Genomic DNA, 72,089 nt, shown 5'->3' with positions numbered 1-72,089 from the left:
CGAAGGGCCGAATGGCCTACTCCTGCACCTATTTTCTATATTTCTATGTTTCTATGATGATACCGTCTGCCTTTATGAGGCAGAGACTCCTTTAGATCCCTTAATTATCACTGACTGGCCCTCAGTGACGAGGATTATCCAATCACACCTTCCTGAGGAAAGGTGTCATATTTGCCCACTTAGTCTTGTATTTACCTCCCACCCTTTGTCACTTACTACACTTGTCTACCAATCGATCACCCCCTCACCTGTATCCATCTATCACTTGCCAGGTTTTGTCCTGCTTTCTCACACCAACTCCAATTAGACACAAAAAGCTGGAGTAACTCAGTGGGACAGGCAGCATCTCTGGACAAAAGGAATGGGTGATGCTTCGGGACGAGTCCCTTCATCAGACCTATTCCAATTAGTCTGATGAAAGTTCCTGACCCAAACCGACAACTAACCGTTCCTTCTACAGATGGTTTCTGACCCACTGAGTTCTTCCAGCACTTTGTCCTTTTGCCTCAAGATTGCAGCATCTATAGTTTCTTGCGGCTCTGGAAGAATCACTTTCCAGTAGCATCATTGGATAAAGTGCCATGAATCATTTTACATACACTCCAGAGCGTCAGGCCAACCCCAGCAAATCTGACCCTGATCCCAGGACCTTTATGGCCAAGTTAAGACTCTAACATTAAAAAAAATATCGGACTTGAAAGGTAAATGATAGCGCCTAAAATGTGGTGACTCTTATGTACTGACTCAGTGTGGTCTAGTATATTACACACATACTTAGTATGATTGTGCCTAATGTATTGTAGAATTGTCACTGAATTGTATGCAAAAAATAATTTCACTATACTCAGGTATACGCCACAATAAAGTACCATTGAACCATAGAGCCACTGTAGCCTTTGTTTAATGTCTAGCTGGAAAGGCAATCATTTTATATCTACTGTGCCTCTAAGAGAAGTTCCATCATCTTGAAAAGGTGAATGTTGGGGATACCTGCTTGGCTGATACTGGGCCTCTGGAACTGAGGACTGTGGCTAATAGGAGCTAGTGGTAAAATCAATGAATGGATTGGGCCTGACTTCTGTTCCGCTAATAAAAATCCTACATACCAACATTTTCATTTCCTAAGGCTATAAAATACCAGGAAATTTGAGCAGCATCCTTACAATAATAAATGGCATTATTGCAGCATTAATCTAAAAGAGCCTGATATAATAACGTTATGGAGTCATACAGCAGGGAACCACGCCGTTCGGCCCAACTTGCCCATGTCGATCAAGATGTTCCATCTGCGCTAGTCCCATCAGCCTGTGTTTGCTTCATATCCCAATAAACCTTTCCTATCCACGTACCTGAACTGATGTCTGTTTTAAAGTTTTTATATTACCTGCATCAACTACTACCTCTGGCAACTTGTTCCATACACCCACCACCCTCTATGTGAAACGTTGCCCATCATATTCTTATTAAATCCGCCCCCCCCATCACCTTAAACCCATGTCCTCTGGTTCTTGATTTTCCTACTCCGGGTAAAAGATTCTCCTTATTAACCCCATCTATTCCCTTCATGATTTTATACATCTCTGTAAGATCACCCCTAAACCTCCTGCGCACCAAGAAATAAAGTCCTAGCCTGCCTATCGCAGGATGCCCAGTACTTCAGGTGGTGTTTGTGTGTGTGTGTGTGTGTGCGTGTGTGGGTGCGTGTGTGCATGTGTGTGTGCGTGTGCGTGTGGGTGCGTGTGTGTGTGCATGTGTGTGTGCGTGTGCGTATGCGTGTGCGTGTGTGTACGTGTGTGAAGGGGATAGTTAAGTTATTGATGGGGCTTTGGAATTGGGAAGTGGGGGATAAGTGCCTGCTTACACATGGGAAATAAAGAGGGGGAGTGACAATTTATCTGGGGTATAGGAACCTGCGGGGCAAATACTCCCATTTCACTGCTTTATTCATGGAAATAGTTGGGAAATGTTAAACTCATAATCTGCCTGCTTGTTTGTGGTCTGTGTAAAAAGATTCTGAACATTCGCCTTATCTATTTTGCATGATTTTACACACATCTATAAGATCACCCCTCGGCCTCCTGGACACCAAGGAATAAAGTTGTAGCCTGACCAACCTCTGCCTATAGCTCAGGCCCTCAAGTCCTGGCAATATCCTCGTAACTCTGTTTTGCACTCGTTCCAGCTTAATGATACCATTCCTATAGCAGGGTGACCAAAACAGTATTGCAAGGAATAAAATAACCAAGAAATACATTGGTCATAAACGATGCCTATGATTTATAAACTGACATGGATCAAAAGGAAATATGTCAAACTGTCATTTTAAATTTTATTTTGTAGACCGGTGGCATAATAGTGCAATATCAATGAAAATTATTTTTACTTCAAGAACACAAAAGCAGTTTTCATGGAACATAGAACTACAGCACAACAGCAGTCTCGTCAGCCCAGAATGTCTGTGCTGTACATAATGTGTAGATCAACTCTTATTTGTCTGTACATAACCCTTAACCCTTTATATGCCAACCCAAAGCCTCTTAAATGCCGCTATCCTATCTACTCATCTACTTATTTGTGGATAGACACAAAAAACTGGAGTAACTCAGTGGGACAGGTAGTATCTCTGGAGAGAAGGAATGGGTGATGTTTCGGGTCTAGACCTTTCCTCAGACATTTGTGATCTGTGTAAAAGACTTTGTGCATTCACCTTATCTATTTTGCATGATTTTACACACATCTATAAGATCATCCCTTGGTATAAGATTACCCCTCGAACCTCCCATCCAGGTTCAGGAAGAGCTTCTTCCCTACAGCCATTTGGCTATTTTACTTCGGAGTCACATGAGTGACTACGTGAAGACCCCGCCAGCACGTGTGCACGACATTGCGTCTCATGCAGTGCAACAGCGACGGGCGGGGGAGGAGCGCTCCCGCGGGAAAAATTCAAACGGACCTACTCAGGTAAGGAAAAATTGAAGTTGTATTCTTCCCCCTTGCTGTGCTTATGTTACAGCACGTTGGACAAGGGGAAGAAAAAACGGACCTGGACCGCAGACTGCTGTGGGGAACCAGGTAGTTCCCGGCAGCCGACACAGAGATGTCCAGTGACTCCAACACCGCAGGCTGCCGCGGGGAACAAGGCAGTTCCCGGCAGCCGACACCATGGACGCCCAGCGGTTCCAGGACCGCAGGCTGCGGTGAACCAGGTACGTTCCGGCAGCCGACACCACTAACGTCCAGCGGTTCCAGGACAGCAGGCTGTGGGGAACTAGGGAAAGTTCCAGCAGCCCACAGCCATGGGCAAACAGCGGTTCCAGGACCGCAGGCTGTGAGGAACTAGGAAGGTTCCGGCAGCCGGATACGACCGGCGCAGGCTGAGCCCAGCACCGCGAGCTGTGTACCTGGAAACAACACAGCGGGCTGCAGGCAGGCAGGTGTCGGTACAGCTGATAGACTCGGGGAGTCCGGCCAGAAGGATGCATTGCCCAAGGGCAGTGAAAGTGACCATTGGCGCGGTTACTAAGGTCCACATACCGACTCCAAGCTGAATCCAGCGCCATGAGTCGTACAGCTCAAAGCAGCCTAGCAGGCTGGAGGCAAAGCCCAGCAGGATTCAGCCCGGCCGATCATACTCATCTGAATCCGGCCGAAGGGGCGCGCTGCCCGAGTGCAGCAGAGGTCCGCCCGTGACTTGCTCCGGGAGATGGAGCAAGCTCACTATGGGAGTCTTCGCACTCCCACAACAGCACCTTATTGAGGGCTGTAAAACAATGCATCTCCCTCGATAGAGGAATGCGTTGTGGACCAGGGCTGGGCTGGTCCGGAAGAAGGGGACGTGGCTGAAGAAAACGGCAGTGTGCAGGGGGTGCAGAATCCTAAGGAGCTACTGGGAGTGATCACCAAAATTACGGATCAACGAAAAGTACTATTACAGACCAGGCTGGCGGCCAGCATCGACTACTTGTACTTCCATCTTCTGCAGAAACAGACAACAAAATTACGCAGAAGTATAGGCCTCCTGTGAACTTTACTTTGTTTTTAAAATGCCTGCAGCAAATAATGCGATCTGGGGGTGTTTGCATGTGTATATATAATAATAATAATAATAATAATAATCTTTATTTATATAGCACTTTTCAACAAAACCAGTATTTGAACCAAAGTGCTTTACAGAGATTGATTAAATTAATTGAACAGATCTAATGTCAATATATCCATACAAAACAAAAAAGAGAAAAAAGAAAAAAGACACAGAACAGTACACTATAGAAATCAACATGAAACGTCCCCCCACAGCAGAATTCACTGTGAGGGAAGGCACTAAAAATATCCATTTCTCCCCCTCATAGTCCACCCGAGGTCGGGGTCTATATGTGGCCTCCTCAGCCAACTCGATGTTCTCAGGACCTCTGCCGCGAAGCTGGATCATCGGCGTCGGGTGAACATTCTTCAGCGGCCTGGACTGAAGCGGCCGCTTCCTCCCTGAAGACTGCAATGTCCAAAGTTCTCAGGCCGCGCTGGCCGGACCTCTGACACTGGCGAACTCGGACACCAGGCCCCGCGGTGTTGAAATCCAGTGCCGCCCGCCCGCGGCTGGACGCTCTGCAGCCGCAGCTCAGCGATGTTGCAGTCGGCGTTCCCAGTGCCCCGGAGCTTACCCGAAGGCGATCCGGTAAGCCATCGCCTGCTCCGTGTTGGTGTTGGTGTCCCAGCATCTGCACCGCCGGCGAAGCTGTAATCCCGGCAGGAAATCGTCGCTCGAGCGCTGCTCCAGCTCAATGGTAGGCCGCACAGAGAGGACGAAGAAGCGGTTCGGAAGAAAACCGCATCTCCGACCAGGTAGGACTGGGATTAAAACAGTTTCCCCCTTCCCCCCCCACCCACCACATAAAAGAAGACTTCCAATTAAAAGTTCCCACGGACAGGACTAAAAATAAAAATAAAAAAGGGAGAAAGGACGGACTGCAGGAGGAGCAGCCATACACAACGGCGCATCACCCCCGCAGTCCGCCATCTTAGAGAAGGGAGATAAGGGGAGAAGGGGGATAGAGGGAGAGGAGGGAGGTAGGGAGGGGAGAGGGGTTATGGAGGGTGGGAGGAAGTGACTGAGGGTATCCACGCGTGCAGATTTAAAAATAACTGAAAGTCGCCCCTTGCGTGGGCCCGGTATCCGCGTGTGTGGGATTTGAAATTACCACGGCGATGAGGCTGGGGCGAGGTCTGGGGGCGGCGGCGCTGCTGCACCTGGCCCACGGGAAGGGAGAGGAGCGGGACCCGGGGCAAGGACTAGGCTGGAGCCTCGGCCTCCCCCGGCTCCAGGCTGCTCAGCCTCCCCCCCCGACCTCAAGTACAACTTAATCCCCGACGTTGTGGAGAAAACGGGGCTGGCGGTGGTTTACATCGTGATCCCGGGGAGGTGAGGAGAGAGAGTGGGGGGGATTAAGAGGAGGAGGTAGGGAGGGAGAGGGAGGATACCATTGGACTAAAAATAAAAATAAAAAAGGGAGAAAGGACGGACTGCAGGAGGAGCAGCCATACACAACGGCGCATCACCCCCACAGTCCGCCATCTTAACAACACTGGAAGTCCTGCTTTTCAGCATTTTTCCGATCTCTCTAAAGTCACGCTGCAGAATATTCATCCCCTTCTTTCCGACATCGTTTGACCTGCTCAGTTACTCTAGCACTGTGAAACGTCACCTATCCATGTTCTCCAGAGAAGCTCACAAACATTTGTCATTTCAGGTCAGGACCCTTCTGGTTTGAGTGGGCCAGTGGAGTAGAGAAGCCAAGAGAGTTGTTGCACCAACAGTGGATATAAAAAGGTCCAGAGAGGGTAGAAGGCTGGGTATGGTGGGGGGGAGGGGAGAGGTGGGCGAATGTTGGAGACTGGAGACAGGATTGTCACTGGATGGATAGGATTCTCTCCCACAAAGAAAAGCTCAGATGTGGCAGAAGAGCCCTATGTCCCTATGTTCCCAAGGTAGGGGGAGTCCAGAACTAGGGGTCACAGTTTAAGAATAAGACCCGCTGAGTCACTCCACCTTTTATCTTGGTCTATTAACAGATTCAGATCTACATGACTATATATATACATCTATTCATCTATATATGAATAGAATAGTAGAATAGAATAGTTTCTTTATTGTCATTGTAACATGAACCATGTACAACGAAATTTAAAAATGTTGCCAGTCAGTGCACCATTCAAACATTTCTAAAAGCTAATGATACATACAAGGTAAAATATTAAAAGATGAACAACTAAAATAAATATCACGAAAATAGCATGCATAAACACCCAACCCTCCATCCTTCTGTCGATTTCACAGTGTACCACAGTCCCTTAGTATGTCTCGCCCCTGCGTTCCTTGGCGGCTACATTTAGTGCTTTTATAGCAGTGGGGTAAAAACTGTTTTTTAGTCTGTTCGTCCTTGCCTTTGTAGATCTGTACCATCTGCCTGACGGCAACAGTTCAAACAGGGAGTGTCCGGGGTGGGAAATGTCCTTTATGATACTCTGGGATTTTTTGGTGCAGCGGGAACTGTGTAAGTCCTCCAAGGTAAGGAGAGGGCAGTGACAATCCTCTGGGCGTTGTCAATGGCCCTCTGGAGCGCTTTCCTCTGAGCCGCTGTGCAGCTGGTGTACCACACGCACACACAGTATGTTAGCATGCTCTCAATGGAGCACCGATAAAAGGACAGCAGCAGTCTCTGAGTGATGTTATTCTTCCTGAGCACCCTCAGGAAGTGCAGTCTCTGCTGGACCTTTTTCAGCAGTGCAGTGGTGTTCACGCTCCACGTCAGGTCCTCCTCAATATGGATTCCCAGGAAGCGGAAATCCGCCACCCTCTCCACACAGTCCCCTCTGATAGTCAATGGTACCATGTCCGTTTTATTCTTCCTAAAGTCTATTATTAATTCCTTTGTCTTTAAGGTGTTGAGGAGCAGGTTATTTTCTCCACTCCACACTGTCAGCTGCTCCGCCTCATCCCGGTAGGCGTACTCGTCCCCCCCGGAGATGAGTCCCACCACCGTAGTGTCATCCGCAAATTTGACAATGGTGTTGCTGTGGTGGGCGGGGGTGCAGTCATGTGCATATGATCATCCACACATATGTCATATGATCTATATAAATGTGTTTTTGTGGGTATGTGTATATGTACACACACTGAACTTTTTTTTCTCTCACGTTTATTATATTCACATATTCTGTTGTGTGTAAGAATTTCATTGTTCAATCTGAGACATATGACAATAAAACACTATTGACTCTCTTGACTTGATTATCTGCCTCAACCACCCACCAGCGCGTTCCAGGCACTCACCACCTACTGTGTAAAAACACTTGCCATAACTTATCTTCTTTAAACTTTGCCCCTCTCACCTAAAGCTGTGCACTCTAGTGTTTGATTCTTCAGTCCTGGGTAAAATATTTTGATTGTCTACCCTATTTATGCCTCTCATAATGTTTTTTAACTTCTATCAGGCCTCCATGCAAGCTCCATCATTCCAGAGAAAACAATCCAAATCTGTTTGCTCCTTATAATGTCTTCTTCTTATCGAGTCCACACATAAGATTATAAGTTGTTCAGCCAGAACTGAACACACTTCTCGGCATCTGCATACAATGGTATCTGTCTTGTGCTTCTTATGCATGGTGGTGGAAAGATTGGTTGAAACAGGGCCGCGAAGTGAACGCTCTTTCCTTGACCCCCTCCTTATAGCTAATATCCCTTAATCCAGGCATCTTCACAAGTATATCAGCATCTTCTGCTTATACACTGTATTAAAAGCTATGAAATAGAAACAAGTGCCTCCCAACCTGAATTCAAGACAAAATTGGGGAGGTTATGCTTGACGATTATTGACGATTAAATGTTGATAATTACTTTCCCGCATAAATACAGCTTGACCTGCCGAGTTCCTCCAGCAGTTTGTATTTTTTTTACTTCTTAGACTTTAACTGGGAATTTCCCTGCAGCTCCTGCCTAGCAACCCAACTCGTTTGCATAGCTCACTTGTCTGTGCAAACAGCATTTCTTGACACTAATTCAGTCTTAGGATATGACAGAAGGCCATTCAGACCACAGAGTCTATACTAGCTTCTGAAAGCCTCATAAGCCCCATTATTCTTCTTTCCCTGTTCCCCATGCAACATTCTTCTCCTGTAAGTATCTGTTCAATTCTCCTCTGAATCTTATTGTCCAATCTGCATCCATCATCTACCTCATCCCAAATCAAAAAGCATTTATTCCTCACATGGCCTCTATTCCCTTTGCCAGCCACCTTAGCCCTGTTCTCTGTATTCGTCAACCCATCAGCAATTGTAACCAGTTGTGTTTTTTTAATTCTATCCAAATCCTGCACAATCTGAAACTCCTCATTCAATTCTTCTCTTCATCTTCTCTGTTCAGAGAATTTACAGTCATTGAGTTCTGATTAAATTTCCTGGCATGTTTATTCAGTATTAATGACTAAATTCATAAATATTAAATAGGTAATATTCAACACTGACCACTTTGACAATCCCATTTCTTGATGCTCCCAACAATCTGGTACTCAGCTAGTTCAGTCTTGACTGTTCTAATTATTTGTTTCCAGTCAATATAGAAACAGCTTCCATCATATTATAAATCTGAGCCAATACCTGCCTTGGAAGGAGTCAAACAGATGTAGATAGCGGACCTGTTCCATATCAGTGGATCTCGGACACGTCATTGCGAAAAGCAATCTTGCATTCCTTCAGACCCTTTCATGACCCCAGATGCCCTGCAGCATTTAAATATGATTTTGCATTAGAATATATCAATTTTTTGAAGAATCAGATGTGGATGATCTGCTTTGCAGCCAAATCCATTAGGATTTCATGAGTTACATTAATTTCATTATGATGTTAAAAATAACAAAATTGAATGTCAACGCAATGAATAGCACAATCTGATTGATTGATTGAAAAAATAGATACGGAAACATGGCCTTTGGCCTACCGAGTATATACAGATCATTGATCATGGGCTCACACCAGTTCTATATTATCCCACCTTTGCATCTACTTCCTACACACAAAGGACAATGTACAGAGGCCAATTAACCTACAGCCCCCCACGTCTTATGGATGTGGAGGAAATCCAGAGAAAACACATGAGGTCACAAGGAGCACATGCAAACCCCACACAGACAACACCCAAGGTCAGGATCGAACCAGGGCCTCTGGCACTGTGAGGCAGCAGCGCTACCAGCTGTACCACAATGCTACCTCATCCTTTTAAAAACAATCCAATTTATTGCATCTGAAAAATGTTTCTTTCTTCCTGCTCTATTATTGGAGAAAGGCCTCTATAACAGAAAGGTTCAGCCCAAGCGTTGTTCCCTTCAGTACAATGCTGAGCCATTGTTAAAGCATTCAGCTGAGACTTTAAATCAAAGCAGTATCTCAGATTCAGATTCAGATTCAGATTCAATTTTAATTGTCATTGTCAGTGTACAGTACAGAGACAACAAAATGCATTTAGCATCTCCCTTGAAGAGCGACATAGCAAACGATTTGAATAAAAAAAAAAAATAAGTGTGGGGGGGGGTGGTGATTGGCAGTCACCGAGGTACGTTGTTTAGTAGAGTGACAGCCGCCGGAAAGAAGCTGTTCCTCGACCTGCTGGTTCGGCAACGGAGAGACCTGTAGCGCCTCCCGGATGGTAGGAGGGTAAACAGTCCATGGTTGGGGTGAGAGCAGTCCTTGGCGATGCTGAGTGCCCTCCGCAGACAGCGCTTGCTTTGGACAGACTCAATGGAGGGGAGCGTGGAACCGGTGATGCGTTGGGCAATTTTCACCACTCTCTGCAATGCCTTCCGGTCGGAAACAGAGCAGTTGCCATACCATACTGTGATGCAGTTGGTAAGGATGCTCTCGATGGTGCAGCGGTAGAAGTTCACCAGGATCTGAGGCGACAGATGGACCTTCTTCAGTCTCCTCAGGAAGAAGAGACGCTGATGAGCCATCTGCTCCCGCAGGTGAATTTGAAAGATTAATTTCAAAGAAGTGGAGGGCCGCTATTATTTATTCACAATAGACATCGTCACTAAGATGTATTATCTTGTCATTGTTGTCCGAAGGAGCTCACTGTGCACAAATTGGCTCAGTGTGTCTAACATTGGATTAAGTAGCTACACATTTTACAGTCATGAAAAATGGTAAAAGAAATACGTTTTCTTTCCTGCCTATTTCAAGTTATTACAAGGAATTGTATCACAAGGCTACAACTATGATGTGGGAATATTTCTGGAGTAGTTTTCAGGGGCCTAGCATAACGGCCCAGAAATATAAGACCAAAATAGCTGTGGAATTTAAATTCAAGTAATGTCAGTAATGATGACCATGGGTATAGCTCCTCTTCTTTGGCCTTCCATTGGGATGCAGGATGACCAGCTTCTGTTCCAGTTTTGTTATTGCTGTGGGGACTAATGAGGCCAGTACAGAAGCCACTCCTTACCAAAGATGGGGCAGGGGCAGGAAATGCCTGAAGGGTGGGCAGATGGATAGCGTGAGATGGTGCACCCTGTCCTTTGTTTAAGTAGAGGATCTGCATGTTCTCAATTTATCACCTTGAACTCTCCACGCAATCCTGAATATTCTTTCATCTTGAACGGGTCTTGTCTGTGTGCACTCTCCCGACCAAGATTGACCGATGTAGTTGGTGCTTATCCAGCCTCTGAAATGTCTGGCCGATGGTAGAGGGTGGCCGTGCAATTACGGATGGACAGTCAATGGCAGTTTTGCTAGCAACATCCAGACCACATGCACAAATACATGGAGGAGGCAAAATGTGTTCCTTTTGCTGCTTCTGAGGCATAGTATCAGCAATGTGGTACTTAAGATGTGACATTGTTTGAAATGCCATCTTTGGGAAGAATTATTGAACCTCTACTCTGGTCTCTCAAATGGATGTAAAATAATTGATGGCACTATGCGTGGAGTACTGGTGGAATACTGAGAGAATGCAGCACTGTTTTGGATACCTCCGATGGATTGTTAAAAAGTTGCATCCACCCATTACAGTGCATGTACATGAATCAGAAGTATAATTGACAGCTCTCCATGTGTGCTGGGCATCATCTATACAGCTTTTTATCTTATGAGTCTTTTGGATATTTTGCCATCCACAAGGTGACAGCAGAATGTTTATGAAAGCTCACTACACTTCATAAGCAATTTATCAGAAATGAAGCGTATATAGTATGTCGGGATGATTAACAGCGCAACAGAAAGGTAAGCTGGCCATAGAACTATTAGAACATTTATCATCTCCGCAACTCTGAGTTAGTTCAGTTTAGTTTAGATTGTTGTCACATGTACAATGAAAAGCTTTTGTTGCATGGCAGACAGTCGGTGAAAAGACAATACATGATTACAATCAACCCATCCACAGAGTATAGATCTGTTGGAGTAGAGATTTAAAAGAGTGGAGTGATTGTAATACGTGATTGCAGATTCACTCCTGTGACCAGCACACAAAAAGTCATCTGGCATGGGTGCCAAGTTGATAGATGCAATCTTATTCCTCTTTAATGACAGAGTGGTTCCAATCCAAACGTTTATCTGAAGAATTCTGCTTCTATTCCTATAGGAATGTGCTATATTCTGCCTAACCTGCTGAATGTTTCCAGCTTTTTTTAATATCTGTATTAACAGCTAGTTGGTTTCCTTATAGGTAAAGATACAGTTAATGTTATACTAACAGACGCAACTGCAGATATCAGCTAGGTTCCTGAGTTAGGAATGAATGAAGATCAGTTGTATTCTTCTTTGTGAATACTTGCACTCTCATGCACTCTTAGACGTTTGGCAGTGATGTGTTAAAAAAATAAGATACAAAGCGCTGGGGTAACTCAGACAGTCTGGCAGCATCTCTGGAGAACATGGATCGGCAACATTTCTGTTCGGCAGGAGACAAAAATACTGGAGAAACTCAGCGGGTGAGGTTGCATCTATGGAGCAACGGATTTCTGTTTGGCACTCTGCTTCAGACATCTAGCAATGGCTAGTTTTTGAGAAATATGCCTCCTAGAGCTTGTGAGTGCAAACCAGACTTGTTTATGTTTTCCTCAACACAGCAGCAACATACTAAGATCACCACGTTGTGTCATTATACTTGAAGCTACAGGTTGAGAAACATGAGGTCAAAATGTCTGATGAGATATAATGAAAAGAAAATAGGGATGTTGTTGACTTTGTACACTAGCACAGTGTGTGTTCATTTACATTGAATTAATGGAATCTAATTTGTTGCATTCTGTACACTTACATGTGTTTAAAGTATTCTGGGGAAACAAAAGCGTCAAATGGATTTAGGTTTGTGAGAATTTATTTGCGCTAATTATTACAACTGCGGTTTGTAATGAAATCAGTTCAGATGCTGCAGTATGCTCAGCTGGGCCCATTGGGTTTAATTGTGAAATGAGATAGAGAGTTGTGACCAGGCAACATTGTTTTTTAGAAGAATTCCAATCATGGAAATAGTAAATTAAAGAATGTGGCTTCCTGCCGACAGGGAGTTAAAATACAGCCAAAATTAGGCTGGTGTGGAGTTAGAAGCACCCTCACAATTAATGCCTAAGAATACATACAATGCCAATGCATTAATTGTGATACATTTCTTGCCTGCAGTTACTCTGCAAATTTTTGCATTGCTGACTCTGCTTTGTTTTTCTGCCAAATGTGCAGAGTCCTGCCTTATTATAGATGTGTTAATTAAATTTCAATAAGCTAGGTTCCGAAAGTAATGCAAATAAGCTGAACTGCCTTTCTAGTTTCCTTGGTGAATTTGCCAGAGAAATTATTTACGATGGTTGGAAGCAGGCTGTTCTGTATTAGGGATCTTTGTGAATAAACCAAGACATTTCTAATAAGTTTATAATGAGGATCTGGAGTGCCATTTTTCTGACACAGGAAACTGAATTAATGGAGGTGCGGTCAAGTGTTTTAATGAGCCTAAGGTCCACCAATGCACCACAAAATATGGTGGAATGTTCAGCATAATCATTTATATGGACAAAGAACTTAAACCAATAAAGACAATTGAAGAAAGTATTCCTTTTGCTGATTCCGAGTATAATATCTACAATATCTTCTTCTTCTTCTTGCATATGGCGTGCACAGCCTAAATTTGTAGGACAACTTGTTCTATTTGATCTTATTTGATTGTGCACACCAGGTTGATTGCATTCGTCGAAACAGGGCGGACCACATGAAGGTTGCAATCTCCCACCTCTCTCTCTACAATATGGGTGCTTGGACTGTGTGGCAATGTTCGAGATGCCTTCTTTGAGAATAAAAATACTGAACCCCCACTCTGCTCCCTCAAGTGGATGCAATAAAACTTAAGGCACTATTTTAAATATGCTACCCGGCGGGGAAACTTTTGAATCTCTCCCTGCACTGGAGACCCGACCTTTTCTCGTCGGGTCTCAGATGTCGTTGGGGCCGCAGCGAGGAGCAGCCTCCAACGGGAAGAAGCCGGGGGCTCTGGTGCCGACTCACCATTGCCGTCGCGGAGCTGGCCGAGACCGGAGCGGGTGGAGCGGTGGAGGAGCGTTGCCGCTGCCGCTGCTGCTGCTGCTGCTGAGTCGGAGGCTGCTGCTGCGGGTCTGCGGACGGTGGGAACCGGGAGCCCGCGGCTCCCTGGAGGGAGACCGCTTTTCGGGGCTCCTGCAACGGCGACTTCCCCCGCCCGAGTTGCGGGGTCGAAGAGCTCCTGGAGCGGGGCCTAACACCATCGCCCCGCGCGGCTGGAACGGCCGCGGGACTTTGCGAGCGCACACCGGGGGTTCCAACACCAAGACCCGGTGTGCGACCTCGCACCACCCGGCGTGGCTTCAATGGCCGCGGGACAATCGCCATCGCCAGCCGGGGGCTTTGACTTTGACTCTGACATCGGGGGGGGGGAGAGTGCAGTGGAGAGATAAGTTTTTTTTGGCCTTCCATCACAGTTATGTGATGGATGTTTATGTTAAATGTAATTATGTTGTGTCTGGGGTCTATTTGTGTGTAATGTATGGCTGCAGAAACGGCATTTCGTTTGGACCTCCAGGGGTCCAAATGACAATTAAATTGACTCTTGACTCTTGACTCTTAAAGAAGAACGGAAAGAACTGTGTTGGCGGCGCGACTCACCCGTTGCAGCGGCCCCTACAGCCTGTCTGTCTTTTTTTTTATTTTTTGTCTAGTTAAATGTAGTGCTTGGTGTTTTTTTTAAATAGTATTTTTAAATGTGTAAATGTGGGGGGCGGGGGGGGGGGGGGGGGGAAACTGTTTAAATCTCTTCCCTGTCCGGGAGACCCGACTTTTTCCCTGTCGGGTCTCGGCTGTCGTTGGGGCCTAGCACCGTGGAGCGGCCTCCAGCCTGAACGACCCGGGGGCTCCAGTCCCGGAGACTGCGGAGCTGCGGAGCTGCGGACTCACCATCTTCGGGGGTGGCCGGCCTCGGAGCGTGGGGAGCGGCGGTGACTCGCTGCTGCGACTCGACTCCTGGGGCTCGGAGGCTCCAGCAACGCAGCCGCAGGTCCGGTGGACTGTGACATCGGGAGCTCGCGGGTCTGGGAGGAGAGAGAGAGACCGCTTCCCGGAGCTCCCGCAACGCGACTTCTCCAGCCGGTGTCACGGGGTTGGAACAACCCGGACCGGGACAGTACATCACCCGGCACGGCTTCATGGCCGTGGGACTCACCATCGCCCGTGGGGGTTCCAACCTTGGACTTTCAGACCGGGAGCGGGGCCGTAAATCGCCCCGCGCGGCCTAAAATGGCTGTGGGACTTATCATCACCCGCCTGGGGCTTGGACATCGGGAGAGACACGGAGAACAGGGGAGAGAAAAGACTTGCCTTCCATCACAGTGGCTTCACTGTGATGGATGTTTGTGTGAATTTAATTATGTGTATGTCTGTAAGACAGTGTCTTTGTTTGTATGGCTGTGGAAACAACATTTCGTTTGAGTCTCACTGGGGCTCAAATGATAATAAATTTGTATTGTATTGTATTGTATTGTATATTGTATTCTGGGTGCACTGGTCAATATTGATCCATCAATCATGTAAGTCGCTATGTAATGCAAACATTTCCTTTGTGTCATCTTCTGAGTTCATTCTATATGTGCAGATATTTGCACACAAGGCCACAAATTGCCAGTCAGGCAGCATCTCTGTACGACATGGACAGGTGATGTTTCGGGTCGACTGTTTCTTCAGACAGATTGTGGGGGGGTGATGGGGGGGGTCGGGGGGGGGGGGGGGGGGGGGGAGAAGCTGGAAGAGAGGAGTGACAAGTGTGGAAGGTAAAAGTGGACCCAGGTGAAAGGGGGAGGGGTTGATAGGCAGATGTCTGAAAAAAAAGGCCAGAGATAAAAGCAGAAGGTGTGAGAAGGATTGAAGAGTTGCGAAATGTGAAGCCAGAGGAAGGAAAGTAGCACAAGAGGGGGAAAGGGAGAAATAGGTGGGACTACAGGTGGTAGGGGGGGGGGGGCACACAGGGTAGGGGGGTAGAGGAGGGGGAGGGATGGAGGGAGGGGGGGGGGGGTTGGGGGGAAAAGGGGGGGAGTGGGGTTTAGTTAGAGGTTACATAAAATTGGTGAATTCAGTGTTCATACTGTTGGGTTGTAAGCTACCCAAGCAAAATATGAGGTGCTGCAGTTCCATGTTCCTATTGATATTTGCACCACTTGAATACCTAAAGTTCTGCTAATTACATACTTCATGTGAATCAATCGTGTTTCAATAAAATTTATGTTACTTAGCCCCGATAATTTAAGATATTATTGATGTTGTTCTGAGTGGTCCTGCACCTGATAGACCTCTGTGAAGAATGAAGGGAACACAGGAATGAAAATCATAGAAACATAGAAACATAGAAAATAGGTGCAGGAGTAGGCCATTCGGCCCTTCGAGCCAGCACCGCCATTCAATAATGATCATGGCTGATCATCCAAAATCAATAGCCCGTTCTGGCTTTCACCCCATATCCTTTGATTCCGTTAGCCCGAAGAATTATATCTAACTCTCTATTGAAAACATCCAGTGAATTACCCTCCACTGCCTTCTGTGGCAGAGAATTTCACAGGTTCACAACTCTCAGGTGTAGCTCAGTGCATGTTCCTTTAACATAGTGACCTCACCACTACTAACCACTCCCCATTATCTTCAGTATAATTGTAACCTCCCCACCTCCAGCTCTCTCTCTAGCTCCAGTGACAGACCACGGACAGCTAGGGCACAAATGTGTATCAATATAAATGTTAGTAATAAAACTAGTTGTGAAGACATCGTGTGTTTCAACACTTCTTTACATCGGGGTAAATAGGTTTTTCCTCATCTCAGTCCTAAATGGCTGTGACCCCTGGTTCTGGACTCCCCCAACATCGGGAACATTTTTCCTGCATCTAGCCTGTCCAATCCCATAATAATTTTATATGTTTCTACAAGATTCCCTCTCATCCATCTAAATTCCAGTGAATTTAAGCCCAGTCGATCTATTCTTTCATCATATGTCAGTCCCGCCATCCCGGGAATTAACCTAGTGAACCTATGCTGCATTCCCTGAAAATCAAGAAAATCAAGATATCCTTAATTTTCTATGATTGGAATTTTGTGTTTCTGTCTCACTAGCTTAAAAGATGCTTGAAATGTCTCAAGATACAAAAAAAATGATATGAAAATCTTGACGAAATCAGCCATGTATTAATAACTTCATGTGAAACTCTATGGAAATTATTTTGATGTAACAGTGAAAATAGAAGCAGTGCTAATAAGACATGGAAAGCTGTGTTTTATTGGTTCTAATTACTAAAGGTTGAATTGGGCTGCATGTGTTAAACCAAGCACACTGCAGGGTCTGCACTTATAACAATGTAAATGCAATCATTATGAAGCAGTGTAACTGGGCTCCTTTCTTCCATTAATGTTCAGGATGTGAAATGTCCCTCATTACCCACTCATGCTTTGACATTGAAAAGTGGTAACTAATTCAAACTAACAAGGATACTTGATCAAATCAAAGAAAAGCTCAGAGTGTTCCCACTCACTGTGCCTTTTATCCACAGCAATGAACACACTCCCCAGCAGGTTCCACACTTTGCTTCAATTTAGTGCCATGACCTGTTGTAGACATAGACAGTGAACTGTTCTTTCCACTCTCTCAATTTTTTCGGTCAGGTGACTTGGCTGCAGGGTCGGAAATGGCTATTGAAACATGGGGGAGACACAATTTCTTGGTGGCCGCATGCACATGCGCACACAAGCGCGCACGAGGTTTCGGCCATTGGCCCTGTGCACAATAACATCAGGAACTGACTTGGTTGGTGACAGACTCCGAACTCCAGCAACAGCAGCTTTGTCCGACCCGAATCGTGGGGCTTGAATCGGCCCATTCGCGGGGCCTTTCATTGCCTGGTGCAGCTTAAAACCAGCCATGGGATCTTCTATCCCCCGGCGGGGATTTCAACATCAGGAGCCTCGATTGCCTCAACGCAGCATTTTGACCGCTGGGTGATGGAAGATCCCGCGACCGAATTTAAGCCGCGCCGGTCCGATTCAAGCTCCGCTCTATGAACTTTGCAGCTCCAGGACGTCTCTCTCCTCCAATCACCGCGCTCTATCCTCATCCCCTATTTCTGCCTTTGACCGACACCTCCTTCCTCCAATCATCGCACTGAATCATCATGTCCCGTCCCCCACCCCACCCCCCCATGGCCTGCTAACCGACATCTCACTCGTCCAATCAGTGCCCTCAATCATCAGTCCCACCCCCACTGTCTCGCGGAAAATGGAGATTTTGAATAGTTCTTTTCACAAAATTTCAAAAACCGGATTAAAAAAAAAGAGGGGGGGTGGGGGGGGGGGGGGGATTGTCCCCCACCTCTAAAAACATGGAGGGGAAATGATCCTGCCCCACCCCCTCCCCCACCCAGGATTTCCGCCCATGCTTGGCTGCAAATACAATGGCTTGGCTGGCTTTATGTGTTCCATCATTCATAGCCTCATTTGCTTTACGCAGATCTGCTCTGTTGGCGCAAGTCTACATGTCAACTCCAGTAGGAGGGAACACAGCTAGCAGTCAGTATTCCAATTCAGGCAGTGCGTCTAAAGTTCAGGCCTTGATCAATTGGTACCTCTGACACCTTACTGTAAGGTACTGGAAAACACTTGGTGATTCAATCTCACGACAAGGTACTGAAAACAAATAAAAGTTTACAGTGTTAAGACAACATTCTGTTTACTGTGGCATTCTGCACAGAGGTAGGAAAACCTTCAGTCATGCTCCATACTAAAGAATATTGCAAACACACCGAGAGCAGCCAGTCACATTTTGTAATTCTTTAAGTGTAACAACCAGCATACAGTTGGCACAATTTAGGATGCCTCAGGGGCTAAGGCAGAGAGCCTACATATTATTAGCTGCAAAATTGATGCTTCTGGTGTGAAAGTCCAGCGGACAATGGTGCCCCATCTCACACTGGGCAAAGAGCCTACCTTAGCTTTGTGCCTGTTCTTCTCATCTTCTGGGAAGCAGTAGGGGCTGTTCAAGAGTAAAGTACAAGAGGAACCTAGAGTAACATTCCCATGATTAATGCTTAATCTTTCCGGTTATTTCTACAAGGTCCCAAATGTGGCAGAACAGTGCAATCACTGTTTTTGGATGATGTCCTCATAACATTTCAGAATTCCTATTGATCTTGTCAAAGTCTTAGTGAAATGTCCATGAAACCATACCGATATTTTTAAAGCGTCACACTCTTTAAACCTCCAACAGTAAGTAAGAATTAAAGGTGTTCGTTGAATACAATTTAATACAATTTAACACAAACATCCATCATAGTGAATCTCCAGGAACCTCCTCACTGTGATGGAAGGCAAAAATTCTTATCTCTTCCCTGCTTCTTTCCCCGTGGTCAGGCAGTCCAACTCAAACTGCTGCGTCAAGGCAATCGAACCTTTCGATATAGAAGCCCCTGCCGGGCGATGTTGAAGCCGCTGCACGGCCAATTTTAAACCGTGCCGAGGGATGAAGGGCCCTGCAAACAGGCTGATTCAAACCCCGCGATTCAGGGAGGACAAAGCTGCTGTTTCCGAAGCACCCGAAAATCGGTCACCAACCAGGGAACTGCAAGCTCCCGATGTTACCATCCACAGGGCCCACATCCTCCAAAGCTCCGAAGTCGGGTCAGAGCCGCAGTGCCACCACAGCCTCCGAAGTCAGCCAACTCCGCGATAGTAAGTCGACAGGCTCTGCGACTGGAGTCTTCTCCTTCTTCTTCTCCTTTTCCTTCTCCTTCCTCTTCTCCCCCTCCCAGTGGGCTGGCACAGGTGAGTGGTTTATTTGGAGGAAGGTGATTGTGGGATTTCCAGTGAAAAAGACTGCCAGAGCTCAGATAGGCAGGATAAAAACAAAAAAAAAACCAGCAGCTGTGATTACAGATTTTCAATTATCTATATAATTAAAAGTCTAAGCTTGACCCTGTTTGCACTGTATATTGATTTTAGAAAAAAACACTACCACTTATGGCTGTTATTTTTAGCCATCTTACTCAGAGTTCCCCTCCGATGCGCAGGGCCAGAGGGTTTTTCCCATCGATGAAAATAAAAGACTTATTAATATTTAAAATATGTTGAGATTCTCTATCCAGTCAATCACCCCATGAAGGCCACACCCTTTCCAGTGGGAGGGGAAGGACTATAAACCCGGAAGTGTGGACGCCTCAGTCGCTGCAAGATGGGGGAGGGAGAGGCCACGACTCTCAGAGCTGTGTATAACACTGAACACATGTCTACTAAACTGTGAGTGTGGTTTTATGTGGTTTATTTGGAACTGTGTTTGGAAGGAATAAATGTTTTTATGTGCCTCTTAACTGTGCCTCTAAACTGTGCAGCTATTGGAAAAGTGTGGCGGCTATTGAAAAGTGGTGTTGCTGTTGAAAAGTGGTGTGCCTATTGAAAAGTGTGTTGTGTTTGGCTTTTAAAATGTGTCTGTCATAATACCAAACGACACTCAGGCAACATCACGACACATTGTCTTGAAAGAAACAAGAGAGGACCTGAACATTTTCAGAGTCTCATTGGTCGTATGATAGTTTTCAATACATCTCTTTCTTTCCACATGGAGATGATGGATGGCATCACCGACTCCAAATGAGAAACCACGGGAAGTTATCGGCAATGCAATATTATGCCGATAGGATCATGAATCAAGATAATGATAATAGATTACCGCCACACAAATTGGAGTTGAAAAAAGGATCTCCAATCATATTAATGAGAAACTTGTTCCAGCAAAAAGAAGTTGTAGAAGGATGGTTAGAGCAAGTTAGCAAAAGTAAAGGTAGCAGAAAAGAAGATACTAAGCCAGAAGAAGAAGGTGATGAAATAGAACCGGGAGATAGTATCTCAAATGTATCTTCACAAAGATCAGGCCGTAAATCTGGTAGCTTAGCCAGTTCGGTTTCGAGGGCTTCTGCTCGTTTGGGAGCAAAGGCTGAGTTAGCAGCGCTCTCAATAGAAGCGGATGCTATGAAGAAAAAACATGAGATGGCCCGACAGCAAGATGAGACAAAGCGCGACAGCAAGAAGAGATGATGCAACAGATGGCCCGACAGCAAGAGGAGATGACGCAACAGATGGCCCGTCAGCAAGAAGAAATGGCGCGATGTCAGGAACAACTGGAATTAGATACAAAGTTGAAGGTGGCTAAAGCCAGAAGGGACATACTGGAAAGTGAAGGGTCTAGATGCAGCTCTAGATCATCAAAGGCGATAAGCTCTAGACAGAGAGCCAGACCTGCTCAGAGTGAATTGGCAGTTGAATCGATTCCACGGTCAAAGTCCACAGGATACCTTGGATTGGAAAACCTAAATAGGTTGAGTGAACCTTCAGCTCAGCAAATGGGTGCTAGACCGAAACTAGCTACTATAAGAACATCCGTACAAACTCGAGAAGGACCAGTGGACCAAGGAGAAGGGAGCCAGGTTGGTCTATTGGCACTGCTGCATAAGCAATCTGAATTCAACGAGATTATAGCTCGACGAAATAAATCTCTCATTTTGCCACCAGTTGAAATTCCTACATATGCTGGAGATCCTTTAGAATATGAAACTTTCGTGAGGGCACTGGAAGAGGTATTAGAGAAGAAAGTTGAGGATGAAGAAGAGCGCTTACGGTTTCTGGTGAAGTACACACAAGGAAAGGTGAAAGGGCTTGTGGAAAGTTGTCAGATGGAGCCAGACAACCAGGGCTATAAAAAGGCGAGAAGATGTTGCAGCTCGATGAAAAATCTTGGCTATATGGAGGAAATTAATCTTTCAAGTAATATGAGAATCATCATTAGCAAGTTGCCCAGAAGAATGAGAGAAAAGTGGAGAGATAGGGCTGGTAAATTACGTGATAAGAGCAAACAAGTAGCCAGGCTACCAGACCTGGTGGAATATTTAGAAAGAGAAGTACGGTACATGTCAGATTCATGCAGCGGGATTATTGAAGAAGCCAAGCCACTTGCAATTTATAAGGGTTCTACCTATGTCAAAACTAAACAAAAGACAGGGCCTAAGAAAAGCAATTTTGCTACCAATATAATACCTGAGAAGGTGTTGGGTGGTGCCAAAGAGGATGCACTGACCAGAAATAATGAATTCTGTCCATTTTGTGATGAAGTAGGTCACACCATAAGATGGTGTCGTAAATTTAAGGAAAAGAAATATGAAAAAAAGACGGACTTTTTAAAAAAGGAATGGAATCTGCTATGGATGTTTAAAGAAGGGGCACATGGTAAAAGACTGTAAGTGTCCAATAGTTTGTGACAAATGTAAGCAGAATCATCCTGATGTGCTTCATACTGTAAAGAAAGAGCCAGATCATACTGAGCAGAAAAAGGAGTCAGCGGATGTAAATGCTATCACCTCGCCTCAAGTAACTGCACATATTGGGGCCGGAGAGAAAGCATGCATTTTCTCTATTTTACCAGTACAAGTGAGAAATAGGGAAACTAATGTAGTGTTGCAAACATATGCATTTCTGGATCATGGGAGTTCAGCTACTTTTTGCACAGAGAATTTGATGAGAAGGTTGGACATTACTGGAGAGAAAGTTAAAATTCAAATGCGTACCATGAATAAAGAAAAGGATTACCAGAGTTATTATATAACAAATATGGAGATATCCAGTTTGGATGAAGATAATTTTATTCCAATTTCAGAGGTTTTCACACATGAAACAATGCCTGTTGGTCGTCAAAATGTACCCAGATGTGAAGACTTACAGCAATGGCCTTACCTGAAAGAAGTCAAAATAACAAAGATAAATTCTGATATTGACTTACTTATTGGAACGAATGCCCTGAGAGCATTAGAACCTGTACAGATAATTAGGAGCCAAGGGGATGGACCGTATGCTATGAAGACCCTACTAGGATGGGTTATTTATGGCTCCTTGGGTAAGAATAAGGAAAGCACCAGCAAAATGAATTGCCGTGCTGTTGCTGTTAACCAAATATCTACAGGTAAATTGGAAAAGCTGTTAATGAAGCAATATAATCATGACTTCAATGAAAGTACCAGCCAAGAACATGAAGAAATGTCTAGAAAAGAATTGAAATTCTTAGATATTATGAACCATTCAGTTAAGATGAAAAATGGACATTATTGTTTGGATTTACCTTTCAAGAAGGAAAGTGTTAATTTACCAAATAATCGCTATATGGCTGAACAGCGTATTCATGGTTTGAAACGTAAATTTGTTAAGAACACGAAATTCCAAGAGGAATATACATCCTTCTTACAGAATATGATTAATAATGATTATGCTGAAAGGATACCAATGAATCAACTATATCGAGATGATGGAGAGATCTGGTATATTCCGCACCATGGGGTGTACCACTCGAAGAAAGGGACATTGAGGGTGGTCTTTGACTGCGCGGCAGTCTTTATAGGGACATCATTTAACAGTGAATTACTGCAAGGTCCAGACCTTACTAACTCGCTCCTTGGAGTTCTCATCAAATTTAGGCAAGAACCGATAGCTTTGATGGCTGATATCAAAGCAATGTTTTATCAAGTGAAAGTAACTGGTAAACATATTGATTATCTGCGATTCTTATGGTGGCCTGAAGGGGATGTGCAGCAAGACCTTGTTGATTACCGAATGAAAGTACATCTTTTCGGAGCAGTGTCATCTCCAAGTTGTGCGAATTTCGCTTTGAGGAAAACCGCAGCGGATAGTAAAGATTATTTCCCAGAGGAGGTAATTTCCACTTTGATAAATAATTTTTATGTGGACGATTGCCTAAAATCCGTATCTACCGAGTTAGAGGCAATTCAAATAGTGAAGCACCTAACCTCTCTCTGCAATAAGGGAGGATTTGTACTTACCAAGTGGGTCAGCAACAGTCGTGCTGTTTTGGAAAGCATTCCACCAGATGACAGAGCCGAAGAAACCAAGGTGATGGATTTAGACAAAGACAACTTGCCAATGGAAAGAGCACTGGGACTGCACTGGTGTGTGGAAACGGATGTGTTTAAGTTTAAATTGTCGATTCAGGAACGACCATGCACAAGAAGGGGTATCTTATCTGTGATTGGTTCAGTATATGATCCTTTGGGATTTCTGGCACCATTTACACTGCTAGCCAAGTTAATTTTACAGAATCTGTGTCGAGAAAAACTTGGTTGGGATGAGAGTATAACTCAAACATCCTCGCACAGTTGGACAGAATGGTTAAAAGACCTCCAAAAAATGTCAACGTTTAAGGTAGATCGGTGTATAAAGCCCAAAACCATTGGTAATATCGGAAATGCGCAACTGCATCACTTTTCGGATGCCAGCGAAAGTGGTTATGGGACTGTTTCATACTTAAGACTACAAGATGTAAACAAAAGAGTGCATGTTGCATTCGTAATGGGAAAAGCCAGAGTAGCACCATTGAAGCAAATGACGATTCCCAGAATGGAACTTACAGCAGCAGTCTTAGCTGTGAAAATTGACATAATGCTGAAAAAGGAACTGCAATTTCAACTGGAAGAATCTACCTTTTGGACCGATAGTACTACGGTTTTGAAATACATTAACAATGAAAGCAAATGTTTTATGACATTTGTTGCAAATAGAATTTCCTTTGTACTAGGAGCTACTAATGTTTCTCAATGGAGATATGTTAATACAAAGGAAAATCCTGCGGATGAAGCCTCTAGGGGACAAACAGCAAATTGCTTTCTTAATAACAAGAGATGGATCAATGGGCCAAAGTTTCTTAGTAAGCCAAGTAGAGAATGGCCAAAGCTTGAACTCGGATTTGAAATCTCTACAACAGATCCGGAAATTAAACAAAACATTTCGGTGAATGTGATTGAAAAAAACTCATATGACACCGTGAATAGTTTAATTACCCACTTTTCATCATGGAATAAATTGAGAACATCGGTAGCCTGGTTTCTTAAAATAAAAGCAAGATTGTTGATGAAAATTCGGGAAAAGAAACAAATAACAGAAAGTATCTTGGAGAAGAATCCTGCGGAAAGGGGGGTAGAATACTGGAAATCATGCCTGATGTTCAGGGTTTGGTACGTATAGTGCGACTGAAAACAAAAAACAATGTTTTAATAAGACCAATAACTAAGTTGTGCTTGCTTCTAGAAGGCGAAAGCGAAGATGGAAGAGTCGAGAAAGAATTGTGATTGCAGATATATAGTGCATGCTATTTTTTCCTCATTAGTATAGTGGTTAGTATCCACGCCTAGCATGCGGGCGATCGCGGTTTGATTTCCTGACGAGGGAGCCACAGGGTTTTATTCCCTGATATTTTGATTTTGATTTTGATGTATGTTAAGCCTTAATGGCCACTTTTTTGATGTTATTTGGTAATTGCCTCATTATGTATTCGGAACAATTAGGGGCCGGTATGTAGTGGCCATTTGGCCTGTTTTGCATGTCATTGTGGATGGCATGTTCCTTTAAATTTTAGCCAGCCCGTTATAATGTGGGTGGGATTTTATGACGTGTCTTGGGGCGTGTTTATGCAGCTTAACTGCTTGCGTGTTAGTTTAGTTGGGGATTCGTTTTGGACAGGAGAGGGAGAAGGTTTATCCTTCGACCATGTCGAGCCACAGGTCAAGCATGTCAAGCCTCATGTGAAGAAGAAGACACGAGGAGTTTTCTAGTATCTGAAGCAATGCGCTGGAGTTCGAAGAAGATTGCTGGAACAAGTCGGAAAACCTTGGATGTATCTTACTGTTTTATATCTACAATAAAGAAAATATTCATTAAAGACTGTGTGCTGAAGCTTTATGATAGTAGAAGCTCTGAAAGTCTCTGAGGCAGCTTGCATGCGTACCGAAGATATTCCCCTTATCCCCTCTCGTCCAATTAGTGGCTAGGGAGTTAATTTCCTGAAAGATCTGAAAAATCTGCCGCTACAAAAAGGATCTCCAATCATATTAATGAGAAACTTGGAAACGCCAAAGCTATGCAATGGAACAAGGATGGTTGTGGAAAGGCTACACAATAATCTGATCGCTGCAAGAATTAACATGGGAGCCTTCAAAGATAACATTGTTCTCATTCTTAGGATAGCACTCAATTTAACAGAAGGTGAAGACATTCCCCTTTAGCGGACCCAATTCAATCATGTTTTGCTATGACAATCCATAAAGCACAAGGACAAACAATGCAGAAGGTGTTGATCTACCTCGACAAACCGGTATTTCAGCATGGACGAGGACAGATGAAGGAAAATGTCAAAGTTTTCCTGAAGGATGGAACATCGACCAAGAATGTTGTCATTAAAAACGTGCTTCGTTGAATGATGACTTCTGGGATTCTCAGATTTTCTTTGTTAAATTTGATCGCTAAATATCTCAATATTAAAATTGTCTCTTTTTTTTTATCAACAGCAAAGATCAAGAGGCAGTGAGCAGCGGAACACAACAAGAGACACAACAAGAAATAACTTAATAATTCTCATCGTTAACATTTAAATTGTTGTTATATTTTACGTCATTCACATTTTAAACTAATAAATTATTTTTCCACTTTTCATGCCTGTGTGTTCTTCATCACAATGGGAACCTAATAGCAATGGCTGTGCTGTTGGATAGCCATTAAGAGTGCATGGGGGGTGGGAGGTTGTGGGGAGATGGACTGAATGCGTGGGGGGAATGGCAATGTCAAGGAGCAGAGTATGTGTGTGGGGGGGGGGGGGGGGGGGGGGGGGGGGGGGGGGGGTGGTGAAGGGATGAGGGTGGGGGATGTGATGAGTGAACTGCCACTACACCAGACATGAGCGACTGCACTGCCAGCCCACCAACCATGAGTAAGTGAACTGTCAGCCCACCAGCTCTAAGGGACTGAACTGCCAGCCCACCAGCCATGAGTGACTGCACTGCAAGACCACCAGCCATGAGTAAGTGAACTTGCAGCTCACCAGCTGTTAAGTGACTGAACTGCGAGCTCAAGAATCCATTCAGTCCACCCTCTCCCCGTTCTCTCTCACGGAGTCTGCCACCTGTTTTTGGCAGAATTTCAGGCAGTTTCTCAGCCAGGCCTGAGTTACTGAGCTGCCAGCCCGCCAGGCCTGAGTGATTGAGCTGCCAAGCCTGAGTGACTGAGCTGCCAGCCCAGGAATCCATTTGGCCCACAATGTCCACACTAGGCCTCTGAAAACCAGTTCCTTCAGCCCACAACACCCATACTAACGCTACAGAAAGCCCCCCACTTGCCAGCAATATTGGAATTGGTGGAGAGGTGGAATATTGCATTGGGGGACTAGCCCTCCCTTGTGAAGCTTAAAAGTAACACTTAAAATTCTCAAGGGTAACCAGATTACTTCTAATCCTGTTGGTTATTCTTAGTAGAATTAAAATTTCTAATCAGTAGATGCTAAATTGCCATGTTAATAAGACCCAGCAGACATGGTAACTGGCCACTTAATGAATCCTTGGGCAACCATTTCAATGCACATTTCAATTTAATTGTCAATGTGGCATCTTGCACTATGCACAGGATAATTTTGCTTTTTAGCTCATGACCCAGTTTGGCCAATATTTTTAGCACATGATGTTGTAAACTACTCATTTCCAAGCTCCCCCCAGTCTAGTTTCAGTAAAAACACTTGAAACAACTAAATTTTATTTTAACAAAAGCGCATTACAGTTCAACTGCTGTACCTATCCCACCGCGGGTTTGATCCTCGTATCTGCCTGTTCAAGCCCTCTAGGCCTCGCTCAGACAGAGACACTCCAGAAGTTCACGTAGTCCCAAGCGCTCTCCCAGAAGATCGATGCTGGACCTCGTGGTAGCGGACTTTTATATGTCCCGTGACCTCGCGGGGCTGAACCACATGGGGGTGGTCTCGTAAAAACCCAATTACAGATATCGATTTACCCCATACATAACAGACATTTCCCTAACCCAATAATACAACTCATACATTTTATAAGAAAGAAAGCTCTTGAAGGAAGCTAACAAGAACAAACATTGAAACATCTGCCCTGAGAGTCAAACAATTTCTCCAAGGCTCAACAGTTCGACCAATCATCAATTAACAGGATGACTGCCTTGCAACATTATTTATACTGTTTACAATGCTTTTGCAGTGACCCAATAGAAATGAAGCATTTAAGGTTAGTTTGCAAAACCACTATACATGTCATCAAATTAAGAGAAACATGGAGAACACCTGGACCCCTTACCATCCTGCATATCAGTCTGAGCCTAGACTGGCTGGTGTCAATCAAAGTTCAGCTGACAAGAGTTAAGCGATTCTGACAAGTGCAGGGATCCTCCATTATATTGTGTCTTTAATTTAGCCAATATTATCAATGCATGTGGGAAATCAATCTCTGTGACTCTTCCTTTGAGCCCAGTTGGAACTTATTTTTTTCTCATTTCATTTGTTGACCCAAAATGAGATTAAAAGCAGTGAAAAACTATATCTGATTTTAGCTTTTCCCTATGCAATAATAATTTGCTCAGTGTTAATTTTAGTTTTTTTCTCTCTAAATGTTTGATAAAAAACAAGTAATACATGGTCCGAGTAATACATGGTCCATGAAACTATTGAGCAACACCCATTGTTCCTGGTCGCATCCACTAGTTGATGGGCAAAAGGGGTGCAATTCTTCTTAATTCTACACATCAGCTCTCGGGTTGTAGCAGGAGAAGCATGTTAAAACATGATAGCAATTGCAGCTGAAAGATCATCAACTAGAGATCTGCCCTAATTCTACTGGTCTTCCAGCAAAACTCCCCACGACCAAGTGATCCTGACTTGTACACCTCAGATGTTGTGTTGGTGGACAGTTAGGTCAACTGCAAACAATGGGCAAAGCTAGTGTGTGATACATTTTATTGCAAATAATATGTGAGAGAATATTCCTACGTCTTGTTTTCTTAAAGGGAAGAGATTTTCTGACAGATTACTGTAATGGTAAAAGGTCGCAGAATCATAGAGCACGAAACAGGCTCTTTGTCCTAATCCCCAGAGTTGGCCCATATCCCTCCAAATCTTTCCTATCCATGTATTCCCTGTAAATATGTACAACATTTATGTTGATGTCTGTGCACTATTTTCTCCATGCATTAAACATTTTTTATAACTCAAATCGTGAAACAAAAATCTTTTGTTCTCTACGAGTTGGACAAGAGACAAGAGACAGTAGACACTAGTTGTAGGAGTAGGCCATTCCGCCCTTTGAGCCAGCACTACCATTAAATGTGATCATGGCTGATCATCCCCAATCAGTACCCCGTTCCTGCCTTCTCCCCATATCACCTGACTCCGCTACCTTTAAGAGCCCTGTCTAGCTCTCCCTTGAAAGCATCAAGAACCTGCCTCCACCGCCCTCTGAGGCAGAATATTTCCACAGACTCACAACTCTCTGTGAGAAAAATTGTTACCATTCTAAATGGCTTAACCCTTATTCTTAAACTGTGGCCCCTGGTTCTGGACTCCACCAACGTCGGGAACACGTTTCCTGCCTCTTGCGTGTCCAAACCCTTAACAATTTTATATGTTTCAATAAGATTTCCTTTCATCCTTCTAAACTCCAGAGTGTACAAGCCCAGCCGCTCCATTCTCTCAGCATATGACAGTCTTGCCATCCTGGGAATTAACCTTGTAAACCTACGCTGCACTCCCTCAATAGCAAGAATGTCCTTCCTCAAATTAGGGGACCAAAACTGCACACAATGCATGTGGTTCTCCTCAGGCCCTGTACAACTGCAGAAGGAGATCTTTGCTCCTATACTCGTCTCATCTTGTTATAAAGGCCAACATGCCATTCGCTTTCTTCTCTGCCTGCTGTACCTGTATGCTTACTTTTATAGATTGATGAACAAGGACTTCCAGATCCCGTTGTACTTCCCCTTTTCCCAACTTGACACCATTTAGATAGTAATCTGCCTTCCTGTTTTTGCTACCGAAGTGAATAACCTCACATTTGTCCACATTAAACTGCATCTGCCATGCATCTGCCCACTCCCCCAACCTGTCCAAGTCACCCTGCATTCTCATAGCATTCTCCTCAGAGTTCACACTGCCACCCAGGTTTGTGTCATCTGCAAATTTGCTAATGTTACTTTGAATCCCTTCATCTAAATCATTGATGTATATTGAGATAGCTGCGATCCCAGCACCAAACCTTGCGGTATCCCACTAGTCACTGCCTGCATTTCTGAAAAGGACCCGTTAATCCCTACTCTTTGTTTCCTGTCTGCCAACCAATTTTCTATCCATGTCAGCACTCTACCCCCAATACCATGTGCCTAATTTTGCCCACTAATCTCCTATGTGGGACCTTATCAAATGCTTTCTGAAAGTCCAGGTACAAGTCCAGGTACTGGCTCTCCCTTGTCCATTTTCCTAGTTACATCCTCAAAAAATTCCAGAAGATTAGTCAAGCATGATTTACCGTTCATTCTATGTCAAGAACCTGGGAAGTGATAACCTTGTGATGGAAGAAAGAAGGAAAATCTCTGCCAGACACACCTACACCCACTGTTATTTGTACAACCCTACTAAGGAAGTTGCAACTGAGGATACTTGCACAAATCCATTATTGTGTCCATCAAAAGTTTGATCTGTATTTTATGAGGAGTTACGATGAGGGATTACGTGCCCTCCGCTCCCACCCTTGATCATATACTTAACTGGTATCTCTTATCTAATCTTACTATGTTTAGTCATTACAGTTATCTGTGATTTCACACCGCTGCTTTGAAGAATGACACGCATGCATCGTGGCGAGCTTCTTCACGCAATCCCTCATCGTAAACCTCATAAAATACAGATCAAACTTCAAACTGGTAAGTTCTCGTTTAATCTTACTATTTATTACCTTTCTTACTGTTTCATTTGTTGGAGTTAATGAATCATTTGGGAATGCATGTCACATTAAGGCCATTGCATAAATGTTTATGAGTAGACAAGATGCCTTTAGTCTTCTACGTTCACACCAATCACAGCATCTAACTGACAGACGATCTCTTTATAAATTCAAGTGCATGGCTCAAGATAAATAAATATCTCTTTTCCTTCACCGCTCCCGGGGTTTGCATAAATGTTAATGAATGTCAGCAATATTTAAAAGGAGCAGATCTTCATGCCCATTACATTAGTTCATGTTTGAAATGTATGATTTGGGGCTTTTTTTAAACAACTGGGTAAACAATCGGACTGCAATTGCAATAATTTCCATTCCTTGCGTTTAGCTGTGATTTTGATCACAGCCCATTTCATTCCACAGTGACTTAATTAGGAGCTATGCCTTGGAATAAGTTGGATGGCATGTGTAGGTGGAACAATCTTGTCTGGCTTTTTATATCACCTTACAGAGCTGAAGTTAGTGAAGCTATCACAAAGGGAGGTGATTGCTGCATTGAATCCCAATCCTAATTTATACTACAATAATCTGTGGTCGAAAGCATGTCCAAATTAAAATTAATGCCAACTGTTTCTGTGGTTATAGAATCATAGAAACAAGGAATTGTTACTGCATATTTAAGTAACTACTTTTTGTTGCCTTGTATTTTAAAGATTCAGTTCAATTGGTGGAATGTAATAGACAGACTCCGACATATTGTGTGTTCATCGCTACTGACCACAGCACAAATTTATTGGTGAATGATTCTTAGCAGAAATATTTCTGAGAAGGCATTTTACATTTAATAACATAAATTGGCCTGCCACAACTGTTATTACAAACATGATGGAAATTTTATTTTCCCTGTCAGATAGTTTGGTACTGGTGAAATTGACCTACAAGTCACTTGAATGACAAGATGGCTGTAAGAAAGGAAAAGCTTGCATTTCTATCATGTCACCTATAATTCAAAATGATTGCAGGTGCTTATGAAGATGCGACTATGGTTTTATTTGGGTATTGCTAATATTTCAAGCAAATTAACAACAAACAAATATCACACCTTTTGAGTGTATTTACATATCGGATAGTTGGTGCAATTCAGATCAGGATATGGTGCAGCACAATGTATAGAAGGGAAATAGCATGTTCAAATAAAATATAACTGTGTGCTAAAGATAGACACAAAATGCTGCAGTAACTACGCGGGACAGGCAGTGTGTCTGGAGAGAAGGAATGGGTGACGTATCAGGTCACCCCCTGATGGGGTATGTGCTAAGTTGTGCATCTCGGACCTTGTTTTTTCTGCATGGCAGCTGTGACCACATTTTCTATGGGGTGAATCATATAACATATAACCATATAACAATTACAGCACGGAAACAGGCCATCTCGGCCCTACAAGTCCGTGCCGAACAACTTTTTTTCCCCCTTAGTCCCACCTGCCTGCACTCATACCATAACCCTCCATTCCCTTCTCATCCATATGCCTATCTAATTTATTTTTAAATTATCCCAATGAACCTGCCTCCACCACTTCCACTGGAAGCTCATTCCACACCGCTACCACTCTCTGAGTAAAGAAGTTCCCCCTCATATTACCCCTAAACTTCTGTCCCTTAAATCTGAAGTCATGTCCTCTTGTTTGAATCTTCCCTATTCTCAAAGGGAAAAGCTTGTCCACATCAACTCTGTTGTCCACACCAGAGTTGGTCCAAATCAACCAACACTTTTTAATGTGGAGATATACACATTGAGACTTAGTGTATTTCTTACCTTACAGAGTAAACAAAGCCTGGCTTTGTAACAGAACACTAGATAAGATAAATCGGAAGGTCGCTGGAACAATGTGGTAAATGAAGATAATGAGCCTGCTTCTAGTAGCATCACTGTGGTAACCCATCTACATTCTCATCCATCTACATAGGGGAAAGTTTAAAATCAGAAGACATAAAGCCTATCTTGAATTACATCAAGAAAATGAGCCAGGAAGTATTTGGAATCTCAAGCCTTACATCAATGGGGCAGACAGTATCTTTGGCAGCAGACAAGGCTGAAGTGTTAAACCAGCAGTTTTGTTCGGTTTTTACTGAAGAAAACCACGATGAATTCCCGTCATTTAACTCACAACAAACTCCAAAAATTGCAGATCTTAAGGTAACAATGAACGGGGTGCAGAATTTATTGGAAGAAATATAACCAAAGAAGGCATCAGGGCCAGACCAGATACCAGCCAGAGTTTTAAAGAATTGTTCAGCAAGCTTAGCTCCAGTCTTCCAAAAGATTTGTCAGAAGTCTGTGGTTTGTGGGGAGCTCCCAAAACATTGGCTGAATGCTAACATTGTCCCCATCTGTAAAAAAGAGATAGGATAAATCCTGCAAATTATCGCCCAGTTTCACTGACCTCCATACTATGCAAGATTCTCGAACATATAATGCACCAATGTATTATGAACCATATTGACTTTCACAAGATAATAACAAACCACCAACATGGCTTTAGACAGGGTCGAACATGTGAAACCCAACTGGCGGGACTCATTGATGATCTAGCCAGGTCCCTTGATAACAAGGGTCAGACTGACCTGATTATATTAGACTTCAGTAAGGCTTTTGATAAGGTTCCCCATAACCAGCTCCTGTACAAGCTCAACCATGTAGGAATAGACAGCAACCTCTTAAAATGGATTGAGATTTTTTTGACAAGGAGACACCAGTGAGTTCTGTTGGAGGGAGAGACGTCTATTGAAACTTCTGTGACATCAGGTGTACCACAGGGGACTGTCATGGGTCCATTGCTCTTCCTACTGTATATCAATGACATTCCAAATGCAGCTTTGTCCAGAGTTTGAATCTTCGCAGATGATATCATAATATATAGAGAGATTAAAACACCAGAAGACAGCTTGCCCTTACAGAAGGATCGGGATGCTCTGTGAGTGGGGAAGGGGAAATCATGAAGGGGAAATCATGCTTGACTAATCTTCTGGAATTTATTGAAGATGTAACTAGGAAGATGGACAAGGGAGAGCAAGTGGATGTACTGTACCTAGACTTTCAGAAAGCATTTGATAAGATCCCACATAGGAGATTAGTGGGCAAAATTAGGGCACATGGTATAAAGGGTAGAGTGCTGACATGGATAGAGAAGTGGTTGGCAGTCAGGAAACAAAGAGAAGGGATTAACGGGTCACTTTCTGAATGGCAGGCAGTGACTAGTGGGGTACCGCAAGGCTCGGTGCTGGGACCGCAGCTATTTACAATAATAATAATAATAATAATGTTTATTTATATAGCACTTTTCAACAAAACCAGTATTTGAACCAAAGTGCTTTACAGAGATTGATTAAATTAATTGAACAGATCAATGCAATAAATCCATATACATCAATGATTTGGATGAAGGGATTCAAAGTAACGTTATCAAATTTGCAGATGACACAAAGCTGGGTGGCAGTGTGAACTGTGAGGAGGATGCTATGAGAATGCAAGGTGACTTGGACAGGTTGGGGGAGTGGGCAGATGCATGGCAGATGAAGGTTAATGCGGATAAATGTGAGGTTATCCACTTTGGTAGCAAAAACAGGAAGGCAGATTACTATCTAAATGGTGTCAAGTTGGGAAAAGGGGAAGTACAATGGGATCTGGGGGTCCTTGTACATCAGTCTATGAAAGTAAGCATGCAGGCACAGCAGGCAGTGAAGAAAGTGAATGGCATGTTGGCCTTTATAACAAGAGGAATCGAATATAGGAGCAAAGAGGTCCTTCTGCAGTTGTACAGAGCCCTAGTGAAACCACACCTGGAGTGTTGTGTGTAGTTTTGGACCCCTAATTTGAGGAAGGACTTTCTTGCTATTGAGGGAGTGCAGCATAGGTTTACAAGGTTAATTCTGGGATGGCGGGACTGTCATATGAGTTTAGAAGGATGAGAGGGTATCTCATTGAAACATATAAGATTGTTAAGGGCTTGGACACGTCTTGCTGGTCTACATCGTTAACCTTCAACAAACTCATTCAATTATGTGAGAAGGTAGACTAAAGTGCTGGTGAAACTCAGTGGGTGCGGCAGCATCCATGGAGTGAAGAAAATAGGCAACGTTTCGAGCTGAAACCCTTCTTCATAATTGGTCTCCCATGCACAAAGCCATGCTGAATATTCTTAATTAGTTCTTGCTTTTCCAATGTAGATAATTCCTGAATCCTCAAAATCCCTTCCACGAACTTTCCAACCACTGTATAAGGCATAATATTAGCTTGTAGTTCCCTCTCTTATCCGTGCTAATGTTATTGAGACATCAAAACATGGGTATAGATGATGTTGCCATATCCAAGCTCATTTTTTTCCAAATGTACATATCAAAACAGAACATTTGAGTATTATCCAAACAATATGGACGGGCATGCTTATAAAAACAACATTAAAAAAACAACAAATAAATAAATAATGGAGAAAAAAAAGTGAATAATAAAAATAAAAATAAATAAATACATGAGTAAAGTGCAGAAGGCAACTACAGTACATAGGGAGCAGTTCAGTGCAATAATTATTTGTGAAGACTCTTGTTTCCAAAGTTTCTAACTCTCTTGTTTTCTTACTCGTGATTTCATTAAAATGGATAGTTTATAGTGTAGATAGGTCTGTGTTATGTGTCAATATTCTTCTGTGCAAGAAGTGACATAAATGGTTGCCAGATTTTATTAAATTGGTTGACTCTATCATTTAGAACAGATCTTATTCTTTCTAAATGTAATGTACTGGTCAAATCATGAAGCCACATTCTGGAATTGGGAGCTGTTGTTTTTTCCCATGACATGAGCAGTAGTTTCTTTGCCGTAATGAGACAGTAGGAGAGGAATTGTCGTTGAACAGTTGTGAGTTGCCTTGATGGTTCAGATACCACAAAGATAATTAATAAGGGCTCTGGGTTTAATGGGATGTGAAGAATGTCTGAGATATTCTTAAATATATCAGACCAGAAAGAGGTGAGTTTAGGACACGATACAATGTTATGAAAAAGAGTAGCATCTGAGGAATGACATTTATCACAAGTAGGGGAAACATTTGGATATGTACTGTGTATTTTTGCCTTGGAGTAGTGGAGTCTATGTATAATTTTGAACCGTATGAGGCAGTGTCTAGCATTGTTTGAGCACCTATGTATGAGTTTGAGGCTTACATCCCATATTTCATCTGGTATTTGCACATTTATGTATTTTTCCCAATTGATCTTATACTTGCTCGAGGATGGAGAGGTTATTGATAGGACATCATACATATAGGAGATCCATTTGTCTTTATATGGTGATGTTTTAAGGCAGTCATCTTTTTGAGACTGCCTCTCAACTTCAAATCCCGACAGATAATATAATCCCTGATTTGCAAGTATCTGAATAAGTTACTATTTGGAAGTCAAATTTCTTTCATAGTGTGTAAAGGTGGCAAACGTACCATCGATATATAGGTCTCTGACACTGTGGATTTCTAATTCACTCCATGTAGACAGAGTTTTATCTAAAATAGATGGCTTGAATGAGGGTTGTTTGCTATGGGCAAAGCGAGAGATATAGGTTTAAGTTCAAAAAGTTAAGTTCAGAATCTAATCTCTTAAAAATGTTTTTGTAAGAGAAATAGGAATGTTCTGAATTAGATATAGTAGCTGGGATAAGAAGTTCATTTTAATGGTATTCATTCTTCTGAGTAAGGGAATTGTGTGTGGCGGCGCCTAACGGCAGTGGCTCGACTACAGTCGTCCGTCTTTTTTTTATTTTTGTCTTGTTAAATGTATGTTTTGAGCTTAGTTTTTTTCCTTAGACCTAGGTTTGAATGACAATAAATAGCATTCCATTCCATTGGAAGAATTTTGCAGAATTGGATTTTGCTATTTAGGTTTTCTAATAAGGGAAAGAAATTGGCCTTTACAAGGGAAGAGTAACGCTTTGTAACCTCAATCCCTAGATAGGTAAATTTATCTGTTGTTACTCTGAAAGGAAAATTCTCCAATGTATCTGAGGGGATGGTATGAACTGGCAACAGTATACTTTTATTCCAATTAATACTGTAGACTGAAAATATACCAAACAGGTACATTTGTTCCAGTATCGCTAGAATAGTGGTTTAAGGTTCCGTTATGTACAGGAGGATATCATCCGTGTACAAAGGTATTTTATTTGTAGTCTCTTTCGTGTCGTGACCATGAATATGGGGATCTAATCGAATAGTCTGAGCAAGAGGTTCTATAGCAAGGGCAAGCATTAATGCTGATAGGGGGCTGCCCTGTCTTGTTCCTCTGAACAAACTAAAGGGAGATGAGCGCGTTTGGTTTGTGAGAATTCGTGCAGTCGGCTTTTTATACAGAAGCTTAATCCATTCCAAAAAATTGTATCCAAAGTTAAATCTCTTGAGGAGCTCGAATAAGTATGGCCATTCAATCTGGTCAAATACTTTTTCCGCGTCAAGCGTTAGTGTAGCCACAATATTCCCACAATATCCTAAGGTGTACTTGGTCAGGCTCCTGAGGATTTACCCACCGTAATGTGTTCCAAGACCTTCATAATTTTCTCCTTTGTTATGTTGATATACTAGGATATCATTAGTTCCTCCCTTGCATTCATCAGCTTCCATGTCCTGCTTCATGGTACATACAGATGAGAAGTATTAATTGAAGATCTTGTGCATTTTGTATGACTCCACATATAGATTACTACATTAATTAATAAGGGGCCACACTTTTTCCCTAGCTACTGTTTTCCTCTTAATATATTTAACAGAATCTTTTAGAATTCACATTTTTCTTATCTACCATAGATATAACCATGTCTCCTTAATGCCCTCCCAATGTCTTCCTTACATATAATCTTACATCCATTATACTCTTCAAGGGACTCGCTTGATTTCAGCTGCTTATACCTGACATTGGCCTGATTTTTCCTAAGCAGAGCTTCAATGTCGCTTATCAACCAAAGATCATTAATGATGACCTTCATTCCAACAGCAACATACTGACCATGAACTCTTTGTGCCCCACTTCTAAAAGCCTCCCACCTCAGTTTAGTTATCGCCTCAGTTATCGCCTCAGTTTAGATCTTTAACTTGAGTTCCAATCCGAACTTTTCCATGAATATCTTGAAACTAATAGAATGATGGTGACTAGTCTCAAAGTGCTCCCCCATTGACAGATCAGTCTCATTATCAGTAGGGCCATCTATATGAGGCTTCAGAAAACATTCCTGTGAACACGTAATTCATTTTGCCCCATCTAATCCATTAGCACTGAGATAGTCCCAGTCAATATTAGAGAAATTTAAATAATCTGCCATTGCAACCCTATTATCACGACACTTTTAACTACTGTTCTGGTGTTTTTTCTTATTAATAGTGTAACTCCCTCTTGTCCTGTCACACTGGAAGCACTGGTATCCAGGAGCATTGAGCTGCCAGTCTTACTGCCCTTTCCCTCATCATGGTTCTGTAATGCCCATCATGTGCCAATCCTTACTTTGAGTTCTGCCGCAGCTGGGAGGTTTCTAGCATTAAAACACATGCAATTGTGTCTATCTTCAAATCAGCTATGTAAGTATCCTCTCTTTCTAAAACTGGTCATAATTAATGCATTTTCAGTATAAGACCAGGCGGTCAACCTTGATTATGGCCTCAAATTGTCAGATGGGATTTCAACCAACGGGTTTCTGAGTCAGGAGCTTTACCCATTGAACCACAGCTAAAACTTTGAGAGTTTAATCAACATGAAAAATGTAACATTAATTCTTGGCTATTTTGACATTTTTTTCTTGGCAGTTTGTGGCCCCGGTGATCATTCATTTTCAGAAAATTGTATTAAAATGTAAAATAAGCTTGTATTTCTCATTTGGTACAGACATTGCCTTTGTATTTAATCAATGTAACAGTCTTTTAATATTGCCACAGTTTAAACAGTATTCTACTGCTTTTGTCAGGTCTTTGCAGAAAGAATCAGCTATTTGTGATTAAATTTGGATGCCCGCTTAAAAATATGAAATGAAAGTGCATTAGCAGAAATTAGGCTCTCGCTCTGAGGCAGTAATGATGATTTTGACAGATGACAAAGAATGTGGAATTAATTAAAAAAGAATAAGGGAATGAGGCTGGGAAGTGGGACGTGATCTATGCTGTCGCACCTTGCCTTGACAGCGCACCAAAATAAGTACTCTCATCAAATTAGCTAGCCATTGTTAAAATATGAATCCTGACAAGAGATCTACAGTATGTCTAGTTAAACCAGCCACTTCACCATTTTCTGCTTGGAGGATTGTGTGCTCAGCTTTGTCCTATAAAGCTGGAGCATGTGAGGTGAGATGCCCCTTTGTGAAGCAAGGCGACAGGTTCTCTCTGTGTAGCTAATGTAACTACAGCTTCCTGAACAGTCATTACTTTTGTTGCAATGGTAGCTCAGCAGGAGGAAAGATGTGTTGAAAAAACTTCAGGTGACCTGCCAATATTGCATCATTCAGCTTGGACGGAGCATTCTGATCTCCACTGAGTTGTTTGTTTGTAACTGGGCTGCGAGTTTTAATCAAACACCACCTTATTTCGTAACAATGGCTCCTCATACAAGTAGAAGCTTTATAACAACTACCCTGTCTAGTTGTCTCAGGATCTAATATCTTTCAGTAAGATCATCTTGTTTTCTTCTTAAACTCCAAAGAGCAGAGATCCAATTTATTTAATCGTCGATGAGATAACCCCCTCGGAGGGCCCCTGAGACAAAAGGACATCCCCCCGCCCAGAGGACACAACTCCAGAGGGGTCTACCTCATCACCTGACCCTGTGGTGCCCTCGAGAGATCCCTGAGGTGGAGGCTCAACCTCCAACCCAGACGACGTCATTTCCTGACCTCCAACCACATCGGTGGTGGAAGGCCTGGAAAAATCCACCCCCCTAACTTTGGACTCACGTCCCTGCTCTTCCTCACCAGGCCCAAACCTCCTTTTTGTCCCACTAGCATGTGGCGGTGTGGTAACCTCCATAAGGAGAGGGTCTTCCTCCTCCACACTACCCCCAGCCTCCTTACCACCCGCGCGTTTTACCTTCCCTACCCCCTTCAGAGCCACCTCAGCTCCTTGCTGGGCCACGGCAGTTTCACTCTGGACCCCCCCGGAGCTGACAGGCGCCCCTTGGGTGATCTCCGCACTCGGCAGTAGCACACCCACCTGCTTTTGACTCACTTGGGTGATCTTTTTCTGCTTATTCTTCTTCTGCACTTCTTCTGCAGCTCCCATTGCCTCTCTCACCAACTTCTATCACAAAGGTGCCTCACTTGGGGGCGGGGGCCCTTGCCCATCCCCACAGGGTCAGGATGAAACCAGGGCGGGGCCCTTGCTTGCCCCGGGTCCCCAAGGTTGAACACCGCTGACCCCTGGGACTCCCCGGATGCCCTGGATCACCGAGGCAGAGCCGGCAGCCCCAGCCAGGTCAGCGATTCCCCCCCGCCCCTCCGAGACCTGACGAGCACCCCCTGATGGGCCAGCAGTGCATTCCTGGGCCGCTGCACTAGAAGTTCTAGCAGCGACCCCGTTATTAGGACATTCCCTACGGAGATGTCCATAACCACCGCACGCATGACACCGTGCCTTTCCCCAACTCCAACGCACGGTTCTAGGGAGACCCCTACACTCCACCTCGAAACTCCCCTCATCACCTTCCCCCTCCCCCACCTTCACGAACACCCTCCTTTTGAAACTGAGAATCCATTTTCCTCTGGGTCCCCCCCAGGGTGCGTGAGCCTAAAGCACTTAGACCGCACCTCCCCAATCTGAGACAGGTACGGAATGAGTGTCGCATCCGGAATACATGTAGGGGGGAACTCCGCAGGAGAACCGGTCTCACCTTGGACACCAATGGGTCCACTTGTATATGGACCCCCCACTGAAATCCCCCTCTCCAACGCTTTGACCACATCCTCCACCCGGGTCTTCAATATCATCTCAACCTTTCCCCTCTCGAGCTCGGAAGAGACAATAGCCCCACTCCCAAGCAGGGCATTCATAGCCTTCGTAATTACTCCACTGGACATCTGGGGCCCAGTTGAACCGAGATACCAAAACGGTCCAAGTCCAAGTCAACATGAGGCTCATATTCAGATGGTCTTGACCTGAACATCACCCATTCTTTCTCTCAAGAGATGCTGCCTGTCCCACTGAGTTACTCCAGCATTTTGTGTCGAGGACTTTATGGAGGCTGAGGGACAATCTTACAGAGGTGCATAAAATCAGGAGGGGAATTGATAGGGTAGGGGAATCAAGAACTATGGGGCATTGGTTTAAGATGTGAGGGGAAAGATTTAATAAGAACTTTAGGGCAACTATTTCACACAGTGGGTAAATGGAACGAGCTGCCAGAAGAAATAGTTGAGGCAGGTACAATAACAATATTTAAATGACATTTGGGCAGGTGTCTGGATAGGAAAGGTTTAGAGAGATATGGGCTAAATGTTGGCAGGTGAGACACTGGGTCACCATATGCCAGCTACCCATGTCTTTCTAGCTGGTGGAAGTCATATGTTTGGGAGGTGCAACCATCGAATGCTTGGTGAGAAGCTGTATAGTCTGCTGCCAGTGGAAGCAAGGATTAATGAATTTTATTACATTTTGAAGGCAGAAATTGATTACTTTTTGATAGAAACAAAAAGCTGGAATAACTACAGCTTGAGTTACTCCAGCTTTCTGTGTCTATCTTCAGTCTGTGTAAGATCTCTCCAGAGTATTCTTTCAAAACTGGAAGTGGGAACTGGAACAGTTAAAGGAACAATTAAAATGAAGATGATCCCTTGACTCTGAAACAAATATTTTAAAGTGTAGTTGCAAAAGAGATATTGCAGCAAATCTGTTCCAGTTCGCTGCTTTGGAGTTGGATGCATCGCCTCAAATGCTTTTGTAAACGTGATTGACAATTGGATTAAAACAAAGTGGTCCCATTTAGCGCTGAATTCAAGCTCCATAATGGAGTTCTATATGTTAATTGTCTTAATTGAATTGAATATTTGTCTCCTTTTCTCATTTTCACTAGATGTGCTTGAAATGCTTCAATGTTCAGTTTCACCTCAGCGGAAGAGACATTCGCTGAAATCAAACGAGATTCCAAATGCGGGTGGTCATTTGTGGCACCGGGGGAATGTGTGGGCTAATCCCATCTTCCTCTACTGCCAACTTTTTCAACTTTTCAGAAGAGTTGGTTGCTTACAGTTAGATTACTAAACGAGAAAGTAAGAATCATCTTAGAAAAAAGTCACAGCATCTGCTTTATCAAAGCAAAATGTCCCGAGGCACATTGCAGAAGCTCATCAAATTTAATTTAACAGTGAAGTACATTAAAGGACAAAATAAAATTAAAGTAGTTTCTTAAAGGATAAAATACATTTTTTTTTAAACGGGGTGGTTTGGATAGGAATTCCAGAGCTTGGTTTCTCAAAACATGACCTGCTGCCCCCGTCTTGATAGCCTGAAGTAACTTCAATGTGCAGGATGGAGATGCAGTGACCTGATCAAGATCTGATGATGTAAAATGTTTGCAAGCATCTGCCCTTGGCTTCAGCTCTTTCTGGTTGTAATCTGCTTGGCAACAATATCAGCAAGTGGAGAAAAAATAAATGGATAGGAAGGTATGGAGAGAATGCGTAGGAGAATGAGGTGAAGAGAGAAAGAGAGAAATGAAGTGATGTAGAAATAAGAAGAGAGAGAGGGTAGAGAGAATGAGAGAGAGGTAAAGAGAGAAGAGGTGAGGAGGGAGAAGGTGAAAAGGAGAGAAAAAAGAGCAAGGAAGGACTGTGAAAGAAAAATAGGACATGAGAGCAAGGGAAAGGAGCAATGGAGAGGAAAGGATGAGATGAGAAGTGGGGCTCTCTCAACCGTGAAAAGAAAGATGTCATGGAGGAAGAGAGAGAGTGAGATAATGTGAGAGACATTGAAAATAAAAATGAGAGAGTGAGAAAGTGATTGAAAGCACAGAGGAGTGAGAGAGAGAAGAAAGAGAATGAAGAGAGAGAGAGGGAGGAGGAGAGAGAGAGAGGAGAGAGAGAGAGAGAGAGAGAGAGAGAGAGAGAGAGAGAGAGAGAGAGAGAGAGAGAGAAGAGAGAGAGGAGAGAGAGAGAGAGAGAGAGAGAGAGAGAGAGAGAGAGAGAGAGAGAGAGAGAGAGAGAGAGAGAGAGAGAGAGAGAGAGAGAGAGAGGAGAGAGAGAGAGAGAGAGAGAGAGGCTGTGTCTTTCTCAGCTCCAGTGGCTGAGAAGTTTTAAGCAGCCTTTCAAGGATTCTGTCGATGGGAAAGGAACAGAGGCAGAGTGGCTTCATATTTAACTTATTGTTGGACTGTTGAAACTTTCAATTGCTTTAAAAATTCCTCCATTTAGTGTGAAAATTCCCTGAGACTTCTCTACCTTGTCAAGGGAGCAGGGTGCGGCTGTCATTGGCGGACTGTCAAGAGCACCTGGATATCCAGGGTTTGAAGTGTTTTGGTGCCTTTGTCGTGTTTTTGGCACTGTTTCTCTGTCCTAAAGTCATTTTGCACAATGCGGCTGCCTCGCTTAATGTGAAGAAAGTGCTTTTGCGTTCGGCAAGACAGGGTGAACTGCTTTCTAATGTGGATGAGCTTGGGAATTTTCCTTCTTTAGCTGGAGGACTTTGTTTTTTGAGGATTGCTTTGGACTGTGACTGTCCCTGGGAATTAATTGGAGTTGAGCTGCTGGGGTGCCGGGAGCTGGTTTGTGCCTCTGTCCGGATGGCGATGGCGGGGGCTTGGCCGAAGGAGAGGAGCTACGCAGCAGTGACATCAGCAGCGGAAGCGAGGAAATCTGAACATGAGCTTCATGTTGACTTGGACTTGGACGGTTTTGGTATCTCAGTTCAAACGGGGCCCCAGATGTTCAGGGGAGTAATTACGAAGGCTATGAATACCCTTCTTGGGAGTGGGGCTATTGTCTCTTCCGAGCTCGAGAGGGGAAAGGTTGAGATGATATTGAAGACCCGGGTGGATGTGGCCACAGTGTTGGAGAGGGGGATTTCAGTGGGGGGGGGGGGGGGTCCATACACAGGTGGACCCATGGGTGTCCAGGGTGAAACCGGTTCTCCTGCGGAGTTGCCCCACATGTATTCCGGATGCGACACTCATTCCGTACCTGTCTCAGATTGGGGAGGTGCGGTCTAAGTGCTTTATGCTCATGCACCCTGGGGGGGACCCGGAGGAAAAAGGGATTCTCAGTTTCAAGAGAAGGGTGTTTGTGAAGGTGGGGGTGGGGGGAGGCGATGAGGGGAGCTTCGAGGTGGAGTGTGGGGGTCTCCCTAGAACCGTGCGTTGGAGTTGGGGAAAGGCACAGTGTCATGCGTGCGGTGGTTATGGACATCTCTGTAGGGAAGGTCCTAATCACGGGGTCGCTGCTAGAACTTCTAGTGCAGCGGCCCAGGAATGCACTGCTGGCCCATCAGGGGCTGCTCGTCATGCCTCGGTGGGGCGGGGTGGAATCGGTGACCTGGCAGGGGCTGCCGGCTCTGCCTCGGTGATCCAGGGCGGTGGAGATAGCCCTTCTGGGTCTGCAAGTTCCGCTTTGGGGACCCGGGGCAGCGAGGGCCCCCGCCCCCTACATCCTGAACCTGTGGGGGTGGCTGAAGGTGAGGCACAGGGTGAGGGGGGAGAGAAATGGGAGCTGCAGAAGAAGAAGAAGAATAAGCAGAAAAAGATCACCCAAGCGAGTCAAAAGCAGGCGGGTGTGCTACTGCCGAGTGCGGAGATCACCCAAGGGGCGCTTGTCAGCTCCGGGGGGGTCCAGAGTGAAACTGCCGTGGCCCAGCAAGGAGCTGAGGTGGCTCTGAAGGGGGTAGGGAAGGTAAAACGCGCGGGTGGTAAGGAGGCTGGGGGTAGTGTGGAGGAGGAAGACCCTCTCCTTATGGAGGTTACCACACCGCCGCATGCTAGTGGGACAAAAAGGAGGATTGGGCCTGGTGAGGAAGAGCAGGGACGTGAGTCCAAAGTTAGGGGGGTGGATTTTTCCAGGCCTTCCACCACCGATGTGGTTGGAGGTCAGGAAATGACGTTGTCTGGGTTGGAGGTTGAGCCTCCACCTCAGGGATCTCTCGAGGGTACCACAGGGTCAGGTGATGGGGTAGACCCCTCTGGAGTTGTGTCCTCTGGGCGGGGGGATGTCCTTTTGTCTCAGGGGCCCTCCGAGGGGGGGATCTCATCGTGTGTTGATCTTGGCTCCCCTGGGGGTGTGTCTTCTGGGTCGGAGGAGGTCCCCTTGTTTCAGAGGCCTACTGAGGGTGTTAGCACGCAGGAGGGTGGGGTAAGCTCCCCTGGTAGTGCGGACCCTGAGACGGGGGATGAGCAGAGTCAGCCCGAGGGGGGGGGGGTGGGGGTCGGGGGGATTGGTGTTCCAATCAGTGCTCAATTTTAGAGCCAATGGTGGTTCTGAGGTGTGTATTGTATTGCCGGCATGATTTGGCAGGGGAGGGGAAAAAAACTAGTGGAGAGCCTCTGGGTGTTGCCAGTGGAGGGGGTGCTTTCGGTGCTGTGGAGGTCGGAGTTACTTCAGGCAGCGACCTTCTTTCAGATTCTGGGGGTGCCACTTTACCACAGACCCTGGGGGTGCCTCTTGTTTTCTCTTCCCCAGGCCCAGGTATAGAGGGTGAGGACAGAGCACAGGAGCCCAGCCAGTCAGTGGGCTGCGTGATGTGGAGAGGGGCTTCGGGACCCTTCCCCGGCATTGATCCTGGGGGTGGTGTCATGCCGGAGGAGAGGGAGAGTGATGGGACACGTTTGTGTGGAGGGGTTGGCGAAATTCCGGAGAGCTCTGGTTTTTCGACTTCTGAAAATGACCTTGGTGATGCTGAGCGTGTTGTGTCAGGTGCGAGTAACTTGGACGATAGCCCAGGAACCAAGGACGAGTCTCATGCAATTGTTATCTGTGAGGTGCGGGAGTTTTTAAAAACAAGCCGCACCAGCAGGACAAAGATCGAGGCTGCTAAGAGACGGTGGGCTGATCTGTCGTCCTTAGTTAAAACTCTCGAGGCTATCCTTGCGACCAAGGATAGTGATCTTCCTGGCTCTGAGCAGTGCCAGTTTAGGGACTTTTTGGAGTTCCTAAAAAGAGAGAGGGCTACAGAGCCCAGGAGGAGAAGTGTGAGGATTTCAATTTAATGTGTCAGTACTTTCACGCTAGTCACACTAAACTTAAACGGGAGTAGAGCGAGTTTTCGCAGATTCCAGCTTTTATCGGTCCTTAGGGAGGGGAAATTTGCAGTGTGTTTTCTGCAGGAGACGCATACTGTTGTGAGTGATGAACCCACCTGGAGGTTGGAGTGGGAAGGTGAGGTCTATATGAGTCATCTTAGCTCAAATTCGAGTGGGGTGGCCATTCTGTTGGCTCAGAATTTCCTGCCCAATATTATAAAAGTGCAAGAAGTTGTGCCAGGACGTTTGCTCCATCTGGCCGTGAGCCTGGATGGCATGCCGTTGCATTTCATTAACGTGTATGCCCCCAGCTCCGGCACGATGCAGGCCGGCCTAATTCAGGAAGTGAATGCTCTGTTGAGCACTATTGATCGGGGAGAGTGTGTCTTCCTTGGGGGGGACTTTAACTGCACACTTGAGGTGCGAGATCGTTCTGGTACTCAGTGTGCTCCTGCTGTAGCAAAGAAGCTGAGAGGGTTGATTGATTCTTTTGAGTTGGTTGATGCGTGGCGGGACCTCAACCCAGACTCCACTGCTTTTTCGCGGAGGTCTGAGGGCGGTGGTTCCCGCATTGATCGAATATATATCTCCCGAGCGTTTGTTTCCCGTGTCTCAGCGGCCTCAATGCAGCTGGTGCCATGCTCGGACCACTGTCTGGTGCGTGTGGATTTTAATCCAGCGCGCGTTCGGGCTGGGTCTGCGTACTGGCACTTTAATAACCGGCTGCTGGAGGATCGGTGTTTCCGGGAGTCATTCAGTCGGTTTTGGGTGCGGTGGAGAGAGAGGCAGAGGTGCTTCTCTTCCCTAAGGCAGTGGTGGGATGTGGGGAAAGCTCACATCCATATTTTTTGTAAGGAATACACGTGGGGGTCGACCGGGCGGCGGGACTCAGCGGTTGAGAAGCTTGAGAGGGAGCTGATGGACGCAGAGTCTCGCCTGGGTCAGGTTGGAGGTGACTCTTGCGAATGGGGTGTGTTTCATGAGAAGAAGGAAGCCTTGAGGAACCTGCAACTTGAGCGGTCCCGAGGCGCTTACGTGAGGGCGCGGGTCCAGATGCTGCACGATCTGGATCGAGCTTCGCCTTTCTTTTTCTCTCTGGAGAAAGGGCGGGGAGCCCGCAAGCAGCTCGTGGAGCTGCTCGCAGATGATGGCTCCTCTGTCACGGATCCATAGAGGATTAGTGCTTTGGTCAGGTCCTTTTATGGTTCCCTGTTCTCCGCAGGTGGAGTCAGCGGGGAAGCTCAGCAGGACCTGTGGGAGAGTCTACCGATTATAGATAGGGAGGTGACCGATCTTCTTGATGGCCCTTTATCGTTGGAGGAGTTGACTTGTGCACTGCATCAGCCCAGGAGGGGTAAGTCCCCCGGGCTGGATGGGCTGACGGTAGAGTTTGTAAGAGTCTTCTGGGGTATCCTGGGGGTTGATTACATGTTGGTTCTGGGGGAGAGCCTGGCGACAGGGGAGATGCCCCTTTCGTGGCGTCGAGCAGTGGTTGTCCTGCTGCCCAAGAAGGGGGAACTCCGCCTGCTGAAAAACTGGCGCCCGGTCTCTCTCCTATGCACAGAGTATAAAGTATTTGCACGGGCGATGGCAAATCGCCTGGGCTCTGTGCTGTCTCAGCTGATTCACCATGACCAGTCCTACACAGTCCCTGGTCGGTCCATTCAGGATAACATCCACCTGGTTAGGGACCTGATTCATCTAGCACAGGGAACTGGTCAGTCAGCTGCGTTTCTGTCTCTTGATCAGGAGAAGGCTTTTGATAGGGTAGAGCATGAATACCTGTTCGGAACATTGCAAGCGTTTGGAGTTGGACCGCATTTTGTGGCCCGGGTCCGCCTCTTGTATGCTGCAGCGGAGTGCCTTGTGAAGGTTAATGGTGCGTTGTTGGTTCCCTTTCATTTTGGGAGGGGGGTCCATCAGGGGTGCCCCATGTCAGGTCAGTTGTACTCGGTCTGTGTGGAGCCGTTCCTGTGTCTTCTTCGGAGGAGGTTGACAGGCCTGGCCCTACCGGGCCCAGGGGTGGAGTTGGTTCTTTCGGCCTATGCCGATGATGTACTCCTTATGTTCACCGATCCTGGTGACCTGCGGAGGATGCGTGATTGCCAGAAGATTTTCTCGGCTGCATCTTCTGCCAGGATTAATTGGAGCAAGTGCTCTGGACTTTTAGTGGGTCAGTGGCAGGTGGACTCCCTGCCAGAGGAGATGGCAATGTTTGCGTAGAGCACCACGCACCTCCTCTATTTGGGGGTGTACCTGAGTCCCACTGAGGATGCTTGGCCGGCAAATTGGCAGGAGTTGGAGACGAAAGTGGTTGCCAGGCTGGGGCGCTGGTCAGGCCTGCTTGGAGTTCTTTCTTTTCAGGGAAGGGTGTTGGTCATAAACCAGCTGGTGGCCTCCATGTTATGGTACCGGCTGGCTACTCTTGTCCCGCCTCCCACTTTTGTAAATGCTTTACAGAAGAAGCTGGTGGATTTCTTTTGGGGAAATAGGAAGCACTGGGTTTCCGCAGCTGTCCTGAGCCTCCCGTTAGAGGAGGGCGGCCAGTCCTTGGTATGCGTGCGTACCCAGGTGGCGGCTCTCCGCCTCAGGACTCTGAGGAGGTATATGTATATAGAGAACCCCCCCAGATGGCACGTTTTGGCCACGTATATTTTCCGATGGGGTCGTTGTCTAAGGGGGGTCTCGTGGCTCCCGGTGGCGGGCATCAGTCGACCCGCCCTAAGGGGCTTGCCTGTTTTCTACCGGGATGTGTTAAGAGTGAGGAATCTGGTTGTTTTCAGCCAGCGTGTTGCTCCACGAGGGGAGGGGGATGTTGCGGCTGCGGGAGTGGCCGGTCCTCACCAAATCATGGCGGGTGTCGAGGAGAGGCGTGCGCCTAGAGTGGTTTTGAATGAGCTCTTACCCGCTCCGTCAGATCTGCTCATCGGGCCTCGGTTCCGGGATATATCTCGGGCACCGGTTCCACACAACCTGAGCCGCCTTTCGGAGATGATTAGCGTGCCGTTTCGTGACGCGAAGAGACGCTCACTGTATAGAATGTTCCTGCACATTCTGCACCTCCTTGCCTTCGTCTCCCGTCCCGACACACCATGGCGGACGGTGTTACCACCTGAAGGCGGGGAAGGTCCCCAGTGGGGGTCCCTCTACAAGGGAGTTGTCCCCCTTTACGTGGGGGACCTGGGGTGGAGAGTGCTGCACAGAGCGGTGGCGTGTAACAAACTTTTGAGTCGGTTCACGGACTCGTCCGCTGCCTGTATTTTTTGTGGCGAGGAAGAGACCGTGTTCCACATTTATATGGAGTGTGAGAGGCTACTGCCCCTGTATCAATATCTGAAGGGGTTGTTCCTAAAGTTCTGGTTACATTTTAGTCCTACGATTCTTGTGTTTGGACACAAGGCAGGGTGTGGGGAGAGCCAAGTGGGAGGGTGGGACCTACCTGTCGGTCTACTCCTGGGCCTGGCCAAGATGGCCATACGCGGATCCAGGCAGCAGGCGATGGATGGTCAGGCAAGAGTCGGCTGCTTGCCCCTCTTTCGGGCCTACGTCCGTGCACGTGTGTCCCTGGAGAGGGAACATGCGGTGCTCACGGGGACTTTGGAGGTATTCCGTGGGCGCTGGTCACCGCGTGGGGTTGAGAGTATTGTGAATAATGATTGTAATGTTGTACTATAATGACACGATATAATGTAAGTTCGTTTTGTGTATGACTTGATCTGTTGTATTATTTGATGTGTTGAATAAAGTCTTTGAAAAAGAAAAAAAAAAGAGAGAAAAAAGAGAGAAGCAGATGAAAAAATAGGAATATGGAGAGAAGATGAATAACATTGCTTTGATAAGCAAGGATTTATTAGGTAGAAGAAGTAGTAATAAGATATCACAGAATATTTTTTATTTTGCTTTACTGTCAGATAATACAAAAACTCTCATCTTGTCCTCTTCCGGTTTGTGTTGTTTTTACATTTGTGCAAAAACGGTACTGGATAGCGCTACGATGTTTTGCCACCGTACTCAGCATTCCCCAGCGCACCAAGTTTTGTTCCAATCGGTGGAATATTACTAAAGTTATTAAGGTTTAAAAATCCTTCCAATGTTCAATAGATTCAGGATCAGTTCCTGTGGATTGGAGGATAGCTAATGTTATCCCACTTTTCAAGAAAGGAGCGAGAGAGAAAACGGGGAATTACAGACCAGTTATTTTGACTTAGTTGGTGGGAAAGATGCTGGGGTCAATTATTAAAGAGATAATAATGGGGTATTTGGGTAGCAGTAAAAGGAGTAGTCCAAGTCAGCATGGATTTATGAAATGAAAATCATGATTGACTAATATTCTGGATTCTTTTGAGGATGTGACAAGTAAAATAGATGAAGTGGAGCCAGTGGATGTAGTATATCTAGACTTTCAGAAAGCCTTTGATAAGGTCCCACACGGGAGACTAGTGACTAACATTAGAGCACATGGTATTGGGGGTAGGGTGTTGATATGGATAGAAAATTGGTTGGCAGACCGGAAGCAAAGAGTAGGAGTGAACGGGTCCTTTTCAGAATGCGGTGGCGAGTGGAGTGCCGCAAGGCTCGGTGTTGGGGCCGTAACTGTTTACCATACATATTAATGACTTGGAAGAGGGAATTAGGAGCAACACTAGCAAGTTTGCGGATGACACAAAGCTGGGTGGCAGAGTGAGCTGTGAAGAGGATGTTAGGAGGTTGCAGGGTGACCTGGACAGGTTGAGTGAGTGGGCAGATGCGTGGCAGATGCAGTATAATATAGATAAATGTGAGGTTATCCACTTTGGTGGCAAAAACAAGGGGGCAGATTATTATCTTAATGGGGTTAGGTTAGGTAAGGGGGAGGTACAGCGAGACCTGGGTGGCCTTGTACACCAGTCACTGAAAGTTGGCGTGCAGGTACAGCATGCAGTGAAGAAAGCTGATGGAATGTTGGCCTTCATAACATGAAGATTTCAGTGTAGTAGTAGAAAGGTTTTTCTGCAGTTGTATAGGGCTCTGGTATAACCACATCTGGAGTATTGCGTACAGTTTTGGTCTCCTAATTTGAGGAAGGACATCCTTGTGATTGAGGCAGTGCAGTGTAAGTTCACGAGATTGATTCTTGGGATGGCGGGACAGTCATATGAGGAAAGATTGAAAAGACTGGGCTTGTATTCACTGGAGTTTAGAAGGATGAGGGGGTATCTTATGGAAACATATAAAATTATAAAAGGATTGGACAAGCTAGATGCAGGAAAAAAATTCCCAATGTTGGGCGAGTCCAGAACCAGAACCAGGTCTTAGAATAAAGAGGAGGCCATTTAAGACTGAGGTGAGAACATTTTTTTTCACCCAGAGAGTTGTGAATTTGTGGAATTCCCTGCCACACAGGGCAGTGGAGACCAAATCACTGGATGGATTTAAGAGAGTTAGATAGAGCTCTAGGGGCTAGAGGAATCAAGGGATATGGGGAGAAGGCAGGCACGGGTTATTGATTGGGGACGATCAGCCCTGATTGCAATGAATGGCGGCGCTGGCTTGAAGGGCCAAATGGCCTCCTCCTGCACCTATTTTCTATGTTTCTATCTATGTTTCTATGTAAGATCAGCAGATTGGTCTTCTCTCCTGTCAATCGTCAGGACGGCAATGCCCTTTCCGGCACCCGCTGTCAATCTCCGGGGCAAGTAGAATAAAGCCGCAGAGTCCAGAAACTATCCGGAATCTGTCCCGAAGCCATCCTGGTGCAGTCCCGAGTCCGTGAGTCCCAAATCCGTGTGTCCCGAGTTCATGAGTCCCGAGTCCGTTAATCGCGAAGCCATCCCGAGTCTAGAAGCCGCACCGAGTCAGGGAGCCCCGAAGCCACCGCCGAGTCAGGGAGCGTGGAGTGCGGAGCGGCCCAGAGCCTGGCCGACTGCTGCAATCTCAAGATCTTGGGGAAGTGAGGTGTGAATGCGGGGGGATTTAGGGGGCCGGGTGCTGGTGGGGCCAGTTGTTGATGGGGCCAGATGCTGATGGGGCTGGGTGCTGATGGGGCTGGGTGCTGATGGGGCTGGGTGCTGATGGGGCTGGGTGCTGATGGGGCTGGGTGCTGATGGGGCCAGTTGCTGATGGGGCTGGGTGCTGTTGGGGCTGGGTGCTGATGGGGCTGGGTGCTGATGGGGCCAGTGCTGATGGGGCTGGGTGCTGATGGGGCTGGGTGCTGATGGGGCTGGGTGCTGATGGGGCTGGGTGCTGATGGGGCTGGGTGCTGGCGGGGCTGGGTGCTGATTGGGGCTGGGTGCTGATGGGGCTGGGTGCTGATGGGGCTGGGTGCTGACGGGTCCAGTTGCTGATGGGGCTGGGTGCTGATGGGGCTGGGTGCTGATGGGGCTGGGTGCTGATGGGGCCGGGCACTGATGGGGCTGGGTGCTGGCGGGGCTGGGTGCTGATGGGGCTGGGTGCTGATGGGGCTGGGTGCTGGTGGGGCCCGGGTGCTGTTGGGGCTGGGTGCTGGCAGGGCACACCACCCCTGCCCACACAACCCCTCCCACCCACACTCCCCCAACCCCCTCCCCAGGCCACGGCAGCGCTCCCCCTTCCCCCACCGGCCCCCTCCTGAAGCCGTCCCTCTCCCCCGGCTACATGACGCTCCCGCTGGCCGCCACCTGAAGCCGTCCCCCTCCTCCGGTTACAGGACGCTCCCGACAGCCCCCGCCTGAAGCCGACCCTATCCCCAGGTCCTGAAGCTGGTGGGGAGCGGCAGTGGCAGGCCATGGCAGCGGAAGGCCGTGTAAATACTGGGCAAATTAAAGCCACCATAAAATGGAGGTTCCCTGTACCTGTCAGAATTGCTTAATCCTTGTCAGCTGAACTTTACAGGTTTTGAATGGCGCCGGCCAGTCTATGCTCAGACTGCTATGCAGGATGGTGAGGGGTTCAGGTGTTTGCCTTGTTTCTCCTAAATTGATAAAATGTATAGCAGTTTTGCAAACGAACCTTGGAGCCTTGGAGAAACTGTTTGAATCTCAGGGCACGTGTTTTTCCAATATGTATTCTTATTTTCTTCCTTCTAGAACTTTCTTTCAAATACAATGTATTGGTTACTGTATTATTGGGTTAGGGAAATGTCTATCATATAATGTGTTAATCGATATCTGTTATTGGACCATCCCCAGGTGGTACGGCCCCTCAAGGTTCGGGGACCTATAAAAGGCCTCTCCCACGAGGTCCTTTGTCGATCTTCTGGGAGATTGCTTAGGACAGCAGTAGCGGTCGGCCACCACAGCAGTAGTCCATGCCAGCAGTTGGCCATGGCAGTGGCAGGACACAACAGTGCTCCCTCTCCCCCCCTTCCCCCGGCTGTAGGTTGCTCGCCCCCCCACCCTCCCCCCACTGCAAGCCCCCTCCTGAATCCTTCCCCCTCACCCGGCTGTAGGACACACCCACTGCCCCCGACAGTCCCTGACAGCCCCCTCCTTACGCCGTCCCCATGCCCAGTTGCAGGTAGCCCTGCCCTCACCCTCCCCCGGCTGCAGGTCGCTCTCCCCCCCCCCCCCCCCCACGGACCCTGATAGTCCCCCCTGAAGCCATCCCCGGCTGCAGGATGCCCCTCCCCCAGCCAGCCCCCCGCCCCAGAAGCCATCCCCCACCTCCAGTTGCGGGACGATCCCTCCCACCCCCGGCCCCAGACAGCCCCCGCCTGAAGCTGTCCCCCTTCTGCAGCTGCAGGACGCTCCCCCTGCTCCCTCTTCAAACTGCCCCCGACAGCCCCCATCTGAAGCCGTCATTCTCCCCCACCTGGAGGAAGTTCACCCCCCCCCCCCCCCTGACAGCCCCCACCCTGCTGCCATCCACCTCCCCCGGCTGCAGGATGCTCATCCCCCGACAGCCCCCACCTGAAGCCGTCCCTCTCCATGCCTGAACGATGACTTCTGAGGTAAATTCTCATATTTTCTTCAAGTTAGTTTGACCACTCAATAATGTCTTTATATTAAAATTGTGTGTATTGTTTTCATCAGCAGCAAAGAGACATCGAGACGCTGTGAGCAGCAGAATGCAACAAGAGACGCAAAAAAAAGAACTGAATTGAATAAATTTCATCTTTAACGTTTAACGTGTTGTTGTACTTTAAGAGTTATTCACATTTTAAGCTTTAATAAATCCCTTTTCCATTTGCCTTGCCCGTCAGCCGTGCCTGAGCAGTAATACCTGCATGTTCTATGTCACAATGACCATATGGTGCCAGCACAACAACTGGCTCTCTATATCAGCAAAACCAAATAACTGATTGTGGACTTTGGAAGAGGAAGGTTGAGGACCCACAATCCTGTTTACATCAATGGGACAATGGTGGAGAGAGTCCAAAAATTCAAATTCCTGGGCGTGCATATTTCCGACGATCTTTCCTGGACCCAGCACACTGATGCAATCATAAAATAAGCACATCAGTGCCTCTAATTCCTGAGACGATTATGGAAATTCAGTATGTCAAAGCAAATTCTCTTGAATTTCTACAGGTGCACAGTAGAGAGCATACTGACTGGTTGCATCATGGCCTGGTTCGGCAACTTGAACGTCCAGGAGCGAAAAAAACTACAAAATGTTATAAACACTGCCCAGGCCATCACTGGTTCTGACCTCACCACCATCGAAGGGATTTATCATAGTCGCTGCCTCAAAAAAGCTGCCAACATCATCAAAGATCCACATCATCCTGGCCACACACTCATCGCACCACTGCCATCGGGAAGAAGGTACAGAAGCCTGAGAACTATAACATTCAGGTTCAGGAACAGCTACTTCCCTACGGCCATCAGGCTATTAAACACTACACCTCAGATGCTTTGAACTACAATAGATTATTATTATTATTATTATTATTATTATTATTATTATTGTGCTGTATTGTTTGTTCTTTTTGTTCTGAGTATTTGTTATATTATTTATTATGGTTATATATTCTGTTGTGCTGCAGCAAGTAAGAATTTCATTGTTCTGTCTTGGACATATGACAATAAAGCATTCTTGACTCTTGACAATAGGAACCCAATGGGCAAGAATGGCTGCACCGCTGGCGAACAGCTAAGAGTGGATGGGGGGGGGGGGTGGGGGGGATCAGGAGCGTCACAACTGGAACCAGTCAGCCACGCTTGCGCAGTTAGGGGCTACGGGCGAGTGGTGGAATATTGCGTTGGGGGACCAGGCCTCCCATGTGACAATGGGACCCAACGGGTATCTTTTAAAAGTAATGTTTGTGGGTCCATCCCACTTAACATGTTATAAACTGCAAGGCTGAGCCTTTGTGGAAAATAAATTGAGGACCATTAACTTAGTACATTAATAGATAAGGGTCCAGTCACCATTGGTAGTGTGATTAACTGTGGAGATGATAACGAGTGTGGAACAGGTTTTTAAAGACTGAAGTTAGATTGACATTTAATATATTGAATGAGAAGTTCGTTCTTAATACATCTGCAGTATAGGAGGTGCATTACTCCTGTCTGAAGGTGTGTGATAACAGGCTAAAAACTTGGAATTTGGCTTGCTTCGTGTAAGAAAAGTCCTTAATTGATGCTTTTGTGGAAAATAATGTTGGTAGTCTGCAATCGCTAAACATATAATTGAATTTTATTGTAACAGGTCATCAGATTATTACCTGGAGGATTTATTTTTGTGCTTTTTAATTCATACAAGTATCAACTTTTAATTCAAAGTATACTCTTGAGTGGATAGTTTTGCTACATCACTGAGGGCACCACTAATGCACTGTTATATGTGTCATGTGTTATATTAGCTGGCAACCACCGTAAATATTTTAAAACTGCACCACATTAAGGATTGTATAATACAGTATGACCAGTCGCTTTCTGGACTGTTGGAACTCTTTGTGGAGAACTTGCCATGAGCCTGAAGAAGGGTCTCGACCCGAAACATCACCCACTCCTCTCCAGAGATGGTGCCTGTCCTGCTGAGTTACTCCAGCATTTTGTGTCTACCTTGCCATGAGGCATCTGGCTGTGTGAAGTAAATGACGGAAAGAATGTCCCATATCTCTATAAGCAGTTATTTAGTAGATTGATCTTTCTTGATCTTTGATAATTCAATAGAATCTCTTTGTTGTAGCCTGAATTTCCGACTATTTTCATCACCTTAGAGAGAGATGGAAAAATGTACTGGCCCCATTATGTTTACATCAGATAGCAAACTATCACGGTGCAATGATGTAAACCAGTTGACTCACCATTCACATCATGGGGCTAATGGGAAAAGGCTACATTTGAACATAATGCTTTTCCTAGATGTAATAAATAATCCTCCTGGTGACTGCATTGTTGCAAATAGATGTACGCACTATTTAGATGTAACTATCCTTCACACTGCATTTCCCTGTGGAAATTAATTCGGAGGCTGTTGTGGCTTTGCCACATTGTCTCTTTTTCTTTGGTCTTTAAGCAGATTCAGCCTTTATGAATTTCAGTTTTCTGTGCAATCTGCTGAATGCAGTGAGTTGACTTACTAATATGGGATTTCTGAATGCAAATGTATAGTAGACAGCACATTGTGAGAAGTGATCTCAGTATTCCGATTCACATGTCAATGTACACTGTAGATTCTTTATCTCTTTGTTGCTGAAACAATCAGATGAAAAGCAGAGTAATTTGGATCACTGTTTATTGGTTATCTGGAACAAGGTTGAAAATGCTTGTCTTTAGCACCATGGACAAGCTTTGGAAAGGAATGCTCATTTTCATCAGCATTGTCAATTTAAACATCAGCACCAGGCAATGGGCACCTAAAAACAAACACACAGAGTCAACAGGGGACATGGAGCATAAGTTCACAGGTTCTAGGAGCAGAATTAGGCCATGCAGCCATTCAATCATGGCTGATCAATCTTTCACTCTCACCCCCATTCTCCTGCCTTCGCTCCATAACTCCTGATAACCTTACTAATCAATCTGTCAATCTCCACCTTAGAAATATCCATTGGCCTCCACAGCCTCTGTGGCAATGAATTCAACATATTTACCACAGTCTGACTAAAGATATGTAGAATGCTTTGTTCTAGAGATGGCGAGTGAGGCAGAATGGAGGATGGCAGGTGGGATGAGGCAATTGGTGGTTTGGAATGGAGAACATGTGGGCTCTGGTGGAGGGAGATAAATGTAGCCTTTTCTAATTGGCCGCGTGATGTGAGTGGTGAAGCAAATGGCACACACCATTGTACTTGGCCAATGGGTACGTGGAGTCTGGACAGAGAGCAGTAGGCGATCTGATATGTTCCATGTGCAGGTCAAGGCTTGTCGAGATCACTGGAAGGTGCACTGTAAACGTCAGTGCCATGTGCCAGTTACATTCACAGCAGATGTAAGAGAAAGGTTGTTGTATTTGCATTTATGTGTTTATGCCAATATTAGGCCAACACACATTTATCCTTTATTGTAAAGGAAGACTTGCATTTAGACTGCACCCTTCGCAGCTGTGAAGTAACATAGCCAGTGAACTAATTTGGAGTCTCATGCTTGTTAAGTAGGCAACACGGGATAACAGCTGGTGTCACAGAAAATGACTGATTTCCCCTTCCCTAAGACAGAATAATAGTACTGCAGTCACATTTGATGTGACAGGTCATAAAACATGAATAAAAGCACTGAGTTCTCAATTAATGTGAAGGAATTTCTCAAATGATTTCAGAGCAGTTTTGATTTGGAATGAGAGTCCTCCAAACCCTCTGAGTATGGTGCGATGAAATTTTCCATTCTCCTCTGGCTGCCAAGGACCCATATGAAGAAATTTTGGGCACATCCTAGCCCAGTTGACATATCGCATGATTCTGTCCATGATATGGCACTAATTGGTACGAAGCTGTCATACCTTGTCAGCAAGGCCACAGAGATGACTGGCTACAAGGAATAAAAAATTCATATTGGTGCATCTTGGGTTGCTGCTAGGTTTGAATTAAGACATATGATCAGAACAGTGGAAAGGCAGAGTGGTGTTCCTTGCATTGGGCTGTAAACTCCATGGCCTCACTGAACGTGCGAGTGACAATCAGAACCAAGGTGCTAAGGAGTTGTACTCTGCAGTGCTGACAATTTTCACACTGATGAGCGTGCACTAAAAACACCGCCCTGTCATTTATTACAATTTTAACTTTTGGAAGCTTAATCAAATGGGTCCGTATTTCTAAAGACATGATTATGCTCACCTCAAATATACTAATGATGTAGAATCAATCAGAAGGGAGTTCCACTTCATATTCTATGAATTCAAGTACCACTTTATGTTTTTGTTCCATTTATGTTTTAGCTCCATTTTCTGAAAACACAGGATACTTTACTAACAGGATTCAGTCCCCAAACTTCTTTCTGTAAAGCGTAATACCTCACACCCTGAAACCTTTAAGGCATCATCTCCAGATGGAGGGAATGGGTGATGTTTTGTGTCGAGAACCTTTGTCAGACTGAAAGGCAAGAGAGAGGGAAACAAGAGATATGGACGGATAAGGTGTGAAAATGAGAGATCAAAAGGGACAAACATCAAGGAAAATGTAGAATGGACCATTGTTAGCGAGGGAAAGCTGACAATGAGGCATACAATTTAAAATGTAATCAGGAGGACAGACTGGGCAGAGAACAAGGATGGGGGAGGGATGGAGAGACTAGGTTGGGGGAGGGATGGAGAGCAAGCTCCATTAATATCGATCAGAGAATAACAGAAAATCAGCAGTGTAAAGATGGTTGGTCAACCCATCATCTCTTTCCCAGTTTAACAAATGAGTCCTACTTTCAAGCATACTGTCTCTACCCCTGTAGCTCTACCCTTTTTACACATTTATACATTTAAATCAAGAGATTAACCAGGGAAAGGATAGGACCTCTGAAAGATAACGGAAGGGATTTATGCTTGGGTTCGGGGGATGTAGGTGAAGTACTAAACTAATATTTTGCATTTTTCACCATGGAGAAGGACACGGAGGACAATGGTATGCTGATCCAGAAGATTACGATGCATGGGATTATCAGTGGTCATCTGGATTCATAACTAGCTTACTGAATGGAGTTTGATCCCGACTATGGGTGATGCCTGTACGATCTCCCTGTGACCGCATGGGTTTTCACCGAGATCAGTTTCCACCCACACTCCAAAGACGTACCGGTATGTAGGTAAATTGGCTTGGTATAAGTGTAAATTGTCCCAATTGTGTGTTGGATAGTGTTAATGTGTGGGGATCGCTGGTTGGTGCGGACTCGGTGGGCCGAAGTGCAAGAACATTAAAAATAGAATTAATGGCAAAACCTTTAGCAACCATTGATGTGCAGGGGTATTTTGGGGTCCAACTCCTTGAAAGTGGCAACACAAGTAGATAGAGTTGTAAAGAAGGTATATGGTATTCTTGCCTTCATTGGTTGGGGTATTGTGTATAAGATTCAAGAAGTTATGATAGCTTTATAGGACTTTGGTTTGGCTGCATTTGGAGTATTATGTGTAGTTCTGGCCACCCTATTACAGGAAGGAAGCAAAGGCTTTGGAAAGGGTGCAGAAAAGATTTACCAGAATTATGTCTGGATTAAGGGGTATTAGCTACAGGGAGAGATTGGACAGACTTGGACTGTTTTCTCAGGAATGTCATAGGTTATGCCCTGATAAAGGAAATACAATTACAAGTGGCATAGATAGATAAGGTGGACAGAACCCGTTTCTCAAGGTGGAAATATCAAATACTAGAAGGCATAGCTTTAAGGTGAAAGCTATTTTTTTACACGTAGGTTTATGTGTGCCTGGAATGCGCTGCAGAGGTGGTGGTAGGGACTGATGTGATAGTGACAATTAAGACACGTTTATAGAGGCACCTGAATATGCAGGGAATGGAAGGATATGTGAAGGCAAATAAGAATTGGTATTGGCATCAAGTTCGGCACAGACACTGTGGACTGAAGGGCCTGTTCCAGTGTTGTGCTGTTAAGTGCATATCCAAGTGCTTATTTAAATGTAATGAAAGTCTCAACCACCCTTCATGGCAGTGAGTTCCAAGTCAAATTCTACAAAATTGATAACCAAGTTTATTTTGAGGTTGTTGAAATTAGGGATAGAATTAGCCAAGGTCCTAGGTGGTTTCCATAGCCTATGCCTCTTCCAGCACGGCACAGCTGCCAAAGGTGCAATGAGGAAAATCAGGAATATGCTAATGTCCAAGCTTGGAGAAGCGCAGGAACATTAAAGGATGTAGGGGTTCAGGATTATACAGCTTTCAGAAAGGAGTTTGGGGACTCTCAGTCCAGTCTGAAAGTTTCCCAAATCGATTTTAAAAGGTCAAATCACTCCACTGTGGATTTTTAATTCAGGTGATTAAATAAATCAGGATTATAAAGTGAGTGGTAGTCATGGTGACCTTAAACTGTTTATCTCCAGAGCTACACAAAAATATGGCTGCCACTAAACCACCCTCTGAAATGCCCAGTGAACCACACACATTTAATTAGGGATGGCAATATATTCCCTCTTATCAATAATACTCAAATCCTGCAAATGTATAAAAGGTGCACTCAAGTTGCCAACTCAATACGTAGGGGACATAAACCAATAACACCAGTATTTCACAATACTGATTAAGGGAAGTTCACAACTGCATATGCAGCTTATGTTTTTTACTTGGCTGCCATTTTAATTTGGTACACTTTAATTATTTTCTTTTATGTTGATGTGAAAGAGAAAATAAATTACATCAAAAAGGCAGCCAAGAATTTGGTAGACGCAAAATGATGGAGAATTTACTTCAATCTGTCCTTGCACCACAACAGCTTAGCGAAGGCAGAGGGCTGTTGTTTTCTAGGACCAGGAACCATTGATCACAAGGCAGTACCATTACTTTTGAAGCTTGTTTCACTTTGGCCTGAATAGCTTTTTAGCTGCATCACGGAGGGGTACATCAGAGCCAACACAACTGGATTTATGTCTGTGGTGTCATTGGCGTGTACTGAGGAAGTACTGTATGTGGGCACTGAGCCCAAGGCAAGTTCCCAGTCAAAGAAAAGGTTGGAGAGTACGCTGTTTCAAGGAACTAACAAAGAGACCGGCAATGTATTACAATCTTTCCTTTGTTCTCTGAAACAGCAGCAGCAAATTGCAATTATTTATTTACAGTATATCTATGCCTTTCTTACATCTTAGTTTATTTGTAGTGTCCTTGAAGTAACCTCTGCCTTCTTCCTACTGTAATAATAAAACATCTAATCTTATAATATGCTGAATTGAACTGTACCCTCTGGGCAGCTAAGCTGAGTGACAGTGGGTCAGACTGTCAGACTGACAGACAGACTCGCATTTTTATCGAGTCTTTGGTGGGCGGAGCATGGTTATAATTGTCTTGGCCCCATTGTGTCTTCAGAAATCTATTTGAAACCTTCCATTCTTTATTGGAAAACCACTCGCTGTTCATTATTATCATCTTTCGTTTCCCCTGTATATACTGATTCTATTACCTCATATTTGAATCTTCTTCTGGTTTAATTAAGATTGTCTTAAGGAATACATTAATATAACAAATTGCAGTTCACTATATCCCCCACTTTTCTCCTTATTTTAGTTTCTGCATCTGTAACTTGCCATGACAGAACATGGTTTAACAGGACAGGAATTAATTACTGCTTGCCTGCGTTAAACGTGTTCTGCACTGCTTGTTGTATTCAACTTCCCAAACCTGGCACAGTTGACTTCAAATCATGCCGGTAATCTAAACAACTAGAACCAAGCAGGTAATGATCGACTGGGCAATTGCTCTCTGCTTCTGCAGTTGTTCAGGGATGGCAGGTGTCATTGCTAAGATTGACTGGTTTACTTAGATCATGAGCTGATGGGGAGTGGGTTCACTTGATTTTTCAGCTGATGCTGGAATCATCATTAGCAGGTACAGAGGGAAGGGAGGGAGGGAGCGATGGAGGGAGGGAGCGATGGAGGGAGGGAGCAATGGAAGAATGAAGGCAGAGAGGGAGAGAGAGTGAGTGCAGCGAGAACTGTGGGAAGATAGGAAAATCTGGAGCATGCAGTGAGATAAAATTCCACTGTACTCTGGGATAAGATGCAGAGATGCTGTCTTGAATTGCTGCATAACAGTTTGAGGGTTTGCAACTACTACCCCTACACCTTTCTCCCCCACACTCCTTTACTCTCCCCCTCCCTGTGCCCTACCTGGACTTACACCTATTTCTGCCCTTCCTCACCCTCGCCAGCTGCATTCCTTCTGGCTGCACAATTCACATCTCATCAATCCTCTTGTCTTACACTTACACTTTTTTTCTCCTCTCTGGGTTTTGTCCAACCATCTATTAATCAACAGCCTATCACCCGCCCCACCTGTGGTCACCTATTAAATAACGCACTTTGCCCTGCCCCTCCTCTCTTCCAGCTTTCCTCTACCCCACGGCCCCCAGAATCACGGAAGAAGAGTCCTGACCTAAAACGTCACCTATCCACGTTCTCTAGGTACACTGCCTGGCCCGCTGGTTATACCAGTGCTTTGTATCCTTCTTTTCAACAACTGGGTTGGTTGTGCCATTTTCAGAGGGCAATTAAAAGTCAACCAGATTGGTGTGGACACAAAATGCTGGAGGAATTCAGAAGGACAGGCAGCATCTCTGGAGGGATGGAATGGGTGACGTTTTCAGTCAAGACCCTTCTTCAGGCTGATGTCAGGGGAGTGGGCGAGACAGAGATAAAATGTAGTCAGAGACAGTAAGACTGGTGGGAGAATTGGGTAGGGGACGGATGGAGAGAGAGAGAAAGCAAGGACTATTTGAAGTTAGAGAAGTCAATGTTCATACCGCTGGGGTCAGGGCTGGTCTTAAGCCGATTGGACCGATTTCTCCCAATTGGGCCCCGCGTTAATTTTCCGTATTTCAAATGGAAATACAAATTTGTTTTGTTAAATAAAGCTTTAAAAAAAAACATTTGCCATACGGATTTTTTTACAAAACGAACATGGATAACAACCACTACACGGCCATCAGACACAAATGATTTGTTACCTACTACTGTTAGCACTTGTTAACAGCCAGTAGTTAACAAGTAGTTATACAATGTGTCATCAATGCATCGATCCACATTCCTCAGTAAATGTAATTGTGTTTTGAACAAGTATTAATGACAATAGACAATAGACAATTGACAATTGGTGCAGGAGTAGGCCATTCGGCCCTTCGAGCCAGCACCGCCATTCAATGTGATCACGGCTGATCATCCCCAATCAGTACCCCGTTCCTGCCTTTTCCCCATATCCCCTGACTCCGCTATCTTTAGGCCCTATCCAGCTCTCTCTGGAAAGCATCCAGAGAACCTGACTCCACCACCCTCTGAGGCAGAGAATTCCACACATTCACAACTGTGAGAATAACTGTTTCCTCGTCTCCGTTCTAAATGGCTTACCCTTTATTCTTCAACTGTGGCCCCTGGTTCTGGACCCCAACATCGGGAACATGTCTCCTGCCTCCAGCATGTCCAAACCCTTAACAATCTTATATGTTTCAATAAGATCCCCTCTCATTTTTCTAAACTTCAGAGTGTACAAGACCAGCTGCTTAATTCTCTCAGGATATGACAGCCCCGCCATCCAGGGAATTAACCTTGTAAACCTACGCTGCACTCCTTTAATAGCAAGAATGTCCTTCCTCAAATTAGGGGACCAAAACTGCACACAATACTCCAGGTGTGGTCTCACTAGGGTTCTGTACAACCGAAGAAGGACCTCTTTGCTCCTGTACTTGACTCCTCTTGTTATAAAGGCCAACATGCCATTTGCTTTCTTCACTGCCTGCTGTACCTGCATGCTTACTTTCATAGACTGATGAACAAGGGCCCCCCAGATCCCACTGTACTTCCCCTTTTCCCAACTTGAAGCCATTTATATAGTAATCTGCCTTCCTGTTTTTGCTACCAAAGTGGATAACCTCACATTTCTCCACATTAAACATCATCTGCCATGCATCCGCCCACTCCCCCAACCTGTCCACCTGAAATACACCCTGCATTCTCATAGCATCCTCCTCACAGTTCACACTGCCACCCAGCTTTGTGTCATTAGCAAATTTGCTGATGTTACTTTGAATCCATCCAAATCATTGATGTATATTGTAAATAGTTGCAGTCCCAGCATCGAGCCTTGCGGTACCCCACTAGTCACTGCCTGCCATTCTGAAAGGCGGTCTGCCAATTGACAATCCTGCCAATGACGCTGCGTTCCTTTGAATTCAATTCACGCGGCGTCATTAATGCTTGATCAAAACACAATTGCATTTACTGAGGAATGTAGATCGATGCATTGATGACACATTGAGAATTTCTTAAAACTCACCATCATGATTGAGGGCTTCTTCTTGGTGAGCTTGGTGTGCAGGTTAGTCATTCAATTTACCTACCGACCCAAGTTGTGTCTCTCAGTCTTTCGCTCTCTCCCTCCCTCTTTCTCTTGCTCTCTCTCTCTCCCGCTCCCCATCTCGTCTCTCTCTAGCCCTCTCACCCTCTCTCTCACCCTGTTGCCTCGGCATTCCCGATTTGCGGTAGACAAAAATGCTGGAGAAACTCAGCGGATGGGGCAGCATCTATGGAGCGAAGGAAATAGGCAACTTCTTCAGACCTGGCCAGAAAAGTTGGCTATTTCCTTCGCTCCATAGATGCTGCCTCACTCGCTGAACTTCTCTCAGCATTTTCCAGTTTCTGCAGTTCCCTCTTCGATGTTTTACAGTGACGGCTGCATCTGCTGTTCCTTTCTGTTGGGGGTGGGGGTAGAATCCTGGCCCGTGGCAGCTCCTGATACGAGATATGTTCACTCCGCGGATGCTGCCTTGCCCGTTGAGTTCCTCCACCATTGTGTGTTTTTTGTTTGGCACTGAAGTTGAAGGTGGACCCCCCTGTGTCTACCTTCAACTCCCTGTCTGTGGTGGCTCAGCGGGACGGGCAGGGGCTCTGGGAAGAGCGTTGCATTTCTGGTCGAGACCCTTCTTTAGACAATCACAAATACTCTCACCGACGAGAGTTCAGTTCAGTCTGAAGAAGGGTCTTCTCTCCAGAGTCGCAGTGCTGCCTGTCCTGCTGAGCTACTCCAGCTTTTGTCTATCCTCAATTCCAGAGTTAAATAAAATGTCTCATGGGGGGCTTATCGTGTCTTCCCCCCCCCCCCCCCCCCCCCTTCCTTCCCAACCTCAGCCTCACGGACTTTAGCGTGTCCCTAGTTCCTGAGGAGTATGATGATGCTACTGATTATGATATGCCAATATACCAGCTAGCAACTGATCTTCTCCATAAAGACTTGGTCTATTGCTAGAGATTGTAATTTATTTACCTATCTGTTACGTACTTACAGCATATAATACAATAATATTAAAGTTCTGATCTTGAGAATATCACATTTTTGAATTTTCAAGGCAGTCTGGGTGTTTATTACTATTTCCGTCACAACAGTCAATTTTGTAATTAGCTACAATTAGCTAACTAACTAATTATATGCTTTAATTTCAGGTCATCCAAGTAAGATGTGTTATATTTGTTTAAGTATGCTTCAATCTATAATAACTGAACTTTTCATTCAGTTCTCTTAATTTTTAAGAAAGTTATGGACTTTTGACTGTCCTCGATCACAGCTTTTCTGTAAGTCAAAGGAAAAGCAATAGGGAACAAGATGCTAATTTCTGAGTATGAAATTGGTCATAACTTTTTTTAATACTGAAGATATGAAATTGAATTAGGTGTCAACTTAAATGTCCGTTTATGCTTTATCTGGTGGGATACATTGCAGACTTGATTTTTTAAATCTCAAAATGTAACATTGTTCGGAAATGTACCTGCATCTTGGAGGCCGAAGGTTCGGTTGTTAGCCAAAAAAGATAGACTTCGTTATCCCTCAGTACAGCAACATCAAGAACACTGTTGCTGTACTGAGATACAGCCAAGTCTATCCCTCATTGCTGGCAGCTGATGGGAAGCGGCTGTAAAAGGACAGCGCTGCTGGGGGGGGGGAGAGTTCCCTTCACAGCGTGTGGGTAATCTGTCCAGGGGAGGGCAGCGGGTTGAGGGGAGGGCAGGAGGGTTGAGAAGGAAGGGGTCGGCCGGGGATCATCCAGCTCAAGAGTTGGTCAGCGGGCGATGGATAACAGGACAGCGGGCGGTGGAGCTTACCCCATATGTCAGGGCGAGTAACCTCAACTGATCCCTGGTTTGCGCTGACACAGGAGTAAGCTCCACTGCCCGCTGAGATGTTATCCATCACCTGCTGACCCACTCTGCTCTATGATCATTGCTCTTGTGCTGGTCCCCTCACTGTTCAGACGGAGAGCTCTACCAGCCAGAGTGATGGGCCACTGAGCGGGCTTCCCTCCCCCGCAACAATGCGGTGGCTCCGCACCCGGAGCGCCGCGGCAGCTGTGAGTGAGTGGGTTACTGGCATGAACCCCGACCCCCTCCTTCTCAATGCTCCTGCCCTGCCCGCAACTTTACCCCTTGGCTAGACTCTCCACACGCTGTGAAAGGCACTCTCCCCCCAGTTGGTCCCTTGAACTAGTATAGTCATTCAATAAGATGACAACTGATTCATGTTGACCCGGTGCGCTCCCGTTTTTCCCACCATCTTTCCACCTGCCGTTACCCTCCACCCCCCACCCATTCAGTAATTCTGAAAGAAGGAGATTTGGAAGCCTTGGGCAAATTGAATCGTTACTTTACTTCTTTTTATTTTTATGGAGAGGAGAACAATCTGTGCATGCGCGGTTTAAGATTTTTTAAAAGCCGACTGACTGTCATATTACTCACGACACATACCTGAATATGACTCGTTTATAATTATATATTTATATTTCTTTGAAAATTGTTCCCAATTAGGGTCCGCACCTCCTAAGGTCGGCCCTGACTGGGTTGTAAACTACCGAAGCAAAATATGAGGTGCTGTTCTCCAATCTCACTCTGACAATGGAGGAGGCCCAGGACAGAAAGGTCAGTTTTGGAATGGGAGGGGGAGTTAAAGTGCCGAGCAGCCGGGAGATCAGGTAGGTTTAGGCGGACTGAGTGGTGATGTTCAGAAAAATGATCACCTGCTCTGCTCTGGGTCTCACTGATATTTAGGAGTCCACACCTGAAACTGTGGATACTGTAGATGAGGTTGTCCTTAGACGGAGTTGAAGGAGGAGTTATAGGGGCAGTTGTTGCATCTCCTGCGGTTGCTTGGGAAAGTACCTGGGGAGGGGGTGGTTTGGGTTGGAAGGGACGATTTGACCAGGGAGTTGCGGAGGCAATGGAGGTAGCGGTAAGGGGTGGACATAGGAAGATATGACTCATGGTGGGACCCTATGGGGGGGGGTGAAAAAAATGTCAGAGCATTATTTGCTGTTTGCGACGGCTGATGGGGTGGAAGGTGAGGACAAGGGTGGCTCTGTCCCTGTTGCGACTGGGGGAGGGAGCACAAGAGTGGAGCTGTGGGATATCGAGGGCCTAATGAGGGCTTCATTTTTGATGGAAGAGCACATCCCCGTTCTCTATAGAATGAGGACATCCGACGTCCTGGTATGGAATACCGGATCTTTGGCACAGATGCAGCGTAGACGGAGGAATTGGGAGTAGGGGGATAGAGTCTTTATAGGAAGCATGGTGGGAAGAAGTGGAGTCTAGATAGCTGTGGGAGGCAGTGGGTTTATAATAGACGTCAGTCGATAGTCTGTCTCCTGTGATGGAAACAGTGAGGTGAAGAAACGATAAGGAGATGTCGGAGATGGTCCAAGTAAATTTGAGTGCAGGATGGAAATTAGTAGTAAAGTTAATGAAGTCAGTGATATCTGCATGAGTGAAAGAGGTAGTACCGATGCAGTCGTCAATGTACCTTCTGGATCCACTAGACTAGTAGCAGCCACTGTGTTCCTGTTTGCATCTCTGGCATTATTGATTGCTTAAATTGATTGAAAGGTACAGCATGGAAACAGGCCCTTCAGCCCACCGAGTCCTCGCTCGATTAAACCACGCATCTTCATTTAATCTTATCCCACTTTCGCATCCACTCCCTACACACTAGGAGCCTACAAACCCACACATCTTTGGGATGTAGGTGGAAACCCATGCAGTCACACAAAGAATGTGCAAACTCCACACAGACTGCTTTCGAGGTCAGGATCGAACCCGAGTCTCTGGCACTGTGAAGCATTAGTTTTAAATACTCTCAATATGATTGAAGAAAGTCTGATACAAAAGGCTATGTTGAGATCATGAGAGATTGGCTTTGTTTAAAACAATGCCGTGTTTTACAAGTTGATAAATGACAGCGCGAATCATAAAGGTAGTACTTATACTGTTTAAAATGGTGACTGACGACACAATATCTGAGGAAATATAGATTTATAACCACTGCATTCTCTGATGTTTCTTCTCCAGGATGTCTGAGACTGAAGGAAAAATGTTCCATCTCCAGATAACCCATTTTATCTACTGTAGCAGCAAACAAGCGCAAGTCTGATTTGTATTCTCATTAAGAAAATCAATTGTGCGAGAGCGCGGAATTGAATCTATTTCTTCAGCTGCCCAAGGTGTAGTTAGGTGCAGCTTCACTTCATTAACTGAATAATGTGGCAGTGTCTGAGATTAAATTGCTGTGGGAATGCATCACTTGGGAAGATAAATAATAATCTGAAGTGACAGTGTCCATTTCATATTATTGATCCAGTTTAAGAGCAACCCATGGAAAGATTTGACGGGTGGATGCGGAGGATTTTCAGTTCACCAGGTCTCTGTGCTATCGCATTGAATCTGCTACTCATGCTCAATGATGGACTTATAAATGGAAGATGTTTGACTAGATTCACTTTGATGTCCAACATTCTCTCCTGACATCTACTTTCGCCCTGCAAAGCAATATCCCAGTAAACAATCTGCCACAATCAGTATTTAGAGAACACTTCAATATAGAGCAGCAAAATCTGCTGCAGTCCCAATAAAATAAACAACTTGACACAAAAGAAGTGTAAGATCTATACCCCAAATATAATTTTAAGACAAGAACTATTGCATTACTAGTTCTAAATAAGTTAAATTCAGTCTTTGGGAAGTGGGACATGAATTTTGCATTGATATATTTCTTTTTAATTGATGTTCAGTTAAAAGTGACATATAATGGTAAAGAAATATAGACTTACTAACATACTGAGAGCATAGTGCAGCACAGGTCTGAATAAATAAAACTATGACTATCAAATGTTCAATCATGTTTCAAAGGCAGAATGGGTGGTGCAAAGTTTAGACATTTATGAAAGGGAAGGGAGGGAGGTGATATATAGGCTTGTAGATTTTCAAGAGTCAAGAGTGATAAATTGTCATATGTACTGGCAATGGAACAATGAAATTCTTACTTGCAATGGTTTACCAGGCACGTTAACACAATAACACACAGACAGGTCTATAATAATCAATAACACAATAAATTAACAATTGCAATATTAGATACCAATAATAGAACAAAGCCGTGGGCCAGTCCATGGAAGATAATTGTTGCTGAAGTTAGTGTTGTGTAGTGTTCAAGTGCCTGATAGTTGCTGGGTAGAAGCTGTTCTTGGTGACATAGTTTTCAGGCTCCTGTACTTTCTTCCCAACAATAGGTGAAACAAGAGTGCGGCCAGGGTGTTGTGGGTCTTTGATGGCATTGGCTGCCTTATTGAGGCAGCACCTCCTACAGATCCCCTTGATGACGTGGAGGTCAGTACCCATGATGGACAGGGTAGAGGCCCGGCGATCCTCTCATGAAGTGAACAGTCAGTTCCTTGGTCTTGCAGGATTGTTGTTCGGGCATCATTTAATCAGATTTTCAATCCCCCTCCTGTATTCTGACACCATTACCTGTGATTCGTCCAACAATGGTGGTATTGTTGGCATATTTAAAGGTGGCGCTGGAGCTGTGTCTGAGTCATGAGGAACAGAGGGCTGAGCACACGGCCTTGCTCCCGTGTTGGTTATCGAGGAGGAACTGTTGCTGCCAATTCATATTGATTGCAATCTGCCAAACAGGGAGCCCAGGATCTGATTACATATGAGCAGAAACCCGGTCCTCTGATGTTAGACAAAAAAAAAATGCTGGAGAAACTCGGCAGTGAGGCAGCCTATGGAGCGATGGAATAGGTGACATTTTAGATCAAACCTTTCTTCAGACTGATGTGGGGGTGGGGGGGGGGAGGGGGGGGGGAAGGAGAAAGGAAGAGGCGGAGACAGTGGGCTATGGGAGAGATGGGAAGGGGAAGGGAAGGAGACAGAAAGCAAGGACTACCTGAAATTGGAGGTCAATGATAACTTTGCAGGGGATGATGGTGCTGAGTGCCGAGTTACAGCCGACAAATAGCGGCCTGGCAAATGTGTTCTTATTGTCCAAGTGATCCAGTGCAGAGTAGAGATCCAGCGAGATTGCATCGCTGTTGATCCTTGTTGGTGATAGGTGAATTAGAGTGGGTTTAGGTTCTAAGACAGGAGTTGATATGCATCATAACCAACCTCTCAAACCATTTAATCACAGCAGGTGTTACTGCCACTGGCCAGTATTCATTAAGGCATGTCACTGTACTCTTCTTGGGTTTTATTGATATCTATTTAATGCAAGTGAGAAACGCAGACCTTAGTAATGAGAGATTGTTGATGTCTGCAATCCCCCAGCTTGTTGGTCCAAGTTGGTCCAATACGGGCTGGACACTTTCCAAGGGTTCACCCTCATGAAGGCTCTTCCGATATCGGCCTCGGTGACTGAGATTATAGTGTTGCCCAGTGTTATGGGAGCCCAAGAAGGTATATATCAATGGTCTCCTTCCTAAAGGGAGCATAGAAAGCATTGAGCTCATCCCAGAGTGATGGCTTGCTGTTACTTGAGCTACTACTTGGCATCACCTGGTAGAAAGTCCTCCTGCCACAGTTGTCTCATCCTCCAGTTTAGACAGGAATTGTCACTTCGCTTTTCAGATGGCCTGATTGAGGTCATACCAAGACTTTTTATATGATTCTGTACTGTCAGACTTAACTGCCCAAGACCTGGTCCTCAGTAGATTGCAGACTTCCTGGTTCATCCAAGGGTTCCGATAAAGGAACATTCAGATGGCCTTGTTGTGAACACACACCTCCATACTTTTGCTAATGATATTGGTTGTTTTGACAGCCAGCTGAGGAAAATAATATTTTAAAATTTATGGTACATTTGTTGCCTCTTTGAGGGGAGAAATTTCTGAAATTCAGCGATTCACTCGGTTTCTTAGTTGAGTCTTTTGTTCTTTAACTGCCAAATATCTAGGTGGTTTATGAGAAAGATGAACATTTCTGTCACACCTTTCATAACCTCGCCATGCCCCAAGGTGTTTTGTGGCAAGGAAGGACAGATTAATGTGCAGTCGCAGCTACAATGTAGGAAACACTAAGGTAAATACAGCAAGCTCACACAAAGAGCAATGAGGTAAAAACCCCTATAGTTAGCCATAATTCGATATGTGTTGTCTTGCAACAACAACTTCCACTTATTTAGCATCCTTAGTTTTCCAAAACATCTTAAAATGCTTCACAGCAGAATTATTAAATGACACTTGATCATGAGCTACATAGGGAGTTGTTAGGGGAGATGATCAAAAGTCTGTAAAGTGTAGGAAGGAACGGCAGATACTGGTTTAACCCAAAGATAGACACAAAATGCTGGCGTAACTCAGTGGGACAGGCAGCATGGCTGGAGAGAAGGAATGGGCGACGTTTCGGGTTGAGACCAATGAAAGGTCTCGAAAAGAAACATCACCAATTCCTTCTCTCCAGAGATGCTACCTGTCCCGCTGAGTTACCCAGTATTTTGTGTCTACCTTGATCAAAAGTCTGGTTGAAGTGAGAGGTCTTAAGAAAGAAAGAAAAGCAGGAAGGCTGTGGTTTATGGAGGGGATTTCTGGACTCAGCAAACTTATTTGAAATTGGTAATGATCAATTTGGCTCTCTCACTCCAGACAGTTTTGGCACTCACATCAGTATTTACAAAAGCGTATGGGTGGATAGCTGATGCACTGCATTCATCTCAATGATGCTGCTTGCTCAAAAGACAGCTAGAAGTCTATTAGGAATTATTCAGCAGTTATAAAAATTGTGGAAGTAGCAACCATCTATTCACAAGTCAAGTGTCAAGGGTCAAGAGTCAAGTTTATTGTCATGTGTCCCAGATAGGGCAATGAAATTCTTGCTTTGCTTCAGCACAACATAATATAGTAGGCATGAATACAGAACATATCAGTGTCCATATACCATTATATAAATATATACACACGTCAATTAATAAGCAGATAAAGTGCAAATAAACAGATAATGGTCTATTAATGTTCAGAAATTTGTTACAGTTGAGTTTAATAGCCTGATGGCTGTGGGGAAGTAGCTATTTCTGAACCTGGACGTTGCAGTCCTCAGGCTCCTGTACCTTCTACCTGAAGGTAGCGGGGAGATGAGCGTGTGGCCAGGATGGTGTGGGTCCTTATTGATGCTGCCAGCCTTTTTCAGGCAGCGACTGCGATAGAGCAAGATAAAT

The sequence above is a fragment of the Leucoraja erinacea genome, chromosome 2, assembly GCF_028641065.1.
Source record: "Leucoraja erinacea ecotype New England chromosome 2, Leri_hhj_1, whole genome shotgun sequence".
Taxonomy (NCBI): Eukaryota; Metazoa; Chordata; class Chondrichthyes; order Rajiformes; family Rajidae; genus Leucoraja; species Leucoraja erinaceus.
Note: the sequence above shows the minus strand (reverse complement) of the source record.